The following is a 72,089-nucleotide window of genomic DNA, read 5'->3' on the forward strand; positions in this document are numbered from 1 at the left end:
ACCATGGTCTAGTTGACAATGTGGTGTTAGGTCATAGGTTGGACTTGATGATCTCAAAGGTCTTTTTCAACCTAGTTGATTCTGTGATTTTATAATCCAGTTGTATTATAGAGCTCAATTTCTGCGGGTATTTTCCACTGCAGCTTATGGTTAGGTGTAACTTTTATACCCTCAGTAATGCCTTAATAAAATAAAGGGGAACTTATCTTGAACTCATCGTATCTGGGGGATCAGAAGACCTCCCCAAGAAATCTTTGGTGTGCATGCTGAGACTTCTTCTAACCTCACAAATCTGTGGAGCATCAAAAGTGTTGTCCCTTTGTCATCACCAAAAATTGTCACCAAAATCATTGGGATAAATAAACCCCCCTAACACTGTCTTTTTAATGTTAGCAAGTAAGGCATTGCTTTATTCTTGGACAAGAGGTGTGTGTGTGTGGCTGACAAAGTTCTGGTCTCCCCACAGATGCCTATGTCACCATTGAATCAGTAATGGGAGTGAAGGTGACACAAACTCTAACTCTCTTCAGCAGGCCAATACCGAGTTTATTAGAAACCCATTCCTTTTTATACACTGTTCCAATACAGGTGGACCTGATTGGTCATTTAGTCAACATACCGTCACCATTGGCTAATTAAGAAGACACCCTTTGGTAAATGGGTTATGAGAAAACAACTGTTGAAAACACCAGATGCAAGATTGTTTTAATTCCTTCTCTTAGCCTTCTCAAAACTCCCCAGAACAATTCCTGGGAAAGTTTATCTGGTTTTCTCTCTCTGACCAGACTGTTTCATCCACACACCTAGACAAAACTTTTTCACTCATTTATATGTTTTTAGCAAAGAAAGAAATTAGTGTTCATTGGTTTTAAGGTACATGATTCTTGTCATTAATTAGTATTCTATCCTCTGTTGGTTATTGATTTCTCCCTCTTCATATTAATCTGGTCCACATTCGTTACTCCTTTTGCTATCTTTGTCTCAGGTGGGGAATCTCCAGCTTTCCAGGCCTTAATCTCCTCTGTATCTTCTGGTAATTCCAACATCCTGGAAGTGCCATACATTTAAGATCCCAGATGCTCAGCCATCAAATCTCTTTGGCTTTGTTTATTTAAGCTCATCAGTGATAGTTTTAAAAAACTTAAGGTTTTAGTGATTTAGTGATCAAAGTAACAATAAGAGTCTGTGAAGAAACTTTACTAGTGCTGGCTAAAAGTGGATGCTGCTTACAAGTAATTAAAACAACTAATTAAAAATTAGTTAGGAAACTTCTATCATTTCCAACAACAGGACAAGAGGAAATTGCCTCAAGCTGTGACAGGGGAGGTTTAGACTGGACATTAGGGAATATTTCTTAAGTTTAAGGGCTGTCAAGTATTGGAACAGGCTACCCAGGGCAGTGGTAGAGTCACCATTCCTGGAGGGATTTAAAACGTATGTAGATATGGCACTTAGGGACATGGTTTAGTGGTGGATTTCTCAGATGCTGGGTTAAGAGTTGGACTCTGAGGTCTTTTCCAACCTTAATGATTCCATGATTCTAAACAGATTTAAACTACCCAAGGCTTCATCTCCTGCAATGGCATAATAGCTTGAGTCAAGGATAGGCCCTTTGGAGCTGCTTTCATCCTGACAGTTCCCAAGATGTGATGCTGAGATAAGGCAGCACCGAAACTTTCATGGCCAACTTCTGCCTGCTGCTGCCTGGACCTGCCTCAGGGCTGCCCCCCCCCCATATTCAGTGTCTCTTAAGAGAGCAGTTTTCCCCTCATATTGCTTTTTTTGGGTTTTTTTTAATGGTTGCCTGTCGTGGTTTGACCAGGAAGTGAGTTTCTGGGCAAGTTGTGGTCAAACCAATCATTGGCCAGATTTGAAAATTGGCACCTGTTGTGGCCACTGGGGACCTGGATACGCCTCTGAGAACACACAGGGGTTAAAAGCAGAGGATTCCCAGAGGGACTCTCACTTTTGAGTCCAGTGGTGAGTCGATCTGACCTCCTCCCCTGCCCAGCAGCCTGTGGGGAGGGAGGACAGAGCCCTGAAAGGTGCAGGGGTGGAGGAGACCTGGGAGGTTTTGGGCAGCCCCCCCCCCCCCCCCCCCCGGGAGAGAATGATAGAGAGTCTGTGCTGGCTTGAAATTTGATATCTTGTGCTGGCACCATGGCGAGGAGAAGAAGGTGCCCAGCCGCCAGCAGACCGCAGCTGAGGTTTTAACCCCGTTGGTGCTGAGACAATGGAAACTGTAAAAAACACTGGTCCTCCCTAGCTGAGAACTGAGAGGGGACGGAGGATGGGCAAATAAGAAGAAGGCTGGAGTACGTGAAGAAATGTCAGCAGATAAGACGTGCCCTGGATGGAGGAGATGAGGGAGTGGCCTTTTGGCTGGACTTTTCTCTTACATGGCCACGGGACGGAACCAATTTCTTCCTGTAATGTAGAGACTGCACCTTGGGGGAGGCGGTTGGTCAGAAGCCAGGAGTGACAAAGCTGTTATGAGAAGTAGAGGGAACAGAGACTGATGGGGAGGGTGTGGTGGAGCCCTCTGCCTTCAGCGGAGAAGGATCTCTGTTCCTGAGACCCCCAGGCCCCAGGGGAGTAAATATGGGGGGGACAGCTGTCCCAAATGGTGAGAGGCTGCCACTTCTTGGAACTGGGCAAGGCATTCTTAAAAGGGCCTAAGAAGCAGTTTGGATCCATGGTCAGTGGTGAGAGCACTGGACATGGAAGGAAGATGATCACCACTGCAGATTGTCTCCGGGCGGCTGCCACGTGTGACACGGAAGCACAGGAAGTGTGGGTGTCAGGGGTACAGACCCAAATCTGACTCCCTCATGGGTTCAGGATGAACATGTTTTTATATTCTATCATTATATAACTTACATATTAATTATTAAGCTTACCGTTTATAATTAATTAAATACAGTTATTCTATTGTATGCATTGATTTCATCCAAGCATGGGTTTCTCGTGATCCCTCCTCAAACCCTGGAACATAGTTTCTCATGATTCTTCTTATGATTAAACAATAACTAAATCTAATTACTAAACAATCATCACATCTAACAATTATATCATTTATCATATACTGGTTACGCAGGTGCAATTTCACATGAACTGGCAAACACAAGGCCTAACATTTCCCGGGGTCTACTTTTAACATTTTCCCAGGGCCTACTAAGCCTAGCTCTCTTTCTAACTCCCCGAATTTTCTATAATTTTAAAATCTTTTACTATCACTGTGATCCCAGAGTCTGCAACAGCCGATACATTTCAAATCAGTGGAGTATTGAAAAATCATGTCCGGATAATGATTCTCCAAGCTCACTCTAAATATACATTCAGCTATCATATTGATAAGGTCAAATTGCTAAGTCAAAGCAACTTGAATACTTTTTTGATGCAGAAAATGCCTGGATCTGTTGGTAAACATTCTGTCCAGGTAGAGCCAGGGCCTGACCACAGCCCAAGCTCTACTTGGTGGGGCTTACCTAAAATATTTTAAGATCAAGTCTTTTAATAATAGCAGTTATAAGATGTCAGCAGAGAACAAAAAGAAGGATCCTGATAATTACACGTGTCTTGTAGGTGATCACACAAGAAGATGTTAAATCAGATGAGAGCTGGCCAAAGATATAATAACAATATCTTATAAAAAATGCTTATCATAAAAATCAGTAAATTCACATTATACAATCAATATATCAGCAGCAAATGTCTGAGGAAGTTAAAACAACATTTTTTAAAACATTCATGTATCAATAAAACAGAGCAAAAACTTTAAACAGTTTAATACTAATAACAGTCACTATTTATTTGTGTTACCTATAGAAGACAAAAACAGCAGAGACTATAATGAAGAAAAGCACTTTTGATGAAATTGAGGATGTCACAAACCACATCTTCTTCCACTCACAAACAGGTGTTTATCAGTGTGTCATCTCAGCTGTTTTAATTGGAGCTGTCTTATCTCTCTAGGAAAATAACTAGATATCTTGCAGTTTAGACAAATGACTTTTAATAAAACTTAGGATAATGTATATTAAACAGCACTTAAACTTGGAATGAATGAACTCTGATAGAAAGGAATAATAAACTTAATTTCAACGGAACACCAAAGTGACAAAACCTAACTTAAGAGTACTCAGACCTAAACATAGTGAAACTTGACTTTACCAGATCTTAGCAACACTTAACTTATTGAAGTTTAATATCTATAAACGTTTTAACTTATTTCAATACTATTAACACAAAAGGTATTGAAAATGTGAACAACCTATGCTTAAAATAAAAATTGAATGATTTTGCTGAAGGAATTACAAAGGGGATGTGATAAAACCACTGCAATTTTTTATAATGTAGATTTGGGCATAGATAGGCATTTAAATTTTAATTGCTGCAAATATTTTTAGATTTATAAATCTTTAGAGTAATGGAAATAAACTGGCTGCATCATTACAACAGCTTTGCCAGACTAACAGTAAAACATTTGTGAGCCAATTGTTTTTAAATTTCTGAAAACTGCTGTAGATATAATGCACGGTTATAGGATTTAGTTAAGAGCTCAAAATAGATTGCGGAAGATAATCTTGGATATATAAATTTCTAATTATTATTGTAAAAGCCAACAGCATTGCAGCTGTGATAAGGTGCACACAGACAGTGTTGAATTCCTCTAGCAAAACTGTAAAACAGTATAATTCATAAGTCACTAAGAATGCAGAGTTAACTGTCAAAAGGCATCTGAAAAGTTGAGATAATATTTTTCAAACATTTATGTATCTGTGACTGTAAAATGAAACAAAAGAAAATACTGAATAAGTTATTAGTACAATCTCTCAGGTTACATAACACTCAAACTGGGTATAAATTTTGACAGAAGCAACGTTTAACAAAATGAATTCACTAGAACTCAACCTTAAAAGGATTCCAAGTTAATAAAATGTAGCTCAATTATACCCTCAGTAGAACAAAAGGCATACTTAAGAAAACTTAATGTTAATCATTATTAATAGTACCACTGAAACTTAACTGTGAAAAATGCGTATTATATAATTGGCCCTTCTCAAATATTAACATGAATGCTTTATGTGTTATGTTGGAAAGTTATGTTAATTTTTGTAGTGCTGTATTAATCCTTTTAAGTAGTGTGGTGAGTATAGATTTAGGCTATAACATAATATTAAAATAGAAACTATGTGATGCATGATACTTTTTCTAACTAACTCAATGTCATGGTTTGACCCTGGCACAATGCCAGTGCCCGCATGAAAGGTATATTTCCAAAATGGTTACTGTGAGATGTGACCCGGAAAAAGAACAAAGCAGGCTCCAACTTGGGAATGGAGGGAGAAGAATACACTTTATTAATCTACAACATAGAGAAAAAAGGAAAAAAAACCCCACACACAACAATCCACAATGGAACACCTCCAAAACACTCCTCCTCCCCCCATCCCTCTAACACTCAATCCCCTCTTACACTCAATTCTCAGTCCAATACCATCCTTCACACAACCTCCCCCCAGTTCATCAGGAGAGAGGAGTCTCCCTCTTGCACCATGGGCCTCCCCAGGAAACACAGTTGGAACTTCCTGTGCTTCCGTGTCACACGTGGCAGCCGCCCGGAGACAATCTGCCGTGGTGATCATCTTCCTTCCATGTCCAGTGCTCTCACCACTGACCATGGATCCAAACTGCTTCTTAGGTCCTTTTAAGAATGCCTTGCCCAGTTCCAAGAAGTGGCCGCCTCTCACCACTGGGACAGCTGTCCCCCCCATATTTCCCCCCCTGGGGCCGAGGGGCCTCATGAAGAGAGATCCTTCTCCGCTGAAGGCAGAGGGCTCCTGTTGCCATGATATTTTAGTGAAAAAGCCTCTGCTAGGATTTTTCCTGTCCTGAGGAGCTGAGAGCCTCAGGAAAGAAATGTAAACAATAACTGTCTGCTGCTGCGGAATGCCACAGGTGCATCTTCCATTGGTCCATGTGGATTGTTTTCAATCAGTGACCAATCACAGCCACCTGTGCCAAGGCTGTGAGCAGTCACAGGATTTTGTTATTCATTCCTATTCTATTCTTGTCTTTGTAGCCTTCTGATCTTCTCTCTGTTCTTTTTAGTATAGTTGTAATGTAGTATTTTAGTATAATATATAACATAATAAATCAGCCTTCTGATGAAAATGGAGTCAAGCCTCGTGTCCTCGTCCAAGGGGTCTCAGCTTAAACAAGAGGCTCCACCACACCCTCCCCATCAGTCTCTGTTCCCTCTACTTCTCACAACAGCTTTGTCACTCCTGGCTTCTGACCAACCGCCTCCCCCAAGGTGCAGTCTCTACGTTACAGGAAGAAATTGGTTCCGTCCCGTGGCCATGTAAGAGAAAAGTCCAGCCAAAAGGCCACTCCAAATCATCTCCTCTATCTAAGGCGTTTATCATCTGCTGACATTTCTTCACTCACGCCTTCTTCTCCTTGCCCATCCTCCGTCCCCTCTCAGTTCTCAGCTAGGGAGGACCAGTGTTTTTTACAGTTTCCATTGTCTCAGCACCAACGGGGTTAAAACCTCAGCTGCGGTCTGCCGGCGGCTGGGCACCTTGCCCCCCCCCCTTCTTCTCCTGGCCGTGGTGCCAGCACAAGATATCAAATTTCAAGCCAGCACAGACTCTCCATCACTCTCTCCTGGAGGGGGGCTGCCCAAAACATCTCAGGTCTCCTCCACCCCTGCACCTTGCAGGGCTCTGTCGTCCCTTCCCCACAGGCCGCATGGCCTCCCCCACCCAGACTCAGCTGGGCAGGGGAGGAAGTCAGATCGACTCACTGACCAGACTCAAAAGAGAGAGTCCCTCTGGGAATCCTCTGCTTCTAACCCCTGTGTGTTCTCAGAGGCGTATCCACGTCCCCAGTGGCCACAACAGATGCCAGTTTTCAAATCTGGCCAATGATTGGTTTGACCACCACTTGCCCAGAAACTCACTTCCTGGTCAAACCACAACACTCAAGGACTGGATAAGATAATCAAGAAATTCTTCGCATAGAGATAAAAGCAACATGACACCAAAATCCCAGAAGAAGAATTATTGCCTCCTTATCGGGAAGAACCAGACTTCTTCCAGACCTTGAGGAGCCAAAACATTGATTTACAAGATTAGGGGGGAAGTTGACAATAACCAGGAAACACCCTTTGTTTGAAAATAATTTTTGAATCTGATATGAGATATATGAATATGCAACCGGCTATGGCTTTTAATGGTTAATCCTTTGTTAGTGCATATGCTTTTGAGGCTTCATGCCCAACAAGCATCCGGAAGTCTGTAATTCTTTGCTTTTTATTGCCTTTTATTTTCCTAACTTTGATTGTCCAAATTCTTATTGTCCTAATCTTTTATTACTATGTTATTACTATTAAACTTCTAAAATTTTAACATAAGTGATTGGCATTTTTCACAATTTGGTGCCGTAACACGGACCTAACACCTTGCTGCCAAAGCCTCAGAGGATTCTGAGTGAGGAAGGCATGCCCTGAGAAGTCTGGCAGCCTCGCTCTGTTTCTTCTGGCATGATCGGCAGACGGAGGTTCCTACCGGGTGGACAAAAAGAGACAATAAAACAAAGAAAATGGAAACGGCTCCCTAAAACCGCGGTAATTGGCCCCCTAAGGCTAAGTGTACATGAAGACCCAGAAAGGAAAAAGGATTGTAAGTACTTTTCGGGGGGGCAGGTACGGGGGGATGAATGTGTGTGTGACTGAGAGGCGGGCTGGTTACCCCAGACCTGCTACATGAGTGAGGAGTCTCCCACGCTGCGGCTCCATCTTTTCTCAAGAAAAACGGCCAGTAAAGAGACAAAGTGAGAGATAAAAGGAGTGAGATAATCCCCCCTGGGGAAACTGGGACTGGGTCTCAGGGAAGGGGTGGGACCCATTGGAGAGAGGGAGCCGAGGGTTTTCCTGGCACAATCCATTGGGAAAGCGGGGCAAAAAAATAAAAAGTGGAGGGCGCCCCTAAAAATTCTGCTGGGCTGAGGGATAAAAATGCCCAAGAGCATCCAGGATTAAACCTGCTGGGTTGAGGCATTAATAAGCCCAAGAGCATCCAGGGTTAAGCAAAATTCTGCCAGATTGAGGATATGCCCAAGAACATCCAGGGTTGGACAACACAGCTGGATTGAGAGATACTCAAGAGCATCCGGGACTGGACAATAAAAGGTACCTTATTGTTGTCTTGTTGTGTGTGAGAGTGAGTCACACGTAAAATCAGCTTCAGCTTCCCGGGCAGGTGGGGGGCTGTAGCAAAAGGTGTATGTTGTAATAAACAGGGCAGGAGATCTTTCTCCTTTTTAATGCCTTTATTAAAAAGAATCAGCTGAGGTGGGGAGAAATCGACGGGTTGCGCCCACGCCGCCGCCGCTCCCAGGAGTGGCATGGAGGAGGAGGATGATGCAGCTGTGCCTGCTGGTCTGCAGGCAGAGCTGGGGCTTCTGTCCTCACTGGAGATTAGGAGATTCCACTTTTTCGGTCTAACATTTCAGGTCCTCTCTCTAGTTAACATCTTTTTAGGTTAGGGTGAGAAGTAAAAAGGATCTTAGCAGATACTGGATTAAGTTCCTCATCTTTAGACATCACTTAGGTCTCTTAATTCCATGTTGGCACATTTTTTTTTAGGGTTTTTTTTCCTGGAACATTGCAAAATCTGGAGAAATGCATTCTCATCTGCATACCAGCTCTGATGTCACTCCCCCCTGCTACCTGTGGGGTCTGGTGTCACTCCCTGGCAAGCATCAGGGGGGACAATGGCTAATCACCAACCATTAACAGGTAATTGAAGAAGAACCTTAAAAATAGGTGGCTGCAACATGCAGGTAACCTTCAATTCAACAGCAACTGAAAGAAAAAGAAGAGAGGATGGGCAAGGAGGTATATAGCTACCAGACGTGCGGATGACAAAGTCCCTCGAAGTCCGGTCGACGAAGAGGCCTGTCGTCTTCACGTCAGGGGAGATCTCAAGGGTATCAGTCAGCTCTAACCTTTTGTATAGTCCTTTTGAAATGGGGGAAGGGGACCCATTTCAAAATAGTCTATTGAGAAAGGGTACAAAAAGTCCATCAGTAGTCCATCAGCAGCACACGTCGTCAGCAGCAGACGTCGTAGGCAAGAACCATTGTCTTCTCGGTCCAGTGGTCGCTTGCAAAACTTGCTTTGGTCCCCACGCACGCCTTCCCTCACCCTACAGTAGGGATTTCAGTCCTTTTGGGAAGAAGAGGGGAGCTTTTCTGTGTAGGGGTCGCATGTCTCAGTCCTTGAGGGAAGAACCTTCTCCCATCTCAGTCCATCTGTCACGGTGGTTGATGTACGGTGAGTGGAGGGTCTTTTAGTGGTGACCACCGGGAAGGTCCTTCCAGAGAGAAAGTCCAGCCAAGTCAGAAGGGTGGAGAAATTCCAGCACTAGCGTTGCTAGGTGATGCAGGCAAAGGAGAGCACACTGCCCCTTCTTGGGTGCAGTGTTCCATGAGTTGAGCAAACACACCCGTAGGCAATAATCTGGCTTGGTGGACCAGACAGACCTGGATTTTCAGAACAGGATCTTTTCCTTTCCCTGGTGGTCTTGGCTTTCATGACGATCGAGAGGCAAAAATTGAGGGAAGTTTCGGACAGACAGTCACAAGGGGGTAGTTCATGGAGTTCTGGTTCAGGAGTGGGAAGGAGTAAAGAGACCGGTAGCTTATTTATCAGAGATGTTGGACCCAGTGAGTCACAGCTGGCCAGTATGTATTCAAGCTACAGCAGCTACTGCAATCCTGGTAGAAGAAAGTCGTAAACTTACTTTTGGAAGGAAACTAATTATGTGTACACCTCATGCAGTTTGAAATGTATTAAACCAGAAGGCTGACAAATGGGTGACAGACTCTAGAATGTTAAAATATGAAGCAATCTTGATAGACAGTGATGACTTCACACTAGAAGTAAACAAAAGTTTAAATCCATCTCAATTCTTATATGGAGAACCAGCAGATAACCTAATACATAATTGTTTAGAAATTATCCAATACCAAACAAAACTTTGAGAAGATCTTGAAGAACAAGTCCTTTCAGGAGGGAAAAAAATCTATGTGGATGGTTCCTCCAGATGTCTACAAGGAAAAAGAATGTCAGGGTATGTAGTAGTTGATGGGAAAAACATGCCAACTATTGAAAAAGGGAAATTACCCTCAAAATGGTCAGCGCAAACTTGTGAATTATATGCTCTAAAAAGAGCACTGGAATATTTAGCACACAAGAAAGGAACTATATATACTGATTCAAGGTATGCCTTTGGAGTAGTACATATCTTTGGAAAAATTTGGGAAGAAAGGGGTTTACTTAATTCAAGAAGAAAGGGATTAGTACATGAGGGACTCATTTTAGAGGTTTTAGAGGCATTAAAATTACCTGAAGAGATAGCTATAGTACATATTAAGGGACACCAAAAGGAAATGACCCCAGAAATAAGAAGAAATAATTTGGCAGATCAAGATGCTAAAGATGTAGCAGAAAACGGGGCCGAAAGAGTTATGTTAATTTTAATGCCAAATAAGGAAAATTTGGAAATTCCAAAGTTTAGTGAAGGCGAGAAAAAGAATTAAGCAAGATAGGAAGAGAGCAAGATGAATCTGGGAAATGGAAACTTCCTGATGGAAGACAATTGCTTAATAAAACACTTACTAGGAAAATGTTAGAAGACATGCATCAGAAAACCCATTGGGGTACCCAGGCTTTGTGTGATCATTTTTAAGGGACTATGGGTCTATTGGGATTTTTGGATTATCAAAACAAGTAACTGAAAGATGTATAACTTGCCAAAGGATAAATAAAAAGGTGATGAGAAAAACAACATTAGGAGGTCATGAGTTAGTTCTTCGACCATTTCAAAGTATCCAAGTAGATTTTACTGAACTTCCTCAAGTACAAAGATGGAAGTATTTACTATTAATGACAGACCATCTAACTCATTGGGTGGAAGCGGCTCCCACTGTCAAGGCCACAGCCAACATAGTATGTAAAACCCTTTTGGAACAGAACATTCCCAGATATGGAATGGCTCATAGGATAGACTTGGACAGAGGAACACATTTTACCTCAAAAGTGTTACAACAAATAACTCAAGCCTTGGGGATAAAATGGGAGTTACACACCCCATGGCATCCACAGAGTTCAGGCCGAGTAGAGAGGATAAACCAGACTTTAAAGATAACTTTAACAAAATTAATAGTTGAAACCCGAATGTCATGGGTACAGTGCCTGCCTTTAGCCTTATTGAGGATCTGAACACAACCCAGGTCAGACCTGGGAGTGTCACCTTATGAGATGATATTTGGGTTACCTTTTATAACCACCCAACATGAAACTGCTACCAATGAAGTAGGGGAAAAGAGTGTTAAAGGATATGTAAACACCATTGCAAAAACTCTTGAAAACTTGCAGTTAAAAGGGAGAATCTCTCAAACCACACCTTTAGTCTTTAATATCCGTAATATTCATCCAGGGGAGTGGGTGCTAGTAAAAACCTGGAAAGAACAATCTTTAACTCCACAATGGGAAGGTCCTTTTCAGGTATTACTGATGACTGAGGTTGCGATCCTGACTGGTAAATGAGGGTGGATCCATGCCAGCAGAATCAAAGGACCCGTAGAAGAACCCAAGGAGTGGACGATAACATCTAAACTGGGTGATACCAAATTGACTCTTAAACACGGAATGGGTGGTAATGAACTGGGAAGACCAAAATTATCTAGTAAACATACAAAGAATCATACCTAATTGGGAAATAAGACTGAGCTTATATCAGTGGTTTCAAGTACTGCCTGGACAAATTCTGAGACGCCTCCAATACCCTCCTTGGGGAGGAATACTTCCACTCCAAACAGGAGCATCAGGACTGTTTTGGACAGAGAGCTCTTGTATTCTGGCCTTAACCTGTGACTTATACACAGAGGAGGAGGAGTTACAATTTCCATGAGTGTCATATTGTATACCCTGTTTGATTCACCCAAATACCGGACATGCTAGCTGGGTTAAATATAAATGTTTAAATCGTGGGAAAAATTGTTATTGTAGTTCACTCAATCAACACCCTCATTGCAGCAAGTGCCAAGTGCCAAATCGATCCCCTATCCAGGTAGAACTTGAAGCAATTGAAATAATAATTTTGTTTTGTGGATGGGAATTATTAGTGCTTGTTGAATGGGAGATACCTGAGGAATGGTGGGAAACCAGAGCTAAGGAGTGTCAAAAATTATTTGCCTGGAAAGCAGCTAAGAGAAAGTAACAAGGAAATAGAGGGCAAGACCAGATTGGCCTCCGTATTCGCCACCAAGATCATCATATACTCCTGCTGTGGATTGCAACCCCATAGGCATGAGAGGTGGGAGCATAAGCCATACTGGACCTCTGTTATTCCTTTTTCTGTCACTCATTTTTTGTCTTTTCCCTTTTAGGATACCAACAAAGCCACGTCACAGGTGTTATTGAAAGCTTTATATGGAAAGACACCGAGGTTCCTTTTTTATTTCTCACACTCGTGTCAAAAGTCACTGTTATAAACTATGGTCCGGCTATTACCCTCAGGGCAGAATCCCAGCGGGGAATGCTGGCCGGCCAGGATAGCTCAGCGGGGGGGCTCAGGCAACCTAGGCAAGCTATAGTGATTTGCAGCTAGCTCTTTAGTGATTTCAGCTCTTTCAGCTTGCCAGGTGCCGCCCTAGGTGCCGCCGCAGCAGACGCAGAGAGAGAGGGAGAAGCGCTGTATGGGTTCCGCAGGGTTCTTTTATTCGGGTCTCCGCGAAGGGTCCAGTGACAGCTCTCCTCTGCCGAACCGGGCAGAGTTAGGGGTTTTTATACCCTACAGGGGTTTTGAAAACTGTCCAATAGTAAGGGTCAGGGGAGAGTGTCTATGGGCTTACAGGGAGATAGCAGGGTCCGACAGATGGAAGAGAGGGGCTTCTAAAGCCTTAGTCATGCTGACCTTGGCATTTCCTAGCTCAGGCTTCTGATCACCAAGGCCTTGCAGGCCCTGTGCCTGCTACAACTCCACTTTCTGTATTTAGAAAAAAGGCGTTCCCTATGGTTCTTTTAAAACAATGGACAAGGCATGAGAACATGACTAGCATGATGACAATTACAAGAAAAATCCACAAGATTCCCTTAACCAAAGATGCAACCCATCCCGTTAATCCCCATTGACCGAAGAGGTCATTGACCCAGTCTTTTCTACTTTTAAGTCCTTCACAAGTCCCTTCAGTTTCTGGATGTTGGCGTGGATGGATTCCGAGCGTGAAGAGAGATTGAAGCAGCACATCCGTTCGAAGTCCTCGCAGCCATGTCCGTGGGCAAGCAGCAGGAAGTCAATCGCTGCTCGATTTTGGAGTGAGGCATGTCTTGTGGTTTCTTCTTCCTTTAAGAGATCGCTCAGGGCAGCAGAAGTAGCGTTAGCTTGCTTACTGAGCCAGCACCCAAGGTGATTTATTTCACCCAGGGCCTTAGCTGCAGCTACCCATGGTAGGAAGATAGAGACCGCTATCTTTTTAGGTTTGTTCCAATCGTATAATTTGGGATCGCAATTTTCATCAAATGCTGTGTAGGACCTTTTGTGGCGTTTTAATTCGTTTTTTTCCAATTGTGTAACAAGGTGATATTTGGAGTAAGAGTAGAAAGTTTTCCTAGGGTACAGGGACCTCCCTGGAGTCGTGAGGGGAACCCAGCCCATACTCTGTCACCACAGATGAGAAACGTTCCCTTGGGTAGAACTTTGGGATGGAGAGAGGACACAGAGATCACACGAGCAGTGTAATTACACCAATCGTGAGGGTTGTAGGCTTTGTTAATTGGCGATATATCTTTTCGGTATGTGTTTTTGTTCAGGTCAATTTCAGGCAAATTATTCTTTGGACGTCTAAAGTAAAATTTGACACAGAAGGTGGCCTTAGAGGACCCCAACAGATCCAATTCCTGGGGTTCCTCAAGGGCATTGGGCAGTATTTTTGTCCACTCGTCCCAAGTTTCTACCTGGTGGGGTCGCTTACCTGTGGTGCGGAGAAGCTCTGAATTATAGACGGGCCAGTCATCAGCTACGAAAGGAATTCCTACTAGACATGTGGAAAGTGGGTTATCAACGCTTCCCATGGATAAGCACGTTATCCTGTTTTAATGTCCTTGCTAAGGTTACCCAGACATTATGGCTGGGCTGTGGGCCGATCCAACTGATGTACCTGGGAATTGACCTCTCTGGACAGTCGTTTATAAAATGTCCAAAATCTCCGCAGTGGTAGCAGCGGACCTGATCTTTAGAAGCTATTACTGCATATGCACTAGAAACTCCTTCTGCAACACCCTTAGTTACAGCTTGGGCCACTGTATCTTCAGTGGACAAGTGGCGTGTGCAGCTTTCCAGCATTTGCTCTATGGTAGGTTCTGTGTCTAAGGGTAAGGCTCTCAGAATTGCTTTACATTTTTCATTCGCATTACTCATGGCAAGTTTACACAACAGTTCTTTTCTTGCCTCTGTGCTCTCTATCTGTTTTTCCAGAGCATCCTTAATTCTATCCACAAATTTGATAAAGCTTTCATCTATTCCTTGTTTAATAGTAGAAAAGTACAGGGTAGGGGTAGAGTCGTCAGGGGTAAGGAGTACGGAGGTTTTTGCTGCTATAGCCACGTCTTGTAGTGTTGCCTTAGGTAAAGAATCAGCTTGGTCAGAGGGTTTTTGCAAATCCCCTTCACCAGCCAGCTGTTCGAGTGTAAAGTTTGACTTATCAGCGTCTGCAGCGTAGTTATCTGATAATGTTTTGAATTGCTTTTTCCAATGCCTTTCCCAAAGCATGTACTCGGCGGGAGAAAGGAGGCACTGGGCAATATTTTTAATATCGTGGGGTACCAGAACATGTGCTGAGAACATAGCCTCTAGGAAATTTCTAAAAATATGTGAACTTCTACCATGTTCTTTGGCAGTATTTCTTAATTGCACTAGTTCTTTATTTGTAATAGGTTCCCATGTCTGTCTAGTAGTAGCACCTCCTCTTTTTCCCTTCTTATAATCTACTGGAAAGGCAGTGATTCTCTGAGCTAATTGCCAGTCCCCTGCCTGTGTGGCTTCCATTTTTATTTTTGCCCAAGGATCAATATACTCTATGTCCAAATCAGAATCACTGTCACTGCTGTCATCAGATGACGAGAAGTGAGAGCTATCAGGCCTTGCCTTATGTTTCTTATGGCTGGCTGGAGCAGCATTTGGCAGAGGGGCATGTGGCTGGACAGGGTATAAGGCGGCACATGGCAGAATGTGGCTACAGGGAGGCAGCAGGGCTGGGGTGGCCGTACAATGCATGATACAGCATGCACAGGACTGGGGGGCGTGGGGAGGGGGGGCAGAACTGAAGGAAGTCTGGGGGGTCCCGACCGGGGGTCCCTGAGGGTGGGTGTTTGGCTGCAACGCCTGCGTCTGGGGGCAGGGGAGGACTGGAGGAGGGTGCCGTGGATACAGGGAGGATTGGGTCTGGGGCGGATACGCGGGCGGGGACGATTCCGGCAGCAGGCAAAGGCGCGATGGTGGGGGAGGGCGCGGATACGCAGGTGGGCTGATCCCTTGCCGCAGCAGGGATGATGCCGGGGGCAGGGAAAGACGCGATGGTAGCGGGGGGGGTGAGGGTGGGGGAGGGAGTGGGGGCGGGCACGGCAGGGACAGGAGGGACGGAAAAGGGGGTGGGGGGGGGGCCCAGCAGGGTTGGGGGGAGCAGTTGGAGGGGTGGGGTTTGGGTCGGTCCCGATGGGAACTGGCGCAGATGCTCTCGGAGATAACACAGAGCAAGGAGGCACGCAGGGTGTAGCTCCCGAGGGGCAGGCGGGGGGGAGGAGGGGGTGGGGAGGGGCCGTGGGCGCCCTGGGGTTGGGGGGGTGCGGCGCAGGCGGCAGGACGCTAGGACCCAGAGGAGTACTGAAATCCAGGGTGGAGGTAGTGTTATCTCCTCGATTAGCATTTGAAAGAGGCGCTTCTGTTAAGTCAGATAAGAACTTCCCGTTTGGTTCGACAGAAGTTAGCCCTGAAGTTACTATCTTTTTGTTAGTTTTTTCTACAGCTTTAGTGATAGCGTGAAATATAGGTAAAAACCGGGTTACAGAAAAGTCTTGGTTAGTTTGAAACTTATATATCATGGTCCCAATTGTATCCCAAAAAGAGTCTAAGGTAATAGTCTGTGTATTAGTGTCTGGGAAGTGGCAGAGAATCCACTTTATAAATTTTTTCAGGTTAGTTTTTGAAAGGTTACCTTTAGAAAAAGAAAAGTTGTTAGAAGATAGGATTTCTAGGATTAGTGAATATAAATCTCTCTCGTTCTGGGATCATTTAAATGTACTAAGGTTTGATCCCATGTTTCCAGTCCCCGCCAGCAGAAAAAAGAGAAAAAAAAGAAAAAAAACCAAAAAAAAAGGACCCAAGAAAAAAATATTTTGCGCGCAAGAAAGGCTGTGTTAAACTTACACTTCTTCAGCCAGTTGTGGGTCAAAGTTCTGCTGGGGGTCGTCTGCTCGTCAGCCTCCGCGAACAAGTGTTCAGGTGTCGGGGTGCGGGTCTGCTGACCTCCTGTTCAGAAGAGTCCTTCTAAAATGAAGAGCTTCTTCTACCAGGATTTCTGGAGTGGAGGCAGTGACAATTTCAAGAAGAAATGCTGCTCCTCTGAAATGCCAGGTCCGGCATTCAGTTCCGCGGCCAGAATATCGCGGCGGTTCAGATGTCGGTCCAGGGGCCCCTCGCTGTTCGGGCGCCAGCTATGTTCGGTGCGCCAGCTATGGTCCGGCTATTACCCTCAGGGCAGAATCCCAGCGGGGAATGCTGGCCGGCCAGGATAGCTCAGCGGGGGGGCTCAGGCAACCTAGGCAAGCTATAGTGATTTGCAGCTAGCTCTTTAGTGATTTCAGCTCTTTCAGCTTGCCAGGTGCCGCCCTAGGTGCCGCCGCAGCAGACGCAGAGAGAGAGGGAGAAGCGCTGTATGGGTTCCGCAGGGTTCTTTTATTCGGGTCTCCGCGAAGGGTCCAGTGACAGCTCTCCTCTGCCGAACCGGGCAGAGTTAGGGGTTTTTATACCCTACAGGGGTTTTGAAAACTGTCCAATAGTAAGGGTCAGGGGAGAGTGACCTATGGGCTTACAGGGAGATAGCAGGGTCCGACAGACGGAAGAGAGGGGCTTCTAAAGCCTTAGTCATGCTGACTTTGGCATTTCCTAGCTCAGCCTTCTGATCGCCAAGGCCTTGCAGGCCCTGTGCCTGCTACAATAACCCATCCAAATTAGGCAACTACATACACAATGGGAAAAACTATTGGATTGCGGAGAACTTAGTAACACGTGGTAACAGGATGGGAAGTCAATGCCCAAAAGGGGAGAGGTGAATTTGTTTCACTTATGCTATTGGGAATAAAGCACAAGATTTGGTAAAAGAGCAATTGATAAACAAATAGGCTAAGCCAGCACAACAACCTAAACCTGTGCCAATTTCACTTGATGATTTGTATACAAAACTTGAACAGCAATTAGAAAAAGAAATAGATATCTCAAGAATGGTTAAAAATCAGTTTGTGGAATTGGGGGAAAGAATAAGTAGGGAACTTAACATAACCAATTGCTGGGTCTGTGGAGGGGCTTTGATGCCAGAAGAATAGCCATGGAAAGGCAGCAGCTTAGGCCCAATTGAGCTCCTTAAGTGGAACCAAACATGTACAAGTGGAGAAAACCAACCAGAAGGGTGGATTTTAAGTTCAACAGTGATAGGGTGTTGTAGTGTGCTTTTATACTTTGTAATACTTTGTAATAGTTTTGATTTTGTATCCCCTAATTTTCCCCAAATGATGTACCCCTTTTTGTACCCCCTTCCTCTACCTGTGTAATCATTCTCCTGTGTTGAGATCATCCCCCAAATCCCAGCCCTGGCTCTCTGTCAGTCACTCAGCATCCCATCCCCTCTATCTAGAACTTTTGGTCAAAGTCGTCGAGTGATTAGTCTGAAGCCAGGGGTCAGCCCCCTAAGTATTATTTTATACGCTATCCCAAATGTCCATCCCTAAGGTTTCATCCCTGAGGGGTCTTTAGTGGTCAGCAATTGTACTTACCCTTGGTTTCCTCCCCCCCTTTAAATGTAACCTTGAGATTCCTTTTGTTGTACTCTGAGCAAGGCGCCCACCGAGGTGTGGGGCCCCCCGAGGAGCTCTGAATAAACCTTGGACTGGCCCCCTGCTGAGAGTCAGCCTTTTACCCTCTACCGATGTCTCCAGTGTCTCTTCTGCTGCAAAGGTGACTAGCCTAGCTGCCCTCAGTACCCTTGGGGCACCAGAGAGTGTCCCCCCGCTGTCGGTCGCTTCGGTGCTGCTCCCCCCGTTGTCTGCTGACTCGGGGCTGGCCGGGGTTCACTGGGAGGCACCCAGAGAGATGGAGACAGCTTGGCGGACCAACGTGTGGCTCTGAGACCATCTCCAGATCCAACGGACGGGGCTCAGACATTCTTTCAGACTATTCAGCAAGGCCCTTGGCTGGCAAGCTACCCCAGCGAGGGCACACTCAGTTTTAGTGAGTGGAACTCCTGGGGATGAGATCGGCAACTCCTGGCACCCCAGGAATCGATTTCAGGTGGAGGTCACTGTCCCAGGACCCCCCTCTTTCCTGTTCTACAGCTGGATTGGTAAGTTTGCCTTTTTCTTGTATTTTTTATACCTCGCCGCGGAGAGGGAGTTTTTTCTCTATTTTTGTCAGGCTGCCAGCTGCAGGCATTTGTTTCTTTTCTCCCCTCCCCCTTTTTACCTGGGTCGGTGAAAGTTTTTGAGATACAAAACTTTACATCACAGACACAATGGGTGTCAGGCTGTCTGTATCTCACAAAGGTCTTTATTATGATTTGTTAGAATTACTTAAGGGTGAAGGAATCGGATTTTCAAAAAGAGAGGTGAAACAATTTGTTAGATGGCTGTTTCTTCACTTCCCTCATGTATCAGCTGAAAATATCCGTGTTTTAGCATTTTGGGACAAAATTGGCAATGATTTACTGAAAGCAGGAAAGTCAGGTGATAAATCTTTGCAAAAATTTGCTTTTCTAGCTATGCAAATCAGAAATGTTGTAAGATCCAAATCAGAAATGCAGGAACAGCCATCAGGAAGCAATATCAATGTCTCTGCTTCCCAAAACCCCAATTTACACCCCCCCAACCTATCTTCTCCCTCTCCTAACTCTCCTTCCTCCCCCCCAGCCCCCAAACAGGTCACTCTGAGGAAAGCTGCACTTTCCAGCTTATCTCAGAAGTTCCCAGCCCCCAACCTGGAGAGTTCTGGCCAAACTCCCCGGGATTCTACCCTCCCCCGCACCTCCCTGGGTTGCAATGCCCCGTCCCAAAGACCTTCAGTTCATTTTGAGCCTCCCATTTCATCTCCAGAGACTCCCCCACAAGTTTCTGATAGTGGAAACCACATGGTATTTCCATTTTTTTCTCATTCTTCTCCCCACAATCCCTTTCTCCCCTCCAACCCTTTCCAGTTAGAAACCCCCTCCCCTGGCTGTCATCTCTGCAGCTCCGGTCACATACATATCAGACCTGAATGGGGGAATTCAACCGCATTGGACCCCGTTCTCTTTTCAATCCACCAAAGAGCTAGTCAAGGCTCAGAGAGAATTTGGTAGAGACAGTGAATATTTCAGAGGACTTTTCAGATCTACCCTTTCTTCTTCTGATTTAACCCCTGCTGACATTAAACAGCTTTTTTCCTGCCTGCTAACTCAAACAGAGTACATCTTGTGGGAGGCGGCATGGAAAAAAGAAGTGACAGCCTATTTGCCAATTCTGTGAGGTGATGAGACAACCGCCACTGATGTTTTTGGAAAATTAATATCATTAGACCATTTATGTGGAGAAAGGGAGTGGGGTGATGGAGCAAGTCAGGCAGAAAGCATTCCCAGAAAAGCTCTCAAAGAAAGTGTAAAAGCAGCTGAGAAGACTTTCTTCAGGTTGCGTCTTGATGCTCCAATTGATAATTACTTGAAAATAACACAATCTCCATTTGAGTCTTTCATGAGTTTTGTGGAAAGGTTGAGTATCTGGCTCGGAGCCCCAGCTATCTGTTTGGGGGCCAGCTATTGCCAGTCACTACCCACCGGACAAAAGCCCAGCGGGGAGAGCCGGAGGCTGGGATAGCTCAGCGGGAGCTCAGGCAACCTAGGCAAGCTATAGTGATTTGCAGCTCTTAGTGATAATCAGCTCTTTTGTGATCTCCAGCTCTTTTAGCTTGCTAGGTGCCGCGGCAGCAGACGCAGGGGAGAGAGGAGAAGAAGCTGTATGACGTTCCGCAGGCTTCTTTTATTCGGGTCTCCGTGAAGGGTCCAGGGACAGCCCTTCTGCCAGAACTGGGCAGAATCAGGGGTTTTTATACCCTACAGGGGTTTTGAAAACTGTCCAATAGTAAGGGTCAGGGGAGAGTGACCTATGGGCTTACAGGGAGATAAACAGGGTCCGGAAGGCGGAAGAGAGGGACTGCTAGGGTCATGCTGACTTGGCATTTCCTAGCTCTCAGGCCTCTGATCGCCAAGGCCTTGCAGGCCCTGAGCCTGCTACAGTTGAGAAAAGCTCCCAAAAAGGGAGGGGGCCGGGGGAAGGTGCCGCACACCAGAGAAAGGAAACTCCGGCAGCTGCAATCGTGCTGCCACCGCCCGGGAAGAAAACAAGACAAACCCTAAAAACTGCATACAGCAAAGGAGAAGAAGAACACTAAAAGATAAACACAGAAAAGGCTTAGCAAGTCTAAAAGCACCTGCGGAACCGCTGGGCTCCCTTAAAGAGTCTTCCCAGCGGTACCAGGAGAAAGAGTGGTTGGATATTTCATTTCCGAAAAGGAACCCTCCTACAGGGAATGCCATCCGACCCCTGCCGCTTCAGGGCCCGCGAGTTCCATGCGGAGCCGCCGGTGCCTGTGCCCATGGTCAGCCAGGGCTCTGGGGGGATTTCTGGAGGACAAAACTCACCCGGACGACTGCTGCAGATGCCGCCAGCCTCCGCAGTTTTCCCCGGAGCTGGAGCCGGTCGTCCCACGCCGCCCTGGGAACTGAATTTTGCCGGAACCATTTTACTGAGGCGCATGGAACCAAGTTCCATTACCGGGCTACTTGTTCTTTGTTTCTCGGCTTCTTCACGTGGTTTGGATTGAAAAGCATCTAAACCCAGTCTTTTTACTATGAAAACGGACTCAAAAGGCAATTATCCCATCATTCGTGGGCAGAGGGAACAGAAACGGACCCACAGACATGGGACGTACTGGCTGAGGGGTCTCTGGAGCTCACGGGGAGGGTGCCGCAGCGGTAGCTGCGGTGCTTCCTCCGGACTGTAATTTTTTCAACGAATTTCTAATTAAATATCATATAGGTGACGGTTTTGTGACTATTTCCCAATTTCCTTATGGCTGCTGCCCACAAAAACTGCCCCAACTCATCCCACCTTTTGATAAAAAAGGCATTTTGTACATCAACACTCACGTTATGCTTTCTACACCACAGCAATAGAGTTAGCAATTTCTTTTTATCCTGGTTTATCACGTTTGCTCAATATAAGTGCCCATACATATATTATTGCTTTTTCGTTAGCTGAAATTCATGATCTAAGATTTCCCATATTTATATTTCACCCTTTTTTCAAACTCACAGTCTGGACGTCATCGCTTGGCTGCGCTACCTCACGCATGTACGCTCCGTGCCATGGGTCTTCCACAGTGTATTTTTCCATTTGGCCGCTGTCTCCCCGACTTGTTTGGCTGTATGTTCCTGTGATTCAAGATTGCATCTCTGCAGTTCCTTTGGTCGTCTGTTCCCTGTTCCCCGGTTCTTCATACCGTGGCTGTGAGACATGGGCTTAGGAACTAACTTGGGTTAGAAATCCATTTCAGATTTAGGTGAAGTGTACTGTTTTGAACTGTTTTGAATTGTTTAACTTGTTTTATCTGGTAATTTGCTGTGCTTGTAAAAAGCCTGTGGGCTGTAGATTGCAAAACTGCCTCAAACGAGGTGAAAGGAATGTGAACGTCCAAGCTAGAGGAAGATAAGAGGGGCCTCTTGGGCCTTGAAACAAGAAGCAAGCCAAAACTGAGGCTGCAGGAGAAACAATCAAAGAGCTCTCTCTGCCCAAGAATTGATAAGAACTGATTGTAACATAAACTAGTAAATGAATATGCATGAACCTATTGTGAAACTTTATGCATATGCAACAGGTTAGGGGATAAAATAGACTTGGGAATTCTCGGGGATGCATATGTCTTTTGGGGGAGCTATCCCACATGTGTCCAGGGCAGAAAAAAATCATACCGACTTTACAATTTTTACAAGTTGTGGAGTTTTTTTCCACAAATGAGCTGTATTCTGTGATTCAATGACCGCCTGCTCTCTCGGGAGGTGCCTTCCCAGGAGCTGTGTTTGTTTCTATGCGTTCCTTGCCATCCACAACACGGTGCACTCACTGCTCAGGTCCCACTCCACCGACTGGTTTTTGTCTTGCTTATTTCATGCCGTCCCGCAGCTGGTTGTAGCCGTAGCCATTCGCTACTTTGTATATTCAGTTTCTGAGTTCCATTTCACTGCAGGCTGTGGCTCGCAGCAAGGGGTTCATCTGCGATTAGATTTTTTTCACTGCAGGTTGTTTGCTCACAACTTTGTGTATTATGTCTAAGTACTGTCTCACAGAACGACTAGGTTGGAAGAGACCTTCAAGATCACCGAGTTCAACCCATGCTCCAACACCTCAACTAAACCATGGCACCGAGTGCCACATCCATTCTTAAACACATCCAGGGATGGTGACTCCACCACCTCCCTGGGCAGGCCATGCCATTACTTTATCACTCTTTCCTTAAAAAACCTCTTCCTAATATTCAACCTGAATTTCCCTTGATGCAGCTTAAGACTGTGTCCTCTCATTCTGTCAGGTGCTGCTTGGAGAAAGAGACCAACACGCACCTGACTACAAACCACCTTTCAGGAAGTTTTAGAGGGTGATAAGGTCACCCGAGTCTCCTTTTCTCCAGGCTAAACAACCCCAGCTCCCTCAGTCATTCCTCATAGGGCTTGTGTTCCAAGCCCCTCACCAGTCTCTGTTGGGGAAGATGAAACAGGAAAGCCTTATAAATATGATTGCCTGGCAAAAGATTTTGAGAATATGGAAACTATAAGCAAGATTGAAATGAAAGCAAGCTTTGAGATACCTTAGTTACTGAACAACTGGAAACCAATGGTATGGCTGGCTGAAGGTAATCCCCTTTTGATGAAACAATATCCTCTGCTTGCAGACAGGTCCAAGGGTCAGAGCAGACCCTACTAGCTTGGCAGAAGGGGTCCAAAGAGTAGTTTTTAGGGTTTAAAATGTAACACAGTATGGTAATGTAATGATTCTTATAGGTTGTATGTAAATGCTATAGGATTTATATCTTGTATTAGATTGGTTAGTGAGAATTAGAATATTCAACACAGAAGATTTATTGTATTGTAAAGGGAACCATTCATCCATTCTCTCTTTACCACACTCTTGCATTCATTCTCTTTACTCTTCCTCGCTCTCTCTCTCTCTCTACCACTCTCTTTACCTCTCTTGGGCCTTGCTCTGAGCTTCGTCTGGCAGCTCCAAGCAGGGCCCCTGCACCCACGCCCGCTGCAATAAACCACAAGTCCCAAGACCTGGCTTCAGAGATCTCCCGTCTCTGTCTGTCCCTAGCGTCCTTACCCCCTGCCGCTCCTACATTCGTCAAAGAAGATGACTCTTCACTGCTCCAGAAGATGATAAGACTCTCTGTTGATGAACTTTTCGGACAATGGGGGTTGACGAGTTTCATCTTTTGTTAAAGGAATTTTTTTGATTGTAGTCGTTGTTTTTATCATTTTACTTATGTTTCCCTGTTTAGTTAAGTGTCTGCAGAAGTCCATTGGGGAAGTCTTCATAGTAACAAAAACCAGGGGAGTTGTGGAATCCTCTCAATCCTTCCCCCTCAGGGAAATCCCCAGGGCCTTAGCTTGGAAGCATTTACCATAGAGTTTTCCCCACCTAGGCGGACAGAAAGGACTTCCCCATGGAGTCTTGCACAACACCATGATCCATCCCAGTTCCTTTCCCCAGATGTCCCAAATTCTTGTGGTTTCTCCTTTCCCTGGTTCCTTATTGGTTGTGGTATCCCTGGTGGCCAGCCCTATGGCCTGGTCATTACCCTCAGGGCAGGAGCCCAGCAGGGAATGCCGGCTGGCCAGGATAGCTCAGCAGGGGGCTCAGGCAACCTAGGCAAGCTATATTGATTTGCAGCTCTTAGTGATAATCAGCTCTTAGTGATTTCAGCTGTAGCTTGCTAGGTGCCACAGCAGCAGACGCAGGGGAGAGAGATATGAGAAGCGCTGTATGGGTTCCGCAGGATTCTTTTATTCGGGTCTCCGCGAAGGGTCCAGTGACAGCTCTTCCGCGGAACCGGGCAGAATTAGGGGTTTTTATACCCTACAGGGGTTTTGAAAACTGTCCAATAGTAAGGGTCAGGGGAAAGTGACCTATGGATTTACAGGGAGATAAGCAGGGTCCGAATGGCGGAAGAGAGGGGCTTCTAAAGCTCAGTCATGCTGACTCGGCATTTCCTAGCTCTTAGGCCTCTGATCGCCAAGGAGGCCGTGCAGGCCTTGTGCCTGCTACACAGCCCCATCTTCCCTGTAAGCCAATGGCCTTTGCCCTGCCCTTTGTGCCACCCCCGTGCCCTCAGACCATTGGCCACTGATCCCATACTTAACCTTGTGCAGACTACATGGTTCATCTTTTGTCTCTGGTTTCCCTTTGGCAAGGTGGATGCAATAAACCTTCGCTGGAAGAGAAACATACAAAAGGCCCTTCTGCCTCTTTTTGCTGAGCTAGCCATGGTGAGTGTGGTGTGTGGACTTGACTGCTTTGCCTGAATGCTTACCCAAGAGGCTTTTCCACAAGAGATGTTTATTGGGGAATAGTTATAGGTAGCAGAGACCACCATCTAAACCCACGCTGCTACAGATAACCAACACCCTTTTACAAGTACTAGGCCCTGAGAATAAGCACTTTGATAACATGTAGAGGATCAGAGGGAGGAGAAAAATTTTGGGGAATAAGAGCTGTGGAGTAAATCTTTTGTATGCAGCCCACACTTATAAAACTGCTCAAGTGAAGAGGATTTTTGTCTATTTTAAAGAAACTGAAGTTTCACATGACAGAAAAAAGTGTCATGTTTTGAATTGTTACCAGTTACTTTCCATGTTGTTATAGATGAAAAATGAAAAAGAGCCAATTTTAATAAAAAGTTTAAAAAAAATTATTTTGTGACCGTAATACAGTCTCAACAGCCACCAACCAAATCGGACAGCGTACCACTCCTGGGAGGTGAGCCGGGTGGACGTGAGATTGGCCTCGCTAGCACCAATTCTTCCCCGTCCACACTGGCTGCTCCGAGGCAGCGGTTCTTATACAGTTTATTTCGCCCACGGCAGAATGTCTTTGTTTCTTTCTGAGTTTTTCATATTCAAGTTGGTTTGTTTCTTTGGATGGGGCTGCACAAAGCCTTCATCCGGGAATCGAATAATACACTTCCCTGATTCCCGGAATCTGGCATTCAGATGGAAGGTGTTGATGGCCCTGGTCCTCTCAGATAGGTATCTTGTCTGGGCCATCATCGATTGGGCATCACTGGGTGCATGTTTCTGTGAATGCCCATCTCCTGTGCAGCCGAAGTTTCCTTTGCATGTAAATGTTGTGGTGCCTCTCTGTCCATCTGCCGCGATTTCGCCATCCTGGGGAAGAATCCCCCTCCCCCCCCGTATACCAGTAGTTCATTTTATACATATATATTTGATACATCTTTTATTTCCACGAATTACTAACCATATTTATAACACATATGTATCATTATTTTGCCACAGTTCTGTAACATCCTGTTACCTAATATTTATAATATATTATTTTTGTTACAAATGCTTATCTTTCTAAATATATATTCATAGCTCCAGTTTCTGCTGCTGTCTTCACATACCTAAGTTCCTGTATGACAAGCAGTTCCACACACTGCTCTAAGTCCCTTTCATGCAATCATTCATGCCATATGGATTGATAGATTACTATGTGCTGAATTAAGCCATTCTTTTTTAGTTGGGCAAAAGATTATGACTGATCTAATTTATGTCAGATTTATAAAATATATTTTCCTCCAGTGTCTTAATATGCTTTACACATTAGTACTGATTTGTGGAAAAAAACTCCACAACTTGTAAAAGTTGTAAAGCCAGTATAATTTATTTTAGTGCTGGATGCATGCTCCCCAAGGACATGCGCACCCCCAAAAATTCCCGAGTCTACTTTATCCCCTAACCGGTTGCATATGCATAAAAGACATATGCATATGTATTAAACGGTCTTATCAATTTTTATGACGCTGCACTGTTCTTCAGTCACATAACCTAGATTCAGTTTTTCTGTCTGCTTCAGCCCCAAGATCGGTGGAGTCTCTTCTTATCTCTCTTCAACTTGCATGCTTGCATTCCTTTCTAAGTAGCCTTGAATCTCCTTTGTTCTCTTTGCCGGCCTTTTTGTGAGCACACAAGTTAACAGACTAAACAAGCAGACTCCAGTTAAATCCGAAATCGATTTCTACCCCTGAGTTAAATTTCCAACCCCCTGTTTCATTCCCCCCTTTTCTAGAAAACTAGTAAACTCTTTTAATTAGTACAAATTTCTATGATAATAGGTGTCTCTTAATGCTTTGTCATGTACATTTGATAGGGAGGTCAACACCGCTGTTCGCTGTAGTATTCTATAATTCCAAATTAGCACTATAAAAGATAACTCTAAACTCGCCCTAACTAATATAAATAAAACTACAATGGGGTGGCACAACATACTGAAAATTTCAGTTGCAGTTGGTGACCATCTGTTGTGGTGTGTTTTTTGTTTTATTAGTATGTTTACTGTTTGATTTGTAATTCTGTAGTTTCCTTATGCTGTTCTTTTTGTCCCTGCCCTTTTCCCAGAACTTTCATCACTTCTCCTTTCATTAGATGCCAGTTTCTCCCTGAGCCTCCTCCCCTCGAGAATTTTCCCTGTCAGTTTTGTATTTCTTCAAACTTTATTAGTTCACTGAAACTTTTTTCCTCCCTTGAAATTCTTTATCGGTTTATACATTGTATTCCCCGCCTTGTTTTTTGCTCCCAATTTTCCTGATTTGTTAAAGATTGTATCCTCCCCCTGGGATCTGCCCCCATATGTAAGTCACTGTTTGCCCTCAGTTCAGGGTCCTGGGATGATGAAGAGGGGAAGTTTTACCATCAAATAAAGTTACCCTGGGACCCGTGTGCTGCTCTTTGTTTCATGCTGCACCAACACTGGTAGCTGGGATTTAGCGGAGCTCGGGGGAGGGGGTTTGTTGCCCTCCCCCCCCATCACCATCTAGCTGAGGCCAAGCGACAACCATCAAAAGATTACATCCCACCAGTGATGATCTGCATCTTGTTTTATTCTTTGCAGAATTCTGCTTCTTTCTTTTGTATCACGATGGACCGTAATTAGAGGGGTTTTTCTGCTTTTCTGGATCTTCTTCAAAATTTCAATTAGGTCTTAATGTCTAATTAATTGTCTTATTAATATAAGGTCTATTCCAGTAGGTGTAGGTGACAGCCTGTGATTCATTGTGTAAATGTTTCTGATCAGTTGGTGGGATGTCACCAGTGCCAAATACAAAAAATTACACCCAATAATCTTAACGAAATTACAAATACAAAAATTAGAATTATTTCTACTAGGCAAAACTATAGTGTTGTTATCAATTTCTACAAAAGTACAAGCAGTTCTTAAGCATACACAACTTTTAGTAGTATACACAAGCACAGGTTTCTGATCAGTGACTGGATGAATCTCGAAGTGGCAAATACTTTGTTCAGTGTCAAGGCACACATCTTGAGCATCAGTAGTGTTGCTTTTACAGATGAATCCTAGTTGTTCCTGGGTAACACAAGATTCTAAGTTTACTGTTTGCCACTTCTCATTCATCTTTCATGCCCACGCTCTATGTTCTGAAGGATAAAGCACCGTTTTCTCATGGTTTAGTCTTAGTGCAATGATGGGGTGAATAACATAAACAGTGGCATTACGTAGAGTAAGCACAAAGGCAGTGGCCACATTAGAAGCAGGATCATATGTAAAATTTACCATAGACCACCAAGATTGAAACTTTCTTTTAAAATCAATCACATTATCCCAAACAATCTTTTGGATCTCAACTGGAAAATCACCTTCGCCCCCTTCCCGTATGATAAAGGCTGCTGTTGCCTGCATCCATAACTGTGCTTGTATACAACTGAAAGCTAAAGATGCATTATCTTGAACCCTACTAAGTGCCTCTGCTATTAACTTGTGGTCTTGGTCCCCAGCCTTTTCTATTTTGGTAGCACTTTCGAAATCTGTCACTGGCTAGTTCCTGATGCTAATAAAGATTTTAGTTTTGTTAGTTCACTTGTTGCAGTGACCAACTTGTTCATTAATATTTTTGACATCAGAATGTTTTCCCATGCATCCAGTGCACCGAATGAAAGCTTGCAACCAAGGCCACTCAGCATCATTTTGGATAAAGGTACCTTCTAATTCTAAGACTTCAATTCTCATTACACACAATACAATTCTGCAAATGAAATTACTAACTACTCTCAGCCACAATATACTCATTTTGCCAGAGTAAATTTTAGTTTCAGTTCATTGTGTCCCGGTGTCACTTTCCAAGGGGCTTCTGGGGCCTTCTTCAATCGAGAGTGGTGGATCCAGGCATTCTGCTCTTTGATTTTAATTGCGGTGAAAGTGGTGAGAAGCACCTGGAATGGCCCTTCCCATTGTGGTTCCAAAGTCTTTTCTGTAAGAGACTAAACATATACATAATCTCCAGACTGTATGTTATGTACTGATCCATCTAGCTCCCTGCTCCAAGTTCCAGCCACATGTTTTTTAATTTCTGTGAGCTGTTTACTTAAAGCCACCATGTAGGTGGTCAATGTCACCTCTCCGATGTGGGTGAACATCCTCTTTTGTATTCTATATGGTCTTTCATAAAGCATTTCAAAAGGGCTCAACTTTTCTTTGGCTCTAGGTTTAGTTCGAATTTGCAACAATGCCAGTGGAAGAGCTTGAGGCCAGGGTAAATTAACTTCTTACCCCAGTCTTACAATTTGCTGCTTAATCAAATGCTTCATTTTCTCCACCTGGCCACTCAATTTGGGGTGGTATGGAATATGAAGTTCCCAATCTATGCCTAGGTGGGTGCTAATTTGTTGCACTATCCTGGAAATGAAATGTGATCCTCTGAGGACATTGTGGCTGGAACTCCGAAGTGTGGTATTATTTCTTGTAATAATACCCTGGTCACCTCCCAGGCCTTGACAGCCCTGGTAGGAAGTGCTTCTGGCTACCTTGAAAATCTGTTAATACCAATAAATACCGATACACCCCCCCCCCCTTTATCTTGGGAGTTCTGAAAAGTCAATTTGCCACTGCTGCCCAGGTCTATGGCCCCTCCTAATTTGACCAAGTTTTGGCCTGGGGGTATTCTTGGGGTTAGTCTGGAGGCAAAGACCACACTGTCGGGTCACTTGAGTAATAATGGCATATAAATTCCTGACAACGATTCTCTCAAATAGGTGTTCAGGGCATCAATTCCCCAGTGTGTTTTCTGGTGTTCCTCCCTTACTAGTGACCACAAAAAATGGGAAGGGTTTACTAGTTTCTTGTTAATAGCAGCCCACCCCTCTTTGTCATATATATCTTCCTGATCTTGGATTAACTTTCTGTCTTTATTCTGGTTTACCTTCAAGGGCTATCTGGAATTAAGGCTCCCTCAGTGAGAATCTCACCTTTTGCTGCTTCTTTTGCCTCCCTGTCTGCCAGACCATTTCCTTCCTCCAATTCTAAGTTCACTTTCTGGTATGCCTTGATATTCATTCTCAAGTAGCTGGACAGCTTCTAACAGTTTCATTCTTTCTTGTGCACCCAAATCACTCCTTGTGCATGCACAACCCCAAATGCATACCTTGAGTTTGCCAATTCTCAGTCTTTTGCGCCGAGGTGTTTGTTGGTAGCGGTCCAGATTCTATTACCTCTCTGCAAGTGGTGACAGCATACTCAGCATGTCTCCTTACGCTGATGACATAACTGCTCTTATCAGTGAACTAGGTCTCTGCATTATCCAGGGGGTATCCTTCAAACCCAGATGGCTGGAGTAGGTGACTTTGATAGCTTCCAGGCAATCATGGATCACTTGTTCTCCTGTATCCCACTGAGAAAAAAAGCTGGGTTCACAAGGTTAGTGACTACAATCTCTACATCATCTTGTTCTACCATTATGGCTTGGTACTTCAGGAACCTTTGTGGGGAAAGCCAGTGTCTGCCTTTTACTTCCAGCACTGCAGACACTCTATGGGACACTAGCAGAGTCATCTTCTGGCCTAGGATGAACTTCCATGCTTCTTTTCAGTCTTTCCTTAGAATCCTTTGCCCAGCATTGACCTCATAACCCAGGTAGGTGACTGCTTCACTATCTGAGCCTTTTTCTGAGGTACTCTATACCCTTGTAAACCCAAAAAAATTCAGGAGGCTTACTGTCTAATCCACACATGCCTCTTGGGTTTGGGTAGTTCTCAGGAGGTTGTCTACATGCTGCCATACTGCAGCAGCTGTCCTTCCTCTGATGGAGCTTCCCAGGACTCTAGATCTCTTGCAGTTTGTTGTTCTCCGAATATCCTGGGGCTGTTGTTAAACCTTGGAGCAATACTGTCTATGTGAGCTGAGTCTTACGCCCACTCTTGGGATTCTCCCATTCGAAGGCAAAAATTTTCTGTCTGGCTTTATGCAGAGGGTGGCAAAAGAAGGCATACTTCAAATCTAAAATGGTAAACTAGGTTAGTTCCAGTGTCAAACATGTTAGCAAGGTGTATGGGTTTGCCACCACCAGGTGTAGATCAGGCTTTTACTGCCTGACCCTAGCTGGTTGTTTTCCTTACCTTGCACAGGAGGTGACTTCTCTGCCCTTCCTGGTATGTTAGAGGCCCATACCCCAGGAAACACTGGATCCATTATTTTCTTGTTAGTTTCATCCTTATTTTCAATTTCGGTCTTACTACTTGTCAAAATTAAGTTTAGTATGTCTACATGTTGTTGATTTTTTACCTCCAAAATAATCTCCCCATATTTAAATGTGATCTTTGCTTCCAGCTGCTGCAACAAATCCCTATCCAACAGTGCCTTTGGAGAGTTGGGCATATACAAAAACCTATTAATATTTTGATGGTTTGCAAAAATATACCTTTTCAGATTGGCCACTTGCTCCCTTACCATAATATAATCATCTGTTATAGGCATCAAGGCTTTATTTAAAACTGAGTATGTTGCCTCTGTGTCTACTAAAAATTCTATTTTCTTAGTCCCCATTTTTCTACTCCCTCCCAACTCTTTGCCTTAATTCAAAAGTCTTGGGGTATAAAAATAGGCTGAGCACACTCAGCTTTGTTATAGGTAATAAATTAATTAATAATGAATAAAATAGGTTTTATTTCATGACTGAGATTCAGTCTCCGATAGCCACAATCAAAGGCACAGCGTTGAGCCCAGGATCGGCGCTGGGTGAACTAGATTCGAACTCTACCACTTCGGATCCCCTCTGTTAAAGAATGCTGTCTCTGTCAGGGTAGTTTTTATACAGGTTTTTTCCGCCTGGGGCAGAGTTTCTCCTATTCTTAGTCTCCTTTCTCTGTGCTGGGCTGGACAAAACTGTTTCTGGGAAGCGATGAATGCTGATCATTGAGTTAAGGGAACCTGGTATTGGAATGCATGCTCCTGATGACTGGCTATCTCAATAGTAGATACTTATTGAGTATTCATCGCTTGGGTGTTTCCTGGACTGTCCCGGGGAAAGGGCCCATCTCCGCACTGAGCCACATCTTTTCCTTTGTTAATTAGGTCTTTCTCTCCGCTGCCATCTGTGGTTTCGCAATTTGTGAAGCAATCGCTCCCTGGCTCCGGCTTGTGATTTTTAAAACTTTAAGAAGTTTTCTTACAAGCATAACTTTATTTCATGCATATTTCACATAAGCGTGAATTCTTCCATATCATATATTAATGTTTTAATTATTTCTGCTGGGTTTCTTAAACTACTTGAAACTCTCTTTTCTAATAATTCAAACACCCTGATACTTCTTTTCTTCTTGCGACTGGTTGCTAATAAAATAATTATAGCTCTCTGAGTAGGCTTTGTTTCCTTAGAACAACACAAATGACAAAGTGCTTGTCTTGGTTTCCTCCACCTAAACTCTGCTTTACAAAATCTCAGTCTTTCCCAGTTTTCTTCTTGCACAATCCAATCTTCAGTTAAAGCATTGTTTCCACTGACACTCACTTTGCTGCCTTGCAAAAGGCTGTGCTTTTTACAGCAAAAACTCTCATATGCCCCCAAACACAGACACACACACCCTCCCGTTATGAATAGAAAGTTGTATTTTTTTTGAGTTTCAGAGTTAAAAAACAAGTCAGACCAGTCAGACCTCTTTGGTTTCACTGCCAAAGAAAAACTACTCAATTACCCGTTAATGGCCGGTGATTAACTGTTGTTTCCCTGATGCTGGCCGCTTGCCAAGAAGACACCAGGACAGACCCTCCAAGGTAAAGAGAATAGGCAGTGACATCAGAGCCAGTATGCAGATGAGAAATGCATTGCGCCCCGAATTTTTACAGTTTTTACAAGAAAAACCCCTAAAATCACGAGCCAACAAGTGACTTAAGTGACGTCTAAGGATGGGAGCGTAGTCCCGTACCTGCTTGGACCCTTTTTGCTTCTCACTCTAACCTGAAAAGATACTGATTAAAGAGACACCCCGGGGTGTTAAACAAACAAGCGAGGAATCTGCTACTCTCCCGTGAGGACGGAATCCTCAGCTCTGTCTGCAGACCAGTGGACAAAGCTGCATCATCCTCCTTCTCCGCGCCACGCCTGGGAGCAGCGGCGGCGTGGGCGCAACCCGTCGATTTCTTCCCACCTGAGCTGATTCTTCTTAATAAAGGCATTAAAAAGGAGAAAGATCTCCTGCCCATTTATTTCACCCCCCACCTCCCTCACCCCATATCTCAAATTCATGAGAGTCAAGGCTTAAGCTGCTGTGGGAGGGGAATTCTTGGAATTCCTTTAATTCATTTTACTACAGTTAAACATAAATCACCATACTGTAGTTTTTCTGCATAAAATGCTACACTTGTTGTTAACAAAATCCTGAAATCTCCACAAACACAACTGTAGGAATGTGCCCCCTGTTGATGGAGCGACCAAATTATTTGTCTGCTTAAAAAAGCAAAAAGCCCAGATGTTCCTCTCCTCAGTTTGGTAAAAAGACACCTCATAGGACCTTTGGGACTTCACCTCCAACCTGGGGCTTCCCAATGGGACAGAGGCCAAAAGGTCCCACGTATGTAATTCACTAGAAAAAGAAGAGAACAAAGGAAATAATAACTTTTGTGGAGCATTTTAGCAGGACCAAGCACCTCTTGCCCCTGGCTCAGGTTTTCTCTGTAAAAGCTTTGTTATTTTGCCTTTTATTAAAACTTTTTCTGTTTCCAATACTATCTCTGAAGCCATTCTGCTAATTTTATGCCATTTGAGGCAGCTGAGCTATCTTGGATGTGATAGGTTCCCTGAGAGCTCATAAGACCTGTCCCGAGAAGAAACATATCACAGGCCAGGATGCCACTGGCCTTCTTGGCTACCAGGGCACCACTGCTGGCTCATGTTCATCTGGCTGTTGACCAGTACCCCCAGGTCCTTTTCTGCCTGGACACTGTCCAGCCACACCATCCCCAGCCTATAATGTTCCAAGGGGTTATTGTGGCCAAAGTGCAGGACTCGGCACTTGGACTTATTAAACTTCATCCCATTGGACTCTGCCCATCCATTCAAGTGTTCCAAGTCTCTCTGCAGAGCCCATCTCCCTTCCAACAGATTGACACACACTCTCAGCTTAGTGTCATCTGCAAACTTACTAATGAAAGACTGAATCTCCTCATCCATGTCATCAATAAAAATATTGAACAGAACAGGCCCCAGCACAGACCCCTGAGGGACACCACTGGTGACTGGCCCCCAGCTGGATGCAGCACCGTTCACCACCACTCTCTGGGCTCAGCCATCCAGCCATTTGTTAACCCAGCAAAGAGTGCTCCTGTCCAAGCCGTGGGCTGCCAGCTTTTCCAGGAGTATGCTGTGGGAGACAGTGTCCAAAGCCTTGCTGAAGTCCAGGTACACAACATCAACAGCCTTTCCTGCATCCACCAGGTGGGTCACGTGGTCATAAAAGGAGATCAGGTTGGTCAAACACAACCTAGTGTCCTGGTTTTAAAAAAGACAGGTGCCTGCTAAGGAAGGCAGGAGCCTTCCTTGAAATGGAAAATGCAAACCCCCTCTGCCATATTATTATGATTTTGGAACTAAGAGGTTCTCAGGCAAAGATATGGGAATAGGAATAACAGTTCTTTACTAGGTGTCGTGGTTTGGCCCGGAAGTGTGTTTCTGGAAAAGTCGAGGTCAAACCAATCAGTGGCCAGATTTGAAATTGGTATTTGGTGTGGCCACTGGGGATTTGGATACGCCTCTGAGAACACACAGGAGTTAAAAGCAGAGGATTCCCAGAGAACTTCCTCTTTTTGGAATCTGGCATTGGTGAGTGGAGTCTGGACCTCTCCCCTGCCCAGCTGCATCTGGGTGGGGGAGGGGGAGGCCATGTGGCCTGGGGGAAGGGAGGCCGGAGCCCCGAAAGGTGCAGGGGTGGAAGAGACTTGGGATGTCTGGGCAGCCCCCCCGGGAGAGAGTGATAGAGACTGTACTGGCAGCACAGCCAGCCAGAAGCGGGGGATGCGGCGAGAGAAGGTGCCCGGCAGCTGTGGGAGTCCTGGGCAGACAGAGGCGAAGATTTTAACCCCTTGGTAGAATAATGGAAACCTTACAAATAACAATCCTCATGAATCAGAATGAGGAGAGAGAGATGAAGCAGTGGGCAAGTGTGAGGAAAGAGAGTACGAGTGAGAGATGTCAGAAGTGGTGAGAAGAATCCTAGGTGGGAAGAGATGATGGAGTGGCCTTGGGCTGGACTCTTTCTTGTATGGCCATGGACAGACCCATGTTTTTTTCCTGTGACCCAGAGACTGTATTTAGGGGGAGGCAATACCTTGGAGTCAAGAGTGAAGCAGCGGCGTGAACAGAGACGGCTGAGAAGGGTGTGAGATGCCCTCTGTCTTCAGAGAGGGTTTGAGTTCTCTGTTCACAAGGCCCCTCGGCTCCAGGGGGTGAAATTTGGGGGGGACTGGTGTCCCGAAGTTGAGAGACTGCTGCTTCTGGAAATGGGTGGAGCATCTTTAAATGGGGAACCCTAAAAGCAGTCCTGGCCCATGTCCAGTGGTGAGAGCACTGGACGTGGGGGGGGGGAGAAGTCACGAGGGCCGATGTTCTCTGGGCGGGGCCATGAGTGACACAGAAGCACAGGAGGTTTTAATTGTGCTTCCGGGGGAAGCCTATGGTGCAAGGGGGGACTACTCTCTCCCTGATGGATTTGAGGGTTGATTATTTGAGGGGTGGTGATGGACTGGAAGTTGATTACCTGAGAGATGGTGACTGGGTGGAAATCTAAGCTGTTATTTCATTCTGTGGAGAAAAGGGAGGGGGGAGGAAGAATGTATTTGGAAGGTTTTCATTTCTTAGCTTTGTGTGTGTGTTCCTTTTTAGATATTGTAATTAATAAAGTGTTGTTTTTCCCTCCATCCCCAAGTGGGAGCCTGCTTTGTTCTGTTTCCGGGTCACATCTCACAGTAACCATTTTGGAAATACACCTGCCATGGGGGCCCTGGCACTGTGCCAGAGTCAAACCATGACACTAGGAAAATTAAAATACAAATGCAATAGTACAAAGAAACAAAAAAACCCACACTGACAGAGTCAGAATACGACCTGACAGCCTGTTGGTCAAGTTGTTGGTAGCAGTCAGATTAGATAGTGGCTGCAGTCCTCCTGGAGTGACAGGTGGTTCTGTTGAAGTAGAGATCCTGTAGAAGGGTGTAGTTTTTCTTTGAAGGTCCATTGGTCGTGTAGATGGGCCTGGTCTTCCTCTAGGAATCCAGTGGAGAAGACAAGCTGTTCCTCTGGGAATCCAGTGGGAAAAGTCTGCGCTGGTGTTCCAGAATCTCAGATTACATCCAGGTAGGAATGCTTGGTTCCTCCCCCTGGGTGGAGCATCTCACAATAGGATGATGCAATTTTATCAGTCACGCAGTGAGACTCCATGGCCCATTAACAGAAGATATTTCCTGGAGGGAGGATTGGTTTGTGGAAGAGATAAAGAAAACTGCTTAATTAATAGAAGATAATTGCCCCACCTTGAAAAGATGGCAAATAGAATACACACATATCTTACAACCCAGGACATCATACCAGGATTGTTTTCACATGGAAACTTGCAAAGTGCGAGCTGCACTTAAAAGAAATGACAGGCCAGCCATTGATCTAATAGAGCAGGCCTGATTTTATGAGGCCTTTCTTTCATAATTTTTCTACTTGATTGCAACATAGGCAGACTGGGATACCAGCTGGCTATGAGTCTGGAAATCCACAGAGTCTAGATATCAATTTCTTTAAGTTTTCATAATTTGTTTGTTACTTATGGCTATTCCAGCTTTCTTTGTCAAAAACCTTATTGTTTTAGTCATACCAGCTACCTTTAAGTTCTCACTGGAAAGAAAGACAACCCAAGTCTCCGTAAATCAACAAAGTCTGATAATACAATTAGTGCCTTAAAAACAAAATTTACCAGCCTTTCAGAGTTAATTGAACAAAATCAAATAACTTTGAATTAACTTTTCACTTGCCCAGTTGCCAACAACAATTGCAGTGTATACAGAGATCAGTCTTTGAAAATACAGACATCTAAAAGAAGTTAAAAGGAACACGAGAATTTTTTATGAAATGCAAAAGAATAAAAAAAATATATATCCAGTGAAATGATCTCATGAATTCCACATTTAAGTATAACCATGAAGGAATTAATTGATATAATTACCACATCCTAACATTTAGGTTTGATACATAAATAATATTCCAAATTCACAAAATTGGATTTAACAAGTGTAAAGATCCAGTGATAACCATTTTCTCTAAAAAAATCCCAAGAAAATAAATTTACCTCTCTTCACATAACATTAAAACCTTATTTAGTACTGTTAAAATACCAAATAATTTAATAACTTTAGTTGTTTTTATTGACATTTGTACTTGCTTTATAGTTTCTACAAGTATTACTTTAGAATGCTTGTGTCTTCACTCTGATTACCACACTGAGTAAAAAAAAATTTCACCATGAATATAACTTGAATTTTCATATGATTATAGAATCAGTTTTTATTCCCCCCTCCTACCTCTTCAAGGTAAAACATAAGTAAGTAAAACCAAGGAATTTCATTACATCATCTATTCCCCTAAAACAATCAAACTATTGTATAACATGTGTATTTGTTTAGATTATTATAAAGTTGTCTAACACTCGATATGTTAAGCAAAAGTATGTGAAACCCAGAATTTCACTAAAGAAGAACACTGAACTAAGAAATGCAAATGAAAAGAATCACTGACCATCCATTGAACTCCTTCAAACACTACAACTGAAAAACTCTTCTTTGTTCCTAGTTTGCATCTCATCCTCCTATGATCTTAAGACTCAAGGGGTGGGAAGAAACCTATCCCACATGGACTAATAACAGCACACGTAAAATTACTTGTTGAATTGTCTCCAATTAACATAAACACTCTGAACTTAATACCACATCTTATAATCTTTTAGTTTGTCACTAATAATTCTTCTTTTTCTCTTTCTAAAAATGTCACTGTTGTGTTAGGGACAGATGAATGAAGCAACACAGACTCCTAAATTATCAGAAGGCAAATGCGAATTTTATTAGACTAGTATTCTTTTTATAGACTGTTACGAGGAAGCTGGACCTGATTGGTCCTCAATCAACACCCTTCACATCATTGGCTAATTAGGAACAACACCCTTCTTGTAAACACCTTACAAGAAAACAACACGTTCAAAACACCAGCTGCAAAGATTAAGGATTGTTTTCATTCTTTCTCTGAACTTTCCCAAAACTCCCCAGAGCAATGCCTGGGAAAGTTTATCTGACTTTCTCTCTGACCAGACTGTCAGCATCCACAATTCCTCCTTTTTGTTTTAAAAAAGAAGGCGGCGTTTGTAATCCCCTGCAGGGCCCTTTGCAGGAAGGAGAACAAACACAGCTCAAGAGTGTCGCCGTGATATTTTCTGAAAAATCCTTTTGCCAGGATTTTCTCCCGAGGAGCTGAAGAGCCTCAGGAAAGAAATGTAAACAATTAACTATCTGCTGCTGTGGAATGCAACAGGTGCATCTGTGATTGGTGCATGTTAGTTGTTTCTAATTAATGGCCAATCACAGTCAGCTGGCTCGGACTCTCTGAGAGTCATGCGCTTTTGTTATCACTCCTCTCCTGTTTTTTTCTAACCTTCTGATGGATCTTTTCTCTCTATTCTTTTAATAAAGTTTTAGTATATAATTTTAATATAATATATATCCTAATATAATAAATCAATCTTCCAAAACATGGAGTCAAGATTCTCATCTCTTCCCTCATCCTAGCACCCTCAAACACCACCATACAAGAGGTCCCTTTAGTAATTTGCCAGTTACCAAACAGAACCTCAATCAGACAGTAAATAAGAATCGTCAGGGAGATTCTCTTGCACATGCCATCAAATTCCTCACAATCACGTCCATGCACCAACATCAAGTCTTGCTATTCATTCTTGCAAGAAGTCAGTTACTAATTCTAATACAGTAAACAAAACATCGTTAGTCTGCTCATAGAATTGGCAGTCTAACTTGTCAACATTCACTACTCCAGAAACAAAGAAAAAGATAGAATGCTCATTCTCTACTTGTAGAATGACCATCCAATTGATGATCAGCATCCTGATCATCACTCGAAGGTTGTCTGTTGGCCACATTCTGCTTTTGGTGTCGCAAGTCAGGGGGAACACACCTTGCAGGTATCCACTGTACCCCAGCATCTTTTGAAATGCATGCATACCCACGACCCCAGGTGATAAGCTCACATGGGCCCTCCCACTTATTAGTGGTTAGATCCCGTACTCAGACTTTCACTCAAGGCAGCTGCATCTCGCCTGAAGACTGCAATGAAAGAAAGTGATTTAAATTGACAGGATTGTTTGAATTTTGTGGCACTGTAAGGTGATTAATTGTATATAGAGCCTTTTCCAATCGGCTTTGTGGGGTTTCTCCAGGCATTCCCCCTTTTTGTTTTTCCAGAAGACATTTTAAAGTGCCACGAGCGTGTTCAACAATAGCTTGACCAGTTGGAGAATGCGGGATACCAAATTCATGTGACACTCCCCATAAACTTAAAAACTGCCACATCTTCTGTGAGATGTAGGTGGGACCATTATCAGTTTTCACAGAAGGTATACCTAAGATTGCAAAAGCCATCCTCCAATGGGCAATAACATCGCGACCCTTTTCCTCAGTATGAGCAGATGCCCACATAGCAGAGGAGAAGGTGTTAATAGACACGTGCACATTCTTAAGTCGGCCAAATTCAGTAATATGAGTGACATCCGTTTGCCAAAGCTGCAAGGCTTTACCCCCACTGCTAAAGGTGCAGCAAGTCCATGACAGTCAGCACAAGAACTGACAATGTCACGAGCCTCAGTGCAAAGTATGTGCACTTTGATGGAAAAAATCATGCGATGCTTTGGCTTGCGCAATTTTGTCAGGCTGAGGCTCTACCCACGCAGGGTTAGCTAACCTGTCAGCCCTGGCATTACCTTCTGTTATGAAACCTGGTAAATTGGTGTGACTCCGAATGTGAAGGATGTAATATGGATGAACTCGGGTCCGAATTACACACCACAAAGTTTTCAACAACTCTCAATTGAGTTATTGCAGTTGGCAAAATCAACCAGTTTGTCTTTACAGCCAAAAAATAGTTGGGTGCCAGTGCAAGGATCCACCGTCTTCACTGATGGATCAGGAAAAACAGGGAAAGCCACTGTTGCTTGGAAGGATGAATCTGAGTGGTAGGTGCTGGAAGGCCACGTGTCAGGCAGGTTTTGTTTTAGTCATATGATATTCTTATGGTCCCCTTATTTTCTAAATCTCAATACCAACTAGAGCTTGAAAAGAGAAAACTGCTTAGTATTCCTATATTTTTGATGATTAACTCAAAAAATATAACATGGCCTATGGGGGAAAGAGTGTCATGTACATATAGCTCATGAGGTTTTGTTTCACTATCATGAGCATTGTGCTACACAACACCCTGATGACCTTCATGGTGTTACATAGTATAAAACCATGTAACTGTTAAACATTCATGATCTATCAAACTGATTATCCTTAGCAGATACTTACATCTTTTTTTCTCCTTCTCACTCCTTGTGACATCCCACCCTTAAGGGGAAGAACTCCTTTAATAATCTTTCCTCCTAACAATAAAAACAAATATTTATATTTAAATGAAATTTTTTCTTACCATGTCTCATAACAACTTTACCCTCTTCTAAAAGCAGTTCAGAGATGGACTTTAAACTAGATTTGGTGGGGGAAGGGGATGCTCTACTGAGTGTCAGTAAGGAACCTGGAAACAACAGCACTTTAGGGAACAGCAGGGAAATACCTGTAAATTGTCCCAGAGAAATTAGATAGGGCTCCTCCCAAAAGATGAAGAGGTGGACAGCCCAGCTGAAGTGCCTCTACACCAATGCATACAGCATGGGTAACAAGCAGGAGTTGGAAGCCCTGGTGCAATTAGAAAACTGACCAAACTGCTATCACAGAAACATGGTGGGATGAATTACGCAACTGGAACATGGCAATTGAGGGCTACAAGCTTTTCAGAAGAGAGAGGATGGGAAGGAGGAGTGGGGGTGTTGTACTCTATATTAAGGAAGGGATATATTGTAAAGAGCTGCCTCCAAGAAACAGCCACAAGCAGGTTGAGAGCTTGTGGGTAAAAATCAAAGACCAGGCCAACAAAGTACACTTGGTGGTGGGGGTCTACTGCAGGCTGCCTGATCAGGGGGAGCCTGTTGATGAGGCCTTGTTGCTTCAGCTACAGGAAGCATCAAATTCACAAGCTCTCATCCTGATTTGGGATTTCACCCACCTGGGCATCTGCTGGGAAAGTAGTACAGCTGGCTGGAAGCAATCCAGGTGACTTCTGGAGTGTGCAAAGGACAACTTCCTGGTCCAGATATTGGAACAACCAATCAGAGGAGAAGTGCTACTGGACCTGGTGCTCACCAAGGTGGATGAGCTCATTGAGGAGGTTAAGACTGGAGGCAGCCTGGGCTGTAGCAACCACACCCTGATGGATTTCATGATCCCAAGGAGCTTGAAGCTGGTGAGGAGCAAAGTCATGACCCTGAACTTTGGAAGACCAAACTTCTGGCTGTTTAAGGAGTTGGTAAATGAGATCCCCATGGAAACTGTCCTTAGGGATAGAGGAGCTGACCAGAGCTGGCAGCTCTTTAAGGCCACTTGTCTTAGAGCACAAGCGCTCTCAATCCCTGTGTGTAGGAAATCAAGCAGGGCAGTCTGGAAAGTGGCATGACTGAGCAAGGCCCTGCTCCTCAAACTGAGGAGCAAGAAGGAAATGCACAGACAGTGGTAGAAGGGACAGGTGACTTGGGAAGAGTACAGGGACCAAGTTGGTGAATAAGGACTTTACAATTAAAATTGTAAAGCAGGTACGTTTTATTCCAGCTGGGACGCGTGGGAGATATTTCCACCAAAGACATGCTTACCTGGTGAGACAGATTTTAGGTTTAAATACACATTGATCCCCCAAGCCCACACCTCCATGCCTGCCCATTTGCCATCCAGAGTCTTTGGTGGTGCCACGCCTCCTGGTGGTCGTGGGTGGGCGTCTTTGATGAAGTAACATCATCTTCCTCGATGTTTGCTGCTTGACCCTTTCTTCTGGGCAGGTGCAGTGGAGGTTTGGCTTTTTCTCAGGTCAGTTTGTCCTGGCCAAAACCAGGAGCCTGATTCTTGCTGGCTCCTTAAGCAAAAGTTTCTGCTTTATGGGTTTCAACAATACCTCAGTCTTGCTTTACTGAGTTTTCTTATCTTTATGGCCTTTACCTAGCAACTAAATTCTTATGTGTTCTGTTACAAGTTGTCTCTACCTAGCAAGTTACATTCCTGTTACAAACTGTGTTCTATACTTTTGCAAACTTGCTAAATAAGATATATATATATATATATATATATATATATTTCTGTTTTCCTCCACCCACCTAAGTACATTATATGCTTCTAAAATTCTGAATTTTCATATACATATATGTTTCCCATATCAGGATATGGTTCGGATGTATAGGGATGGGGTCAGGAAAACCAAGGTAAAGCTGGAACAGGACTTCTCAAGGAATGTGAAGAATAACAAGAAGGGATTCTATAAATACATAGGTCAGAAGAGAAAGGCCAAGGAGAGTGTGAGCCTCCACCAATAAACAAGACGGAAGAACTGGAGACAACAGATATGGAGAAGGCTGAGATACTCAAGAGTTCTTAGCCTCAGTCTGCACTGGCAGTCAGGCTTCCCACATCTTTAACATCACTTAACTTCTGGGTAGGTGTAGGGAGTGTGAAGTCCCTTCCACTATTGTGCTTTCCCCCACTGTGTTTTCTTCTTACTAAGTGTTGTAGAGATATGTAGAGAAAATAGAGCTTATGACTTCTCTATTTCTCCTCTGGGCCCATCTCTTGGAAGATTTTCAGATTTTTTATCTGATCAGGGCAATTTTTTTATAATGTCTTTCGACCCCACTGTAAAAACAGATATTTCAAGAATGCTCTTGAGATTTGGTTTGTACTGGAGTTTTGTTCTTTTCCTTTTGCCTGTCTCTACAATTTTCATGTCTAGGAGTGGTGTCTGGGGGATTTAGATTCTTCTGGAAATTACTTTCTCGCATAGTAGTTACCATAATTTTTGCTTTCACTTTAGCTTTTTCTTAATCTCTCTGGACATAAATCTTTTGAGCCTCCTTTAATAACCCATTTAGTGATCTATCATGCCAGTCTTCCATTTTTTTCCTAGTTTTTTTTTTTTTTTTCTAATATCTGGCCAGGCATTAGTGACAAAATTAATTCTTAACAGAATTAATATTGTCCCACAATATTCTCAGGGTCTATTCTGGAATATTGTTTCATATTTCTCTTAAGTCTGTCTAACCATTCAGTTGGAGTTTCTTCTTTCCCCTGCTGTCTCTTAAAAGCCTTTTTAGCATTTTGCCTTCGGGGTGCCGCCTCTTTTATTCCCTTGATTATCAAATTACGATAATCATTCATGTGTTTCCTCCCCTCCTGAGAAAAAACTATTTTCACTATAGATTGCATCTCTTTCCAAGTAAAAATGTTTGGACCTAAGAATTGGTCTAATTGCTCAGTTGTGCCTATGAGATTTTTCCCTTGTTTTGAGGAAAGATTTAGGGGAGGGCTGTCTTTTCGGCTGAGCTTCTTGTGTTTCAATAAGGTGCTTCTTCTTCAGGGACAAAGTTTCCTTGAACAGCAGGAGCTGTCGTTACCAAGGCAACGGGACCCAGAGCAGGGACGGATGGAAGTGTCAGAGGAAGGGGGGGTGATGGGGAGGGATTCCCGCCGAGGCTTGGTCCTCCAAGGGGAGGGCGCAGGCGGGGTCTGCTGCCGGAACCGCCAAAGGAGGGAGGTCTTCTGGTGGAAACCAAACCGAAGGGTGGATAGTCCATACATGGCTCATGAAGTCAGGGTCGGCACCTCCCAGCACATCCGGCATAGACAAAGCAGGCGAGGCGGGGCCGGCAACAGTGGTGGCGCCCAGTGCAGTCCGCACGGGCAAAGCAGCCGGGCATGGGGCAGTGGGGACAGCCGCGGGAGAAGCGATCGAGGATGGGACGGCCGGAACAAACAGGACACCTCCGGCGAGGTTGGCGCGGCGATCACAGATCACGCAGCAGGTGGGACCCCCGGCAAGGCCGGCGGAGCGGCCGCGGGCCAGGCGGCCGGGACCGGGGAAGACAAATTCACTGGCGGGGCCGAAGACGGCACAGGGGCTGGATTGAATGGTGCAGCTGCGAGCGGCGAGACCAGAGCCGGGACGGGGGCTGGGGGGGAGTGGCGCAGCCGCGAACGGTGGGGGAGCAAGTGGGAACGGAGGAGGTAATACCTGTAAAGGATCTTTCTCTTCTTCTTTTTTTTTCCCCCTCTTGTTCCCAGCCCTTTTCTTTCCCTTTTTTCCCTTTTCTTGCTTTGTCTGGGGGGTTTCTGATATTTTAAAGATTTTTATTCTCCTATCATCTCCTGTCCAGCATGCGGCATATTCTCTTTCTTCTCGACTGAACGGTTCTTTTGAATTTACAAATAAATTCAGAGCCTGACAAATCCAAACTTCGGAAGAGCCGTATCTAGGCCAATAAACGTGGTCAGATTTTATTTCCTTCTTTGCCCATTCTATCATACAAAACTGGATCATCTTTACCTTTTCCTTTCTCCTTGTACAAGGATTTGTATCCCTGTTAGCTAACATAACTCCCAGAGGGGTATCTTGGGGTATCTCTGCTGGTACACTTTTATTCCTTTTTTTTTTCCCTGTACCCAACTTACTGGTTTTCTGTCCCATTTTTCAAGATCTATTCGTCTCCTGCCTGTTTCCCGCTTTCTCAAACAATCTAAATACCACCTTCTTCCCACAACACAATAAAAACTTCCTCTGACAATACAATTCAATACAATACACCTCCCTCCAAGGAGATATAGTGAAGCTTAAAATAAACAACCTACATGACATATACTTTCATTCATCTACATTTACTCACTTTTATTTCTCACTCACTCTCACATATTCGCACCCTCAAGCCTGTTCATTCATAAATTTTCCTTTTATTTTATTGGACAGAGGAAGGAAACCTTAGCAAATCTCTTAGACTTTCACAAAGCAGACCCTTATTTCCAGAGAATCACTGGTCCGTGTAGGCCTCCCACCTTGACCACTTCCACCTCCCCCGAGGTTTGGCTATCCCTCTTCCATAAAGATAGCCTCAAAATCAGGGGTTCGGACCTCTGCACATTGCCCAAGCCGGACTTCCCATCCCTCATACCATTGAGGGAATGAGCCACATGACTACCCCTCTCAGCCACAGTGCTAATACGATCCTATGATACTGTAGCGCCCCCTGTCCGGGCTTCAGTATTGCCAAGTCTTCGGGAAGGGCCCTGAATCTGGTCACCTCTGGTGCCAGTTCACCTGTGAGGCTGATTTGTGTGTGACTCACTCTCTTTCACCACAGGCCCGCCTGGGAAGCTGAAGCTGATTTTACATGTGACTCACTCTCACACACAACAAGACAACAATAAGGTACCTTTTATTGTCCAGTCCCGGATGCTCTTGAGTATCCCTCAATCCAGCTGTGTTGTCCAACCCTGGATGTTCTTGGGCGTATCCTCAATCTGGCAGAATTTTGCTTAACCCTGGATGCTCTTGGGCATATTAATCCCTCAACCCAGCAGGTTTAATCCTGGATGCTCTTGGGCATTTTTATCCCTCAGCCCAGCAGAATTTTTAGGGACCCCCTCCACTTTTTATTTTTTGCCCCTCTTTCCCAATGGATTGTGCCAGGAAAACCCTCGGCTCCCTCTCTCCAAGGGGTCCCACCCCTTCCCTGAGACCCAGTCCCAGTTTCCCCAGGGGGGATTCTCTCACTCCTTTTATCTCTCACTTTGTCTCTTTACTGGCTGTTTTTCTTGCGAAAAGATGGAGCCGCAGCGTGGGAGACTCCTCACTCATGTAGCAGGTCTGGGGTAACCAGCCCGCCTCTCAGTCACACACACATTCATCCCCCCGTACCTGCTCCCCCAAAAAGTACTTACAATCCTTTTTCCTTTCTGGGTCTTCATGTACACTTAGCCTTAGGGGGCCAATTACCGCGGTTTTAGGGAGCCGTTTCCATTTTCTTTGTTTTATTGTCTCTTTTTGTCCACCCGGTAGGAACCTCCGTCTGCCGATCATGCCAGAAGAAACAGAGCGAGGCTGCCAGACTTCTCAGGGCGTGCCTTCCTCACTCGGAATCCTCTGAGGCTTTGGCAGCAAGGTGTTAGGTCCGTGTTACGGCACCAAATTGTGAAAAATGCCAATCACTTATGTTAAAATTTTAGAAGTTTAATAGTAATCACATAGTAATAAACATTAGGACAATAAGAATTTGGACAATCAAAGTTAGGAAAATAAAAGGCAATAAAAAGCAAAGAATTATGGACGTCTGGGCGCTTTTGTTCTGCCACAAAGGCACATTTTGCTATCAAAGGATTAACCCTTAAAAGCAATAGCCTATTGCATATTCATATATCTCATACATGATTCAAACATTCCTTTCATTATGAATAAGGGGGTAATTCATGCTGGAAATGTAAGATTATTAATGTAATATAAAATAAAGCTTTAAGATCATGCCAGCAAAGGGGAAAGGATGATTGCCAAACAGGACAGCTGGGAGCCGAGGAGGAGGTGCATCATTAACATACAAAGAAAACCTAGCCTGCACAGAAGATGGGCACTCCCCGATGGCACGAACAAGAAAATGCCCAGCGATGATGGCCCATGTAGATGTCCACCTCAGATAGACAGGACCATCAAGGACATACATCTGAATGAAGGATTCCGGGAACTGGAGACAGATACACATCAATTCCCACACGTGACTTTGTCCAGCACAGGACAGAGAATAGACACTGCATGAATATGAAGTACTCCAGGAGGGGACAAAGGGACTCTGCTGTGGGCAAGAAAAAAAGTATAAAAATCGAACTCTGCCAGGCCTCGGTGGTTGAACAGGGGGATTTGGTGCGATAGACGCCGGATCATCGTTCACCTGCTCCGATCCCGGGGTTGGCGCTACTTTTTGATTGTTGGCGGTCGGGACTGTATATTGGTCGCAAATAAATTTAATTTTTATTTTTGATCTAATTGGCTGGATCAATTTTTACCTATAACACTTTAAAAACTAAGGGTGTTTCTGCTTTATGTGTACTTCCCCCCCTCATCCTGTACATAAATTTTCTTGGTTCTTCGGAGTTTGGGCCTTCCCAATAAGGAGGCAATAATTCTTCTCTTAGGATCTTGGTGTCCTGTTGCTATTATCTCTATGCAAAGAATTTCTTGATTATCTTATCCATTCCTTGAGCTAGTTACAGAAAGTGTCTTGCATCACATAGTTTTTATTTTAATATTATGCTATAGCCTAAAAACTATACCACACTACTTGAAAAGATTAATCCAGCATAACTTTCCAATATAACACATATAGTATTTATGTTAATATTTGCGAAGAGCCAATAATATAATATGCATTTTTCACAAGTACCTACGTTTGCCCTTAGAAGAGAGCAGTTGCTCCTCTCATGTGGGTTAAGTCACCTTTTAAAAAACTTTTTTTTCTCTTGATATATAACTGGAGACATGAAGACATCCTGACCGGAGACCTGGAGTCCTAAACTGTATTTCTCAATTCAATCATTTAAGTGTATGGTAAGATGTTATGGATTTTGATATATAGTCTTTCCCAATTAGAATTGCAGAGGAATTAAAGAAACTTATACTAAATGTACTTTTAAAAATAAAGTAATGTGTGGGATCATTTAGATAAAATTAATGTTTCTTCAACCATTCCTTCATTTCTCTATTTTGGCTTCCACTCAAATCGTAATTCAATCCCAAAAAAAGCTTCAGTTATCCAAAATAAAGCATATTAAAAAGTTATTGACTTCTTAGTTGTTAGCCTCTTTAGTCTTTTGACTGTACTAAACTCTAGAAACCCCATTTTCCTTCCTCAGATTGTCTCCTGGGCTTACAGCACTGAATCTCTCTGGAATTTTCCCTTGACCTTAATGCCTGCAATTAAATGTTTTTCTTTCACTCTTTTCCTTTTCTGACATCCTTACTGTATTAGGTTCTGTTTTGTCGGGCCAGGGTTTTATGAGCCCTTAAAAGGGAACCTAATACACCAAGGATAGCTTAGCTATTACCTTTGGAGGCAAATAATGAGCAGGATGGCTTCTGCTGCAGTGTTAGAAACAGAAAGGTTTAATAAAAGGAAAAACAATAAACAGAAAATCCGATCCAGGTACAGAGGTCTGAGCCTGGTAGAAACACGTTCACAAAAGCCTCGTGGTTCCTTTGTCCTTCCTTTTTCTACCTTATGGCCCAGGCAGGACCTTTTGGCTTCTATCCAATTAGGTGACCCCAAGGTTTTAGTGAAGTCTCTGGGGTCCTATAAGGTGGCTTTCCACCTGATCGTTGAGAGAAACTTCTGGGCTTCCTTCCTTTTTTGGGGGACAAAGGCTAGTTTGCCCCTCTCTCATTGGGGGCATCCCCCTACACTCCTTCATTACTGGATCAAGGTTCTTTCTTTGGACCCCTCTTTTTCTTTCCATTTACTTTTATTCTCTGATTCCCAAAGGATACTGTTATGAACTATATGAACTGTATATTAAGAGACATTTAGTTGTTTGGGGTTTTTTTGTTGTTGTGTTTGTTTGGGTTTTTTTCTGGAGGAAAGAGAGGCCTATAGGTTAAAGTAAATACAGAAGAAAATTGTTACTACAGCCTCACAGATGGCTATGATTCTTTGGAGAGTGGTTAAACCCCACAGCTTTTCTTCCTTCGGAAATAAATGAGATACTATAAAACCTTAGTTTATACTCTGGGTTCAGTGTCTCAGAACACCCATACATCTTTCCTTGCAAAAAGCACCTTGGCCACCTTTGGCTTTGCTAGATATTTAAGGTTGTCCATATGAATGCTTTTTTGTAGTGCTTTACACTTGTGAGTCATGAAGGGACTGGCTGTGGCTTCGGCTGATTAAAAGAGGCCTCTAGGGAACGCAGCGACCCAGAGCGGGCACACAGGGGCGTGGCACAGCAGTTTACCAGGCAGTTCACGCAGGCAGGGCAAGCAGGCAGAGTTGCAGGCTTTCCTGCTAGTAAGGTTACAGATGTTGTTGGTGATATTTCTGTTGGCTGGCTGGTTTTGGGGTTTCTGGTAGTAATGGTTTTTATGCGTTCAAAAACTGTAGTTAGTACAAGTATGTAACCAAATGGAACCTTCCAAAAAGGATGTGTCTGTACAAACCCATTCCTGTGTGGAGTGTTTGAGCTTATCAGTGGTTTCAGGGGGCATTGTGGAGTAAACCTGCCTGCAGTGTGAACAGGTGAACGATCTTCTTTCACTGGAGGCTGAGCTTAGAGAGGAAGTTGAAAGATTAAGGAGTATCAGGGAAAGTGAAAGGGAAATTGATTGGTGGAGTTCTGCCCTTCCATCCTTGAGGGAGGCCCACCAAGAGTCAGAGGACTCCTATGCCTCCCACTGTCAGGCAATTGAAGGACACCTGATAGATGAAGGGGAGTGGAAATGGGTCCCTGTTCAGGGAGGTAATAATAAAAAATCCTCCCGATCCCCATCCCCTAGCCAGGTGCCACTTCAGAATAGGTATGAGCCCCTGGATCTAGAGAGTCAGCCAGATGATGTAGAAGAAAATTATCTGTCCAGCGAGCCTCCCAGTTATGACTAGTCTAAAAAACGGATTACCACCCCTAACATCAAAAAGAAAAGAAGGGTAATCGTAATGGGTGACTCCCTTCTGAGGGGAACAGAGGGCCTCATATGTTGACCAGACTCACCCCAGAGAGAAGTCTGCTGCCTCCCTGGGGCCCGGGTATGGGATATCACTGAGACACTTGCTGGGCTGATTCAGCCCTCTGATTATTACCCACTGCTGATACTCCAAGCTGGCAGTGATGAGATTGAAAAGAGGAGTGTCAGGATAATTAAAAGCGACTTTAGGGCACTGGGACAAGTGGTTGATAGGACAGGGGCAGAGGTCGTCTTTTCCTCAGTCCCTTTGGTGGCTGAGAAAAACAGTGAAAGGAATAGGAGAGCTCACATTATCAACAAGTGGCTCAAGGGTTGGTGTCATTGGCAGAATTTTGGATTATTTTATCATGGGGCAACTTTTATAGCACCTGGCCTGCTGGAACCAGATGGGCGCCATCTCACTGTTAAGGGCATGTTATATGTATTTTGGGATAATTTGTGCTTATGTGATATATATAGGGAATATGTCATGTTTGTAATAAATATTCTTAAAAGCACACAAGCCACAGACTGAGAGGTTGCTTCACGGAGTTGCGAAACCAAAGCTGGCAGCAGAAAGAGAAGAATCTCATTAGCAAGTGAAAAGGACTAGCTCCATGCGGAGATGGGCCCTTTCTCTGGAATGGTCTGGGAAACACCAGAGCAATGAATACTCAGTCTAGATAACCAGAACCATCAGGAGCACCCATCTCAATGCCAGTTCCAGTAACTCGGTGATTGACATACATCGATTCCCGGACATGGCATTGTCCAGCTCAACACAGAGAAAAGAAACAACACGAATATGTGAAGCTCTGAAAAGAAGAAAAGAGACTCTGCCTCGGGCAAGAAAAAGTGTATAAAAACTGACTCTACCAGACTGCCTTCGTGAACAGAGGGGGTCCAATGCGATAGAGGTCGGATCACAGTTCACTCAGCACCGAACCCAGGGTCGACGCTGTCCCTTTGATTGTGGCTATCGAGACTGTATATCGGTTGCGAAAAAATTCTATTTTTTATTAATTATTAAATTTGCTTTATCGATTTTTACCAATAGCAGGCAGAAGGTTTTTAGCTCATGAACTGGCAGAACTTGTTGAGAGGGTTTTAAACTAGGTTTGAAGGGGGTAGTATCACGGCAGCTCCCTACCGGGCTGTGCCCAGTGGGTTGCCGGAGCCAGGATAACACAGCGGGAGCTCAGGACACCTAAGCAAGCTATAGTGATTTTCAGCTCTTAGTGATTATCAGCTCAGTGATTTCAGCTCGTAGCTTGCTAGGTGCAGCAGCAGCAGACGCAGGGAGACAGAGGAGAAGGCCGTGTGGGGTTCCACAGGATTCTTTATTCTTCGGGTGTTCCGCAAAGGTTCCCAGTGACAGCTCTTCTGCCGAACCAGGCAGAATCAGGGGTTTTTATACCCTACAGGGGTTTTGAAAACTGTCCAATAGTAAGGGTGAGGGGAAAGTGACCTATGGGCTTGCAGAGAGATAAGCAGGGTCCGACAGACGGAAGAGAGGGGCTGCTAGGGTCCAGTCATGCTGACTTGGCATTTCCCAGCTTTAGGCCTCTGATCGCCAAGGCCTCACAGGCCCTAGGCCTGCTACAACTCCACTTTCTGTATGTAGACAAAAGGCATTCCCTATGGGTGTTTGAAAACAATGAACAAGGCATGAGAACATAACTAACACAATGACAATTACAAGAAAAATCCACAAGATTCCCTTAACCAAAGATGCAACCCGTCCTGTTAATCCCCATTGACCAAAAAGTTCATTGACCCAGTCTGGGGTCTTTTCTACTTTTAAGTCCTTCACAAGTCCCTTCAGTTTCTGGATGTTGGCGTGGATGGATTCTGAGCGTGAAGAGAGATTGAAGCAACACATCCCTGCGAAGTCTTGGCAGCCATGTCCGTGGGCAAGCAGCAGGAAGTCAATCGCTGCTCAATTTTGGAGTGAGGCATGTCTTGTGGTTTCTTCTTCCTTTAAGAGATCGCTCAGGGCAGCAGAAGTAGCGTTAGCTTGCTTACTGAGCCAGCACCCAAGGTGTTTTATTTCACCTAGGGCCTTAGCTGCAGCTACCCATGGTAGGAAGATAGAGACCGCTATCTTTTTAGGTTTGTTCCAATCTTATAATTTGGGATCACAATTTTCATCAAATTCTGAGTAGGATCTTTTGTGGCGTTTTAATTCACTCTCTTTTTTCCAATTGTGTAACAAGGTGATATTTAGAGTAAGGGTGGAAAGTTTTCCAAGGGTACAGGGGCCTCCCTGGAGTCGTGAGGGGATCCCAGCCCATACTCTGTCACCACAGATGAGAAACGTTCCCTTGGGTAGAACTTTGGGATGGAGAGAGGACACAGAGATCATACGAGCAGTGTAATTACACCAATCATGAGGGTTATAGGCTTTGTTAATTGGCGATATGTCTTTTCGGTATGTGTTTTTGTTCTGGTCAATTTCTGGCCAATTATTCTTTGGACGTCTAAAGTAAAATTTGACACATTATGTGGCCTTGGAGGACCCCAACAGATACAATTCTTGCAGTTCCTCAAGAGCATTGGGCAGTATTTTTGTCCACTCGTCCCAAGTATCTACCAGGTTGGGTCTCTTACCTGTGGTGTGGAGAAGCTCTGAGTTATAGATGGGCCAGTCATCATCTATGAAAGGAATTCCTACTAGACATGTGGAAAGTGGGTTATCAACGCTTCCCATGGATAAGCACGTGTTATCCTGTTTTAATGTCTTTGCTAAGGTTACCCAGACATTATGGCTAGGCTGTGGGCCAATCCAACTGATGGCACACGGTACAGTGAGGAACATCCAGGCAGCAGTGAGGACAGCACCAACAGAGATATTTTTCATCTTTGGACAGGAATGGGGCTTCTGATAGGTAATATAAGCAAAATTTGTTATCTTTATGGTAGGAGGGGAGGGTTAGGGTTTCCTCCCTTGTTCCTTTCCTCTGTTCCTTCCACCCCCCCCCCCCCATTTATTTTTAGTTTTATAATGTTTTTTGTTCTTTCTATCTAATAAGGGTGGGGGAGTGGGTATAAAGTTAGAAGCTTATGGTAAGAGTTGATAAAAGGGATAATAGGGTTTTTTAGGGTAAAAAAGGGTAATAACATCTAATTCAGAGAACAGTTTTGTTTTCAGGCTGTGTCTGGCCTATGGCTAGATGCCACAGAATGTTGTTCAGCTTTCTGTTTTGTCTGCTGTCGCGTGATGGGACGGTCGTCTCCTCCGCTTGTGGACGTTCGGCGACGTCTTCGTCTCCAGGCAGAACGGGTCTGGTTTTGAGGAGGTTTTGTGTTTGACTCAGGAGGATTCTTGTCACTGCTTGTGGAAGTGGTATTTGCAGTGCCTAGGTATGGTTTTATGTTTTTCCCTGGGTACCATCTTGGACCAGATGGTAGTAGAACACACGCATACCCTCTTCCCCAGGTAATCAATTGGAAAGGTCCAGAAATTTGATGTGTTTCTGGGTCCTTCACTAGCACAGGTGGTTTCTCCGTGAGCTTTGCTTGGGTGGTATTTGCAAAGTGGCGAAGTATTGGTGGATCAGGCTCTGAAGTTGTACAGTTCAGGAAGTTGATGACATAGAGAGCCTTGCAAAGTCTTTCAACTGGAGAAATGATTTTTGTTCCTCTCTGTTGCTGATTGAGGACTTTTTTGAGAGTTTGATGTGTCCTTTCTACGATGGATTGTCCTGTGGGGTTTGCAGGTATACCTGTCTTGTGTTCTATTCCCCACTCACTGAAGAACTCTTTTAACTTACGAGAGGTATAGGCAGGTCCATTGTCTGTTTTGATCTCCTTTGGTACTCCCAGGGTAGCAAAGGCAAGGAGAAAATGTTTTATGGTGTGCTGCGCAGTTTCTCCTGTATGTGTTGATGCAAATACTGCTCCTGAGAACGTATCAACCAATACATGCACGTATTTTGACCTTCCAAAAGGTGGCAGCTGTTTAAACCTCGGGGATTGACTCCCATCCCCATAGATGGCATCTGGTAGTTTTGACAGTTCGGGCATGTGGCAACAATAGCTTTTGCTTGATCTTTTGAAAGCTTGAACATTCTGATAAAGGCAGGCACATTTTGATGAAAAAAATGCATGTGACAACTTTGCCTGGGCAAAGATGTCAGGGACATGAGCAGTCTCTATTGCCATGGCTAATGTGTCTACTTTCCTGTTCCCTTCTGTAATGAAACCTGGGAGGTCAGTGTGTGACCTCACATGCATTATATGGTAAGGTTGCTTTCTGTGGGAAATTAAGCGTGTTAATGTAGAAATCAATTGGTATAACTTTGGATTGGAAACCTCTTTGAGAAGAGCATGTTCTGGTCTCATAGCTATGCCAGCAACATAAGCTGAATCTGTGACCAGATTAAAAGGTTCGTCTTTGAATTTCTCAAAGGCTCTGACAACAGCTGCTAACTCTGCAATATGTGGAGATCCCTCCACTATTTCTATGTCAGATTCCCATTTTTGGGTCTTAGGGTCTTTCCATGTCATTACCGACTTGTGGGATGACCCTGAGCCATCTGTAAAGAGGCTTTGAGAGGTGTTCTATTTTGGACCAATTTTGGGGTGAGATGAAAGGTTACATCATGATTAAAAAGCTTATGTTTTGGGATATGTACTGAAATTTGGCCTGTGTAGCTATCTAAGGCATACTGGAGATTTTCATTGGTCTGGAGCAAATGTTCCAGGTCCCCAGTGGTCATTGGCAAATATATGCATGTGAACACACACCCTGCAAGGGAGCGGAGGCGAGTTCTGGCCTTTTCTATTAAATGTGCCATAATTTCTTGGAAGGTGGTAATTGTCTTTGTGGGTTGGTTATTTGTAAAGATTCATTCCAGGATTAGTAAAGGGTCTCAAAGCTGAGTGTCCCATTGGAAAATCAGTCCATAGAACCGAGGTGCTTGTCCCAGAATGATGAACTGGAAAGGCAGGCTGCGCTCAAAGCGATGGGCTTTGCGTGAAGACAGGGCTTCTTGGACCTTGGTGATGGCATCTCGGGCCTCTGGTGTTAGAGTGCATGGAGAGTCCAGATCCTCACTGCCCCGAAGAAGGTTGAACAGGGGAGCGAGGTCCTCTGTTGTAATTCCTAGCAGTGGATGTACCCAGCTGATGGATCCGCACAGACTGTGTAAGTCTCTCAGGGTTTTTGGGTCATCTCGGATGGCGAGCTGCTGGGGTACGATGGTCCTTTCCCGGATCTGGAATCCAAGGTAAGGCCATGGATTGGTGTACTGTATTTTGTCCTCACGGATCTCAAATCCTGCCTTTTCTATGGTTTCAATAGTCTTTTTAACTGCTTTGTCCAAGTAAGCTTTTTCTGATGCACAGACCAGGATATCATCCATATAGTGATGGATGATTGCATCTGGGAATAGGTTCCGAACAGGAGACAGGATGTGAGCCACATACCACTGGCATGTAGTGGGACTGTTCTTTAGACCTTGAGGAAGAAAAAGCCAATGATATCTTTTGAGTGGAGCCTCTCTTGTAAGAGAGGGAACAGAGAAAGCAAACCGTGGAGCGTCCTGGAGGTGCAGCGGAATGCTGAAGAAACAGTCTTTAATATCTATGATAGCAAGTGTCCAGTCTCTAGGCAGCATCGATGGTGAGGGCAGGCCAGGCTGGAGGGGACCCATGTCCTCGATGACCTCGTTGATTTTGCGAAGATCGTGGAAGAGTCTCCACCTGTCCGTTCCAGGCTTTTGCAGTACGAAGACTGGAGAATTCCAAGGGCTAATGGTCTCTACGATGTGGTCTTTGGCGAGCTGTTCGTCCACAAGGGCATGTAGTGAGCGCAGTTTGACTTTAGAGAGGGGCCACTGCTCGATCCAGATCGGGTTATGGCATTTCCAGGTGAGATGAGGAGTGTCTGGCAGTGCACGCTCCTCAGTGGCCCCAATCAGAAATCCGGACTGGGAATACGTAGGGAAGCTTTCCACTGAGATAAAATGTCACGTCCATATAGGGTGATGGGGGTCCTTACCACGAACGGGCGGATGGTTGCCAACTTGCCTTCAGGGCCTTCGACGAGGATGTTGTTCTTGCTTCGCATAGAAACTGTAGCTCCACCGATCCCTGTGATCATGCCTACTACAGGTTGTAGTTCCCAGTGTGCTGGCCATTCTGAGCGAGCGATGATGGTCACATCTGCACCGGTGTCCAGCATCCCTGGTAGGTGGATCTTCTCTGCAGGTAAGGCCACACTCAATGATAGGCTTACTTGGTCCCACAACTTGTATCCACATTGCTGTGGGGTTGAGAGGAAGCTGTTCCCTGTGATTCTTAGGGAGTAAAAAGGCTTGTGCAATTGGAGTTCCCTTTGGAACAAAAAATGGTAAGTCTGTGCAGTACATCTGGACAGAAATTTCTTGTCCCAAGTGCACTGTTTGTACTTCTGGAAAAACAAATATTTCTTTTGGGCTATGGAGAGTATCACCTATAATTAGGATGTTAGAAGGACCACCTTTTGGCCCACGTTTGCCTGGGGGAACACGATAAACATTCTCATTCTTAAAGTCAATGGACAGTGCAGTTACCAGTTGGTGACGGGTTCCCCTCGGTATCTCTCCGTGTGTTGGGTCCTCCTCATGTGGTCTGGAATCTCCTGGGATGGTGCGTGACTGGGTCTGGATAGCCTTTGATTTGGTGTCTTTGCATGGGGCCCCACCACGCTCCGCTGGAAGTTTCCTGGACGCTGCTGATAGTACTGCTGATTCTGGGGCCTTTGGTAGATGTTGCGAGGGTACCTGGTAGGTGACCTCTCTGGGCAGTCCTTTATAAATGTCCAAAGTCTCCGCAGTGGTAGCAGCGGATCTGGTCTTTAGAAGCTATTACTGCATATGCACTAGAAACTCCTTCTGCAATACCCTTAGTTACTGCTTGGGCCACTGTATCTTCAGTGGACAAGTGGCATGTGCAGCTTTCCAGCATTTGCTCTATGGTAGGTTCTGTGTCTAAGGGTAAGGCTCTCAGAATTGCTTTACATTTTTCATTCAAATTACTCATGGCAAGTTTGCACAACAGTTCTTTTCTTGCCTCTGTGCTCTCTATCTGTTTTTCCAGAGCATCCTTAATTCTATCCACAAATTTGATAAAGCTTTCATCTATTCCTTGTTTAATAGTAGAAAAGTACTGGGTAGGGGTAGAGTCATCAGGGGTAAGGAGTAAGGAGGTTTTCGCTGCAGTAGCCACGTCTTGTAGTGTTACCTTAGGTAAGGTATCAGCTTGGTCAGAGGGTTTTTGCAAATCCCCTTCACCAGCCAGCTGTTCAACTGTAAAGCTTGACTTATCAGCATCTGTAGCATAAGTGTGTGATAATGTTTTGAATTGCTTTTTCCAATGCCTTTCCCAAAGCATGTACTCGGCGGGAGAAAGGAGGCACTGGGCAATATTTTTAATATCGTGGGGTACCAGAACATGTGCTGAGAATGTAGCTTCTAGGAAATTTCTAAAAATATGTGAACTTCTCCCATGTTCTTTGGCAGTATTTCTTAATTGTACAAGTTCTTTATTTGTAATAGGTTCCCACGTCTTTCTAGTAGTAGCGCCCCCTCTTTTTCCCTTTTTATAATCTACTGGAAAGGCATTAATTTTCTGAGCCAATTGCCAATCCCCTGCCTGTGTTGCTTCCATTTTTATTATAGCCGTGGATCAATATACTCTATATCCGAATCAGAATCGCTGTCACTGCTGTCATCAGACGAGTGAGAGCTAGCAGGCAGAGCCTTATGCTTTTTGTGGTGAGTTGGAGCAACATTTTGCAGAGGTGCATGTGGCTGGACAGAGTGTAAGGCAGCACATGGCAGAACGTGGCTAGAGGGAGGCAGCAGGGCTGGAGTGGCTGTTCTATGTGTGACACAGCACACACAGGACTGGGGCGCATAGGGAAGTGGGGTGGTACCGGGGGAAGTCTGGGAGGTTCCGTCCGGAGATCCCTGAGGGTGGGTGTGTGGCTGCAAAGCCTGGGGATGGGGGCCAAGGGATCAGCACGGGAGCGGAGGTAGCAGGGTTGGGAAAGGGTGTCACGGATACAGCGGGGTTTGGGTCTGGGGTAGGTACGCAGGCGGGCTGATCCCCTGCTGTGGCAGGGACGGTGTTGGGAGCAGGGAAAGAAGCGAGGGTGGGGGGGGGAGGCAGCAGGGATGGTGGGTGGGTTTGAGGAAGCAAGGGTGGGAGGGACGGGAGAGGGAGTGGGGGAGGCCACGGCAGGGACGGGGGGAGCAGCAGGAAGGGTGGGGTGTGGCTCGCACCCAACGGAAACTGGCACAGTTGCGCTCGGAGATAACGCTGAGCAAGGTCACTCGCAGGATGTAGCTTCCGAGGGGGAGGAGGGGGGATAGGCAGGACCCTGGGCCGCGGCGGGGTTGGGGGGGAGCGGCGCAGATGGCAGGACACTAGGACCCAGTGGAAGAGTACTGGATTCCAGGGTGGAGGGCGAAAGAATGTTATCAGCGCGATTAGCATTTGAAGGAGAGGGTTCTGTTAAGACAGATAAGAATTTTGCGCTTTGTTCAATAGAAGTTTGCACTGAAGTTACAGTCTTTTTGTTAGTTTTTTCTATGGCTTTGGTTATAATGTGAAATATAGGGATAAATCGAGTTACAGAAAAATCTTGGTTAGTTTGAAACTTATATATCGTGGTCCCAACTGTATCCCAAAAGGAGTCTAAGGTAATAGTGTGTCTATTAGTATCTGGAAAGTGGGAAAGAATCCATTTTATAAATTTTTTCAGGTTAGTTTTTGAAAGGTTACCTTTAGAGAAAGAAAAGTTGTTAGAAGATAGGATTTCTAGGATTAGTAAATATAAATCTCTCTTGTTCTGGGATTGTTTTAATTTACTAAGCTTCGATACCATGTTCCCGTTCCCTGCCAGGAGAAAAAAGAGGAAAAAAAAAAGGAAAAAAAAAACCCCAAAAAAAAGGACCCAAGGAAAAAGTTTTTTGCGTGCAAGAAAGGCTGTTTTAAAACTTATACTTCTTCAGCCAGATGTGGGTCAAAGTTCTGCTGGGTCAGTCTCCTGGAGCACTTGTGTGCTCAGATGTCAGGGTTGAGGGTCGACTGACAGCCTTTCAGAAGAGTCCTGCTAAAACAAAGGCTTCTCCTTCCAGGGTTTCTGGCGAGCAAAGGCAGTGACAATTTCAATAAGAAATGCTGCTCCTCAGAAATGCCAGGTCCAGCATTCAGTTCGGGTGCCAGAATATCACGGCAGGTCCCTACCGGGCTGTGCCCAGTGGGGGTGCCAGAGCCAGGATAACTCAGCGGGAGCTCAGGCCACCTAAGCAAGCTATAGTGATTTTCAGCTCTTAGTGATTATCAGCTCAGTGATTTCAGCTCATAGCTTGCTAGGTGCAGCAGCAGCAGACGCAGGGAGACAGAGGAGAAGGCCGTGTGGGGTTCCACAGGATTCTTTATTCTTCGGGTGTTCCGCAAAGGTTCCCAGTGACAGCTCTTCTGCCGAACCAGGCAGAAACAGGGGTTTTTATACCCTACAGGGGTTTTGAAAACTGTCCAATAGTAAGGGTCAGGGGAAAGTGACCTATGGGCTTACAGAGAGATAAGCAGGGTCCGAAGGAGGAAGAGAGGGGCTGCTAGGGTCCAGTCATGCTGACTTGGCATTTCCTAGCTTTAGGCCTCTGATCGCCAAGGCCTCGCAGGCCCTAGGCCTGCTACAGGGTAGGGGATGCATCTGGGCTGTCTAGAAGCAGGCCCAAAGGTGGTAAGCCTGAGCTAGTGGTGAAATCAGTAGCCCAGCTGAGGTACATGTATACCAATGCATGAAGCATGGGTAACAAACAAGAAGAGCTGGAGGCCATGTTGCAGCAGCAAAGCTATGATGTATTTGCCATCACATAAGTGTGGTGGTATGAGTCACACAGTTGGAGCACTGCACTGGATGGCTACAAGCTCTTCAGAAGAAAGAGGAAAGGGAGAAGAGGTGGAGGAGTGGCCCTTTATATTAGGGAGGCTTTGGACGCCATACGTATTGAATCTAATGATGATGAAGTTGAATGCCTATGGGTAAGAATTAAGAGGAAGGCAAAAAATGGCTGACATCCTACTGGGAGTCTATTATCGTCCACCCAACCACAAAGAAGAGGTGGACAACTGTCCTGAGTTGACTATATGATGCTTTTATCCCCAATCGTCTTGTTCTGTTTATACCAAATAATAAGTTTTACACCTTTAAAACTCCCCCAGACAGTAAAGAGGGGAGAGAAGAAGCGCGCAGTTTGTTTTCAGACTGCTCTCACTCCTCCACATTCCTGCTCCTGGACTGTGTTGTCTGCAGATAGACAGACAGCCAGACAGAGCTCCTTTTTCCCCCTTTTTTTTTTTTTTTTTTTTGCTTTTAGTTAGTCTTAGCTAGCTGAGGCAAAGAAGTTCCCTGGACTGTAATTTTTCCTTTTTTCTTGGACCTATTCAAACCTGCTCTGGACTGAACACTCAGAAGAGCACCAGCAGCTCCACCTGTAGCCCCCCTGGCCGGGCCTGGGCCGCAGAGTTTCCAGCACCAAAAAGACTGATCAAAGACTGAGTGAGACGAGATGCAACCCAGGGAGGGGACTGTTCTGAGTTTGCTTTTTTTTAGAGCACTGAGAAGTTTTATTGTTTAATATTGTTTGGTTTCTATTGTTTAATAAACAAGTTTCTTTCCACTTTTTCTCCAAAGAGATATTTTCTCCCGAACCGGTTAGAAGAGGAAAGAACAATTGAATCTGCTTTTGTAAAGAAGCCCCTTTGAAGGTTATCTCCCAAACTTACCCTAAACCAGGACAAATACAGTTAGTGGCGCCCAACGCATGGCTTGAGAAAGTGGAAAAAAACCCTTTATTGATTGCAGGTTTGTTGTGCTTGCTGTGTAGTAAGTTAAAGTACCCAGTAGCCATGTTGTTTAAATTTGTAATGTCTCTTGGGGAGGCCTTTATGTGGCTCTGGTCTCTAGACCTTTTTGAGGTTTCAATACCTTTCTAGTCACTAGGATTATTGTCCCTATCACGTAGTTTTTGCGGTAAAGGGGCATGGATTAGATTAGCTATTGTGCTGGCCTTGGTGATAATGATTTATAGGGCGTTTACAAAGATACTGGCGTCTGTTTACGATATGTATGGTTTATGGTTTCTTCGTCCTACCCTGCATCCCAGTTCTAGCAGTATGTTTTGGGAATTTATTAGTAATTACACCCAGCTAGTTAGAGGAGGAGCAGGGAATGAGGCTTTCCAGCCTTTCCTTTCCTTCTTCTCCTTTAAATCTGTTACGTCACTTTTGGAGAATGTTCCGTTTCCCCTGAATGTTAAAGAGACCATCTTTCTAGTATTTAATCTGGTAAGCTTCCTCTATATGGTCTGCAGCTTCTCTAGAATGAAGGCTGAGATGTCTAGAAGACCTGATGAGACCCCTAACCCAGAAGTAGACCCACGTGTGGAGAATCCTGAGTAGGGTGGAGAATAGGAAAATATGGGCCAAATCCTGAAAGAATTCTCTGACCCTATAGTCTGGGACTTTCCCCATGAACAAATTCAGAACCCAGCTGAAGTAAAGAAATATCTGAAAGATAAGTATCATGATGACCCTAAAGAGAAAAGAATCATTGCAGTGAGCTGGGCCCTGACATATGCTTATCGCACACTGCTAGATACTCTAGAGCAGCAGACACAAGAAGGAAGGCAGGGAGATACATCAAGAGCTATCCCAATCACTCAAGCTGCAGCCAACACCCCAGGCTCAAAGCCAGCAGCTAAACCACATAGTGAGCCTAAACCAGCAGCTAAACCAGACAATAAGCCTCAACCAATAGCTGTTGCTACTAACACTAGAAGTGGGAAGTGCACAGACAAGACTGATCGACCAGTAGATGATGATGATGATGATGCAGGAGAAGGACCCTCAACGTTTCCTGACATAAAATCAGGAGTCAAAGCAACTAGCACAAGATCAGAAGCCAATATTGAGTCCTTTTCCCTGAAAGACCTGCGTGACCTAAGGAAGGACACCCGACGATCTGATGAATCCATAATTAGCTGGTTAGTCCGTCTTTGAGATGCTGCAGGCGAGGCTACAATTCTGGATGGCGCGGAAGCGAAGCATTTGGGATCCCTGTCACATAATTCTGTCATCAACCAAAGCATGATGAGGGAAGCTAACCCTCACAGCCTCTGGGCACGGGTCTTAGACAATGTAGCGCAAAGATACCTGTGTGCCGATGATCACTACATGCAGCAAACCCAGTGGAAGACCATAGAACAAGAGATTCAACGCCTGAGAGAAATAGCAGTGGTGGAGATTATCTTCTCAGATAACATAACAACTAAGAATCCAGACTTAGTACCATGCACATCTGTGATGTGGCGAAAACTAGTACGACTTAGGCCACATGAATATGCTTCTGCTCTAGCTATCATGAAGCGGAATGACACGGATGAGACCGTGCTTGACATGGCAAAGAAGCTCCGAGCTTATGCAGATGCTGTACATAGCCCAACACATGCCAGAATCACAGCAGTAAAAACACGTCTGCAGAGATTAAAAGATAAGATAGAGGAGAATCATAAAAAGCTCAGAAAAGAGATTAAAGAAGACCTTCTCCAAATCTCGGCAGTACAGATCAGAAGTTCTAGTACGCAACGCAGACGTTCCCTAGATAAAGAGAGAAAATACACCCCATGAGCTGAACTGTAGTTCTTCCTGCGCGATTGTAAAGAAAACATAAAGCTATAAGATAGAAAATCCACCGCTGCTCTAGCCCGAAAGGTGCGTAAATTAAAGGAAGACAGGGCTCAGAGAGAAAGTTCCACCACAAAGAAAGCAGCTCCAGTTGCCCATAGCCGAACTGCCAAGTATAATAATAATTATGACATGTCTGATCCCCTTGAAAAAACCTCTAAGACATATGCCCAAAGAAAAAAAGATAACCAAGCTTAGAAGGGGCCTGACTCTAGCCAGGTAGAGGCTAAAGAAAATCGTGTTTTCTAGACGGTATAGATTCATTAGCCTGTCACATCAGAACCACAAGAGTATAAAGCTTTAGTCGAAACTGGTGTGCAGTATACCTTAATTCCATCAAGACATGTGGGAACAGAATCCGTTTCTATCGCTAGTGTGACAGGGGAATCACAAGACTTCACTTTAGTAGAAGCTGATGTGAGCTTGACTAGGAATAAGTAGAAGAAACATCCTATTATGACTAGCCCAGAAGCCCCATATATTATGGGCATAGATTATCTCCGAAGTAGGTATTTCAAAGACCCAAAAAGACTGAGGTGGGCATTTAAGATAGCAGCTGTAGTAACAGAGAGCGTGCAGCAATTGAATACCTTGCCTAGACTGTCTGAAAATCCATCTACAATAAGGCTTCTAAAAAGAGAAGAGCAACAAATACCAATTACCACTTCCACATTACATCGTCAACAATATAGAACCACTCGAGATGCTGTGATTCCCATCCATAAGATGATCCGAAAGCTAGAGAGCCAAAAAGTGGTCAGCAAAACCCACTCACCCTTCAACAGCCCCATCTGGCCTGTGCGTAAATCTGAAAGAGAATGGACATTGACAGTAGACTACCGTGCATTAAATGAAGTGACTCCACCACTGAGTGCTGCTGTGCCAGATATATTAGAGCTCCAGTATGAGCTTGAATCCAAAGCAGTGAAGTAGTATGCCACTATCAATATTGCAAATACATTTTTCTCCATTCCTCTGGCAGCAGAATGCAAGCCTCAGTTTGCCTTCACCTGGAGAAGTGTGCAGTACACTTAAAACCGGCTGCTCCAAGAGTGGATGCACAGTCCTACCATCTGCCATGGACTGATCCAGAGTACACTAGAAAAAGGTGAAGCTCCAGAACATCTGCAATATATTGATGACATCATTGTATGGAAGAAGACAGCAGCAGAAGTGTTTGAAAAAAGAAAGAAAATCATCCAGATTCTCCCGAAAGCCGGCTTTGCCATCAAAAAGAGCAAAGTAAAGAGACCTGCTCAAAAGATCCAGTTTCTAGGAGTGAAGTGGCAAGATGGATGGCGTCAGATTCCCACTGATGTCATCAACAAAATAACAGCAATGTCTCCACCATCCAACAAGAAGGAAACACAAGCTTTCCTAGGCGCCATAAGTTTTTAAAGAATGCACATTCCTGAGTACAGTCAGATTGTGAACCCTCTCTATCTAGTCACCCGTAAGAAGAACAATTTCCATTAGAGCCCTGAACAGCAACAAGCCTTCGTCCAGATTAAGCAGGAGATCGCTCATGCGGTAGCCCTTGGCCCAGTCAAGACAAAACCAGATGTAAAAAATGTGCTCTACTCTGCAGCCGGGAACCATGGTTTGTCCTAGAGCCTGTAGCAGAAAGTACCTGGAGAGACTCGAAGCCGACCACTAAGATTTTAGAGTCGAAGCTACAGAGAGTCTAAAGCCAACTATACTCCAACAGAAAAAGCAATTTTAGCAACCTATAAAAGAGTCCAAGCTGCCTCAGAAGTAATAAGCACCGAAGCACAACTCCTCCTGGCACCCCGACTACCAATACTGGCGTAGATGTTCAAAGCAAAAGTTCCCTCTACCCACCATGCCACCAGTGCTACATAGAGTAAGTGAATTACTCTCATAACACAGCGCGCCCGTATTAAAAAGCTGAATCGCCCTAAGATTCTGAAAATAATTACAAACTGGCCAGAAGGTAAAAACTTCAGTCTCACTGATAAAGAAGAACAAGAAATGACACGTGCTGAAGAAACTCCTCCATATAACCAACTGCCAACAGAAGAAACACAATATGCTCTTTTTACTGATAGTTCCTGTCGCATAGTAAGAATGAATCGGAAGTGGAAAGCAGCCGTATGAAGCCCCACACGACAAGTTGCAGAGGCCACTGAAAAAGAAAGTAAATCAAGCCAACTTGCTGAACTCAAAGCTGTTCAACTAGCCTTAAACATTGCTGAAAAAGAGAAGTGGCCAAAGCTCTACCTCTACACTGATTCATAGATGATAGCCAACGCTCTGTGAGAATAGCTAGAGAAGTAGAAAGAAGCTAATTAGCAGCGTAGAAGAAAACCAATTTAAGCTGTTGAAGAGTAAAAAAACATCGCTACCAAAGTAAAGAAGCTACCTGTAAAAGTCCGCCATGTAAATGCCCATGTCCCCAAGAATAAAGCAAATAAGAAGCACCAAAACAATAAGCAAGTAGACCAAGCTGCAAAAATAAGTGTCCAAAATAAACCTAAATTAAGAGCACAAAAAAGAGTTATTCCTAGCTCAATGAGCCCATAATACCTCAAGTCATCAAGATAGAAATGCCACCTATAAGTAGACACAAAACCGAAATGTAAATTTAACCATAAACAGTATTTCTCAAGTTATCCACGACTATAAGACGTGTGCTACCATCAAACAAGCCAAAAAAGTAAAGCCGCTATGATATAGTAAGCAGTAGTCCAAGTACAAGTATAAAAAAGCCTAACAAATTGACTACATCACACTGCCCCAGACACGCCAAGACAAGCGCTACGTGCTCACAATGGTAGAGGCCACCACGGGATGGTTGGAGACCTACCCTGTACCTCATGCTACTGCCCGTAACACCATTCTGAGCCTTAAAAAGCAAGTCCTGTAAAAACATAGTACCCCTGAAAAAATTGAGTCAGACAACACGACTCATTTCAAGAACAGCCTTATCAGCACCTGGGCCAGAGAACATGGCATTAAATGAATATACCATATCCCCTACCATGCAACAGCTGCGAGCAAAATAAAAAAGTACAATTAGCTGCTAAAAACCACCTTAAAAACCTTAAGTGAAAAATCTTTCAAAAATTAAGAACAACATTTAGCAAAAGCCACCTAGTTAATTAATACCCGAAGCTCTACTAATCGAGTAAGCCCAGCCCAATCTGAGCCTTTGCACAAAACAAATAAAGACAAAGTCCCAGTAATACATGTCAGAAATTTGTTAAAGAAGACAATTTAAATCAATCCTGCCTCAAATACAGACAAACCCATTCACAAAGTTGTTTTTGCTCAAAAACCAAATTACACATAGTGAATAATGCAAAAAAATAAAAGAACACGATGTGTACCTCAGAAAAATCTAATTATTAAGTGAAAACTATGTATAAATATCACTGTTTACGGAATGTTACCATCATTATCTGTGTATAGCTGTATATTAGATGTATAATATATGTATTTGTAGAGTTAGAATATATATTAGTTTTAATAATAAGCTGACGATATAGAAATAAAGAGTAAAATGTCCTGAGTTAACTATATAATGCTTTTATCCCCAATCGTCTTGTTCTGTTTATACCGAATAATAAGTTTTACACCTTTAAAACTCTCCCAGACAGTAAAGAAGAGAAAAATAAAACCACGCAGTTTGTTTTCAGACTGCTCTCACTCCTCCACATTCCTACTCCTGGACTGTATTGTCTGCAGATAAACAAACAACCAAACAGAGCTCCTTTTTCCCTTTTTTTTTTTTTTTTTTTGCTTTTAGTCTTAGCTAGCTGAAGCAAAGAAGTTCCCTGGAAAAGAAAGAAGGCAAGAGCATGGTAAAGAAAAAATGAGAGAGCGAGGAAGAGTAAAGAGTAAAAGAGAGAGGACAAAAGAGTAAAAGAGAGAGAAGTTCCCATTACAATACCATAAATCTTCTTCTGTGCTGAATATTCTAATTCTCACTAACCAATCTAATACAAGATATAAATCCTATAGCATTTACATACAGCCTATAAGAATCATTACATTACCATACTGTGCTACATTTTAAACCCTAAAAACTACTCTTTGAACCCCTTCTGCCAAGCTAGTAGGGTCTGCTCTGACCCTTGGACCTATCTGCAAGCAGAGGATATTGTTTCATCAAAAGGGGATTACCTTCAGCCAGCCATACCATTGGTTTCCAGTTGTTCAGTAACTAAGGTATCTCAAAGCTTGCTTTCATTTCAATCTTGCTTATAGTTTCCATATTCTCAAAATCTTTTGCCAGGCAATCATATTTATAAGGCTTTCCTGTTTCATCTTCCCCAACACTTGTCCTTTCCTTTTCACTATAAAACATTCCTCAGGCTCAGTGAGCAGATGTGAAATAGGTTCTGTGCATCCTTGTAATTCAAGTGGTCAGGATCAGATGGGTTTGTGCAGTAAAAGGATAGAATAAATCTGGGATGTAGACTACAGTGGGAACTGCTGTAAAAACTGTGATTTTTCTTAGCTCAAAAACATTTTTCCCCTCAAAATTCATCTATGTGGCAAACTTTAGACGTTCTGCTACTCCCGAGAGTTATTAATAAAGAAATCTGAGGTATTTATCTTGTGACATTGCTGTCCCTGATATGCACATTTGCTCCTGGCTGAGTGACCATTTTCACACAGCTGTGGTCCAGAATGTGGACAGATCCAAAACCAACAGTGTTGTCTCCCCTACTAGACTTTTCAAATTCTTCTTGTGTGATTATTGCATTATTTTTGTGTATAATGTCTGAAATAATTTAGCATGCAATTTTGGATAGAACACAAATATATATATTACTCTTAGAAATCTAAAAGTGAGTTCTATTTAATAGTAGTTTGTGAATAGTATGGCAATCAAGCTTGTAAAGAAGCCCATATTATCAGTCAATCTCTTCCATATATTCGTATGTTTATATGTGATTTTATTCCTATATAAGAGATGTAAATATAGTAATTTTTTTCTGTTTATGCTAATGAAACTTTAAATTACACTGACTTTAATAGGTGTGATTGCACAGAGTTGGGGATGTACTTAAGTCCTTATGTATATAAGACTTCCTTTACTATCCTGTGTGTGTTATGCCTCCAAAGCAAGTACCACTGCTCTAAGTGATGCTGTTACTGCTGATTTTGCTCATTCTTTTTTCCAGTTTCTCATTATTCAAATAGTTTTGAGAATTAAGGCATGTTTAACAGAGGAATAATTCTTTTTGAACAGCTGTTAATTACTAGGAAAGTATATAATAGCTGGAAACATATTAGTTTGAGAATTCATGAAATGGGTAAAGACTTCTGTTCTCATTATTTTGAAAATTCAAATAATGTGATTTGGTCAAGTGTCTTCTGCGAAAACATGCATAAATTGTTAAAAGCTGATATCTTAAAAAAATGTAATGTTAAATTAATTCATTAAAATTGAAGGAAAGCTGTATATGTTGGTAGTTGTATATGCTGCAAAGTATCAAAGAAAAAAGCTCAGATGGTAAAGCAGAAGGTGATCTACCTAGGTTACGAGGTCAATGCTGGACAACAGACCTTGGGGAAAGAGCACATAGAATCGCTATGCCAAATCCCAAAACCCGAGACCATAAATGAACTAAGGACCTTTTTAGGGATGATGGGTTGGTGCAGATTATGGATTTATCATTATGGGATACTTGTGAAACCTCTGTATTTGCTCATTGCAAACAGGAACAGAGACCTCCAGTGGACAAAAGAAGCCACATAGGCCTTTGACCAACTGAAAAAGGCCCTTATGTCAGCTCCAGCTCTAGGCCTTCCAGATATGAATAAACCATTCTTTCTCTTCTCCCATGAGAAACGGGGAGTAGCTCTTGGGATACTAGCACAGGACCTGGGCCCATATAGAAGGGCAGTTGCTTATCTCTCTAAGCAGCTGGATGCAGCAGCTAAAGGATGGCCAGGTTGCCTCAGAGTGGTTGCTGCCGTTGTACTGAACATTCAAGAAGCCTGCAAGTTCACCCTGGGCCAGAAAATTACTATGCTAGTGTCCCATACAGTATCCGCAGTACTGAAAACAAAGGGAGGCCATTGGTTTTCCCCACAATGGTTCCTGAAATATTAAGCTATCATGCTTGAGCAAGATGATGTAGAGATAGTAGTAAGACTGTCAACCCAGCCTCTTTTCTTAGTGGAAATCAAGGAGAGCCGGTACATCACTACATCCTGGAAAACATTGAAGCCACTTACTCCAGCTGCCCAGATCTGAAGGATACTCTTTTGGATGATGCAGAAACCTGGTTCACAGATGGAAGCAGGTACATCATCAATGGAAAGTGACATGCTGGGTATGCAGTTACCACATCCAGAGACCTAATTGAAAGAGGACCTTTACTAGCAGGTACTTCTGCACAAAAGGCAGAAATAATTGCCCTAACCCATGTCTTAGAGTTATCAAAAGGGAAGAAAAGAAACATCTACAGAGATTCAAGATACGCATTTGAGGTGGTGCATGCTCATGGAGCAATCTAGAAAGAAAGAGGACTGTTAAAATCGCAAGGGAAGAACATTAAACATACACGAGAAATAATACAACTGCTGGAAGCAGTCAAACTGCCTGAGAAGGTGGCAATCATGCACATTAAGGCACATCAGAAGGTGAGCTCAGAATTGGAAGAGGGAAACGAGCTGGTGGACAGAGAGGCAAAAGAAGCAGCAAAAGGTGAGGTGACAGTAGAAGGAGCCTTGATTCCCGATGGCCAAATCTCCTTAGAAGGTAAGCCAGTGTATAATAAAAAGGACAGAAGGCTAATTGAGCATCAGAAGGGAACATATAACCAGGAGGCATGGGCTGTTACCACAGAAGGAAAACTGATTATCCCCTCCCATTTACTATGGCCATTAGTAAGAGAGGAACATCGGAAAACACACTGGGGAATTGACGCTTTGTATAGTTATTTGGTTGGAAAGATCACTGCCAGGAACTTAAATGCCACTGTTACTAAAGTGGCTCAGCAGTGTGAACTTTGCCTCCAGACTAACACTAAGAATACCCCTCAACCAAAACTTAGCCAAATTGGAAAGGGCCATGGACCCGGCCAGCAGTGGCAAATAGATTTTTCAGAAATACCAAGAAAAGGGGGATGCCAATATTTTTTAGTACTAACAGATACCTTTGCAGGATGGCCAGAGGCTTTCCCCACCAGGACTGCCAAAGCCCAGGAGGTAATCAAGGTGCTGTTGCAAGAAATAATACCACACTTTGGAGTACCAGCCACAATATCCTCAGATAGGGGACCACATTTTATTTCAAAAATAGTGCAACAGATCAGTCATCATCTCGGCATAGATTGGGAATTTCACACGCCATACCAACCACAGTCAAGCAACCAAGTTGAGAAAATGAATCATTTGATCAAGCAACAAATTGTGAGACTAGGGCAAGAGGTTAATTTGCCTTGGCCCCAGTCCCTCCTGTTAGCATTGCTATGAATTCGGACTAAGACCAGAACTAAAGAAAAGCTGAGCCCCTTTGAAATGCTTTATGGGAGGTCATATGATGTGCAAAAAGGGATATCCACCCACATTGGGGAAGAAAAGCTGAATGCCTATAAGGTGGCCTTAGGTAAAAAACTCAGAGAAATGGAAAAACATGTGGCTGGAATTCAGAGTGTTATGAATAGAAAATTGTATTTTTTTTAGTTTCAGAGTTAAAAAAAGGCAAGTCAAACCGGTCAGACTTCTTTAGGTGTGCTGCCAAAGAAAAGCTCTTCGAATACCTGTTAATGGCCGGTGATTAACTGATTGTTTCCCTGATGCTGGCCACTTACCAAAAAAAAAGACACCAGGACAGACCCCTCCGAGGTAAAGAAAATAGGAGTGACATCGGAGCCAGTATGCAAATAAGAAATGCAGTGCACCTTGGGTTTTTACAGTTTTACAGTTTTTACAAGAAAAACCCCTAAAATCACGAGCCAACAAGTGACTTAAGTGACGTCTAAGGATGGGAGCATAGTCCCGTACCTGCTTGGACCTTTTTATTTTCTCACCCTAACCTGAAAAGAAACTGATTAAAGAGACACCCCCGGGTTTCTAAACAAACAAACCAAGGACTCCACGACTCTCCCGTGAGGACAGAGTCCCCAGCTCTGTCTGCAGACCAGTGGACAAAGCTGCATCATCCTCCTTCTTCGTGCCACGCCTGGGAGCAACGGCGGTGTGGGCGCAACCCGTTGATTTCTCCCCACCTGAGCTGATTCTTCTTAATAAAGGCATTAAAAAGGAGAAAGATCTCCTGCCCATTTATTTCAAGAGCAGAGGGCTAGATGAACCAGTGCATGACATACAGCCTGGGGATTATGTGTATGTCAAGTCTTTTGCAGAGAAGACCTTAGAACCACGGTGGGAAAGACCGTTCCAAGTGCTTCTCACCACTTTCACCACAATTAAGATCAAGGAATGTTGCAGTGTGCTTTCTTTAGTTTTATTGGTATGTTTGCTGTTCGATTTGTGATTTTGCAATCCCCTTATGCCACTCCCTACCAAGTTTTAAACCCCCACCTTCCCAGTTGTTAATCCCTCCTATCTCTGCCCTTTTTCCCCCGAATCCCCCTTGCTCCCCCCTCCCACTGGATGTCAATTCTCCCCCGAACCTGCCCTCTCTTCTGGAGAATTCCCTGTCTATTTTGTGTCCTTTGGAACCCTATTAGTTTACCCAAGTTATTCCCCTCCCTAGTGCTCCTTTATTGGTTCAAGTGTAAAATACCCTGCCTTCAACCCCCCCCCAACCATACCCCTACTGGTTTGCTACCCTAAACCCCTCCTCCTGAGAGAGGTATGAAAGCTCTTGTTAGCCCTAAGTCTGGGTCTTGGGTGCTGATCATGAAATAAAGCCACCCTAGTTTCACCCCAAGACCCATGCTGCTGCCTTTTGTTCCTGCGCCGAACCACCGCGGGTAGCTGGGATTCTGTGGAGCTTGCAAAGGGGGTCTGTCGTGCCCCAGGTGCCACCTAGCCAGGATATAGTCACCACCACGACAAAGGAACAGAATACCTGGATTCACCACTCTTGAGTGAAGAAAGCTCCAGAGACCCCTTGGACAGCAGCACCAGGTGATAATGAATCGAAACTAGAACTCACTTGAACAAAATGAGTACATTTTGGTTGGGAATGTTTAGTAATCTAGATTGCAGGAATTTAATCAAGAAAATTGTTTGTAATCACAATTTCAATCCAAGAATTAGACAAAACCTCTAGCCAGGACAATGCTGAGTGACCTTGGTCCCAAGCTTTTATTCAGTACACTGGATCCATGGGATGTAACAGGCAAAGGGCCTGCAAGGCCTCCCTGGCAGTCAGCAGCCTAAGATAAGAAATGCCAAGTCATGATGACTGGACCTGGGAAGCCCCTCTTCCACCTTTGAACCCTTGCTTATCTCTTTGTAAGACTATAGGTCACTTTCCTTTTGACCCTTACCATTGGACAATTTCTAAAACTCCTGTACCCTATATAAAGAGCTACTTTTGCCCAGTTTGTCAGAAGACACTGTCCCTGAGACCTTTGCAGAAGATCAATAAAGGACATCTCTGTGGAACCT

General features: G+C 44.1%; 1 long non-coding RNA gene across 1 annotated transcript; it reads left to right on the forward strand.

Moving 5' to 3' along the window:
* The first annotated feature begins 43,821 nt into the window (after window positions 1-43,821).
* Window positions 43,822-47,118, forward strand: LOC135289074 (uncharacterized). The gene is made up of 3 exons (XR_010351874.1): window positions 43,822-44,121; window positions 45,451-45,518; window positions 46,149-47,118. It is a non-coding gene; the product is annotated as an uncharacterized LOC135289074 (long non-coding RNA).
* Window positions 47,119-72,089: the final 24,971 nt, after the last annotated feature.

Source organism: Passer domesticus, chromosome W (genome assembly GCF_036417665.1).
Source record: "Passer domesticus isolate bPasDom1 chromosome W, bPasDom1.hap1, whole genome shotgun sequence".
In the NCBI taxonomy this organism is placed as follows: domain Eukaryota; kingdom Metazoa; phylum Chordata; class Aves; order Passeriformes; family Passeridae; genus Passer; species Passer domesticus.